Source organism: Scyliorhinus canicula, chromosome 5 (genome assembly GCF_902713615.1).
Source record: "Scyliorhinus canicula chromosome 5, sScyCan1.1, whole genome shotgun sequence".
NCBI classification, from domain to species: Eukaryota; Metazoa; Chordata; class Chondrichthyes; order Carcharhiniformes; family Scyliorhinidae; genus Scyliorhinus; species Scyliorhinus canicula.
Window position 1 is genome coordinate 121,027,574 of NC_052150.1, and position 72,089 is coordinate 121,099,662.

A 72,089-nucleotide genomic window follows, 5' to 3' on the forward strand; every position below is an offset into this window, starting at 1 on the left:
CCGAGGACCTATCAAACGTGAGTTGTTATTGCCTTATTGACTGACCGATCCCTCCGTTCTCCAGCAGGTCCTCTAGCTGACGGCGACGGCCATCCTGGGCGGCCACCTCTCCTGACTCTGAGGAGAACACCTCGGAGGAGAGCTCCGAGGATGCAACTGTTATAGTCGCAGCACAACTGTCATCCCCACCCTCCACCAGCGCAGATACACACACCTCATTGGGACATGCTAGTGGTCAGGCCTCTGGGGCACAATCTGGTGCGCACCACACTGTTGATCATGCCAGGAGGCAGGAACCCCCAGGTGAGGCAGCAGTTGGAGGTCTGCTGGATCCCAGGATCCAGCTGGGTCCCAGCTTGATGCTGAGCCTGTAGTGCAGAGTTACTCAGAGCTGATGGAGACGATAGGGAGCGGTTGGGACGTTCAGAGGGAGATGTCAGTATAGCCGGTTGGAGGAATCCCAGAGGCTATGGGCACAGGGGATGGTGCCGGCAATGAGTGGCACCAAGACCAACAGTGCGAGGGTGGCAACTACAGTGGAGAGCCTGGTACACGACGTCGGCATTATTAGTGAAGGTGTCCAAGTGATGAAGAGAGGATCTAGACAGAATGTCTGACTCACTGGGGGATGTGACCCAGTATCAGGCTAGCCTTGATGAGGTTCTGCGGGACATGTCCCACTCTCAGATGGGAATGGCCGAGACGCCGCGATCCCAGTCACAGGTGGGCATGGCTGAGGCGTTGAAGAGCATCTCCCAGTCACTGAGGATGCCGACACGATGGTGCAGATCATGGGGAACCGCCAAGGCTAGCAGAGACAGATGATGCAGGGACAGCCGAGCTCAAACCAGCTGCCCTCCTGTCCCAAGGTGAAACCAATCAGGAGGAGGGGGTGTTGAGTGCCAATCCGGACCCGGCCCATGGGGTGGTGATGGTGGCCAGAGCTCCACCCCTCTGATGAGGCTGTGTCTCGATGTCAGCACCACAGCTGTGGATGTGCCACCAACAGGTGAGCACAGAGCCACCAGAGCATGTCCGCCAGGGGCATCATAGGCCACAGGACAAGGTAGACAGCTTTATTGGTACAAATAAAGTAGAAGAATCTTCCTCATCGTTTATCTAATGGGCTCTTTTATCTTCAGGTATGCATCCTGGGGAAACACCTAGACGTAGTGGTAGAGCGAGGAGGGCCAGGCACGTTGAGGGTCACTGAGCACACTGGGGGTGGGGAGGAGGGGTTTGGGGGATGGGGGGGGGGGGTATTGTGGGGTATTGTACAACACATTAAATATCATTTTGCACAACCATTATTTTTTAAAATAAATTTGGAGTACCCAATTCATTTTTTCCAATTAAGGGGCAATTTAGTTTGCCCAATCCACCCACTCTGCACATCTTTGGGTTGTGAGGGCGAAAACCACGCGAACACGGGGAGAATGTGCAAATTCCACATGGACTGTGTCCCAGAGCCGGGATTGAATCTAGGACCTCGGCGCGTGAGGCAGCAGTGCTAACCACTGCACCACCGTGCTTCTGTCACTTTCTTCCACAATGCGGACTGACCTCCGGACCCTTTGCCCATCTCTCCAGGCATCCGCCCCCTCCTCGTGGCGCTAACCCACCGTCCAGCTATGGACATGTCCCTGGAGCTGTGTCCAATCCCCTGGGTGTTCGGATGTTGCGTGTATGGTGTTGTCCCCCACATTGTTCAAGCACAGTGTCCAGGCATCAGGGTATGATTCGGATGCTAGGCAATGACTCCCACATGCTACATGGCACACCTACCCACAAATCCACTTGGCATCTGTGAAGTACTCACTTAACCAGGATTGCCAATTCCTTATTAGACAACTGCACAGCCAGAGGCCTCAGCAGTCGGTTGGGGTTACGGGTGGCCATTGGGGCAGATGGACAGGGCCAAGGGGTGCCCCCGGAATGGGTAAATGATCCAGGGGTTGGCATGGTGGTGCTATGAGGAGTTGCCTCCCGGTTGCACCCCCAGCGCCTCCCTCCCCCACCCTCCCTACGGGGCATCCTCCACCCCTTGTCAAGGGTCCCCCAGCCGAAGGTCCCTCACCCCCCCACCGAGCACTGGGGTGGCAACCGCAGCTCCCTTGGGCTCATTGCCTGTGAGCAAAGATGGCTACTCACCTCCTCGTCACCCCACGGAAGCCCTTCTAATTTGTTTCTCGCCACGCTACGGCGAGATCCCGATTTCGCCTATGGGAGCGGGCAGGTTGCATCATAAACTGATTGGCGCCTGGCACGGTTCCCGTTTTTGGTCACTTCTGCTATTCAGCAGCCTCATTTTGCTTGAGTGGGAGCGTAACGAGACCGGAGAATTGCATCCATTAGATAAAAGATGAGGAAGATTCTTCCAGTTTAGTTGTGTCAACAAAACAGTAATTCTCGGTGTTCTGGCCAACATTAATTTCTCAACAACATTACAAAAATAAACTATTTGTTCATTATCAGATTGTGGGAGCTTGGTGGGAAGGAAAGATAATCCCTTCAGAATGAATTCCACTGATTCCCAACATCACTGGGTGTCAGTTATGTTTAGGTCAGTAGTATTCTTATCAGAAGGCTGGAGATCCAAGTTCCACTCCATGACTTAAGCTCAAAGTATCAAAGCTTAAACTCTGGTGCGACACTATGACAGTGCTGACCTTCAGATGAGATGTCAAACCGAGACACCATCTGCAAGCAGCACTACACAAATAAATTTGGCTTCCTTAATCGTAGAATCATATAATCCCTACAGTGCAGAACGAGGCCATTCAGCCCATCAAGTCTGCACCAACCCTCTGAAAGAACAACCCATCAAGGTCCACTCCCCTGCTCGATCCCAATAACCCCTTAACCTAACTGATACATCTTTGGACATTAGCAAGGCCAATCAACCTAACATGCTGTAATTGAAAATACAGAAAAATGTGTCATTTGAAACATGGAAGTCTGGCGATATCTGGTCTGAGAGGGTTAATAGCAGCTGCAAAGAGCAGGATTATAAAATGCAGATTCTTGCTCACAAGCAGGTTTAGCAAACACACAGGTTTCATGTAATAAGCTAAAACAATGGCTCACACCTTCATTGAAAGTAACTATCTCATGAAGCATCTGGAAAAGCATGGATGAGAGTTTCAATTGAATTAAGTGACGAATGTTTAAAGCAGGCAGGTCTTTCAAGTCATAACCAAGTTAAATTTTAGCATACAGCTAAAAGCAAAGTTTCACACCTTAATTGAAATAAACTCTCTTAGTAAACAGCTGGAAAGGATGGATGATGCTCAGTCGAATTTGGTGTCAATTCTAAATGTAAAATTCTACGAACATCAAGTCAATTAAAAGAAAATTGGAGACAACCTGTCTATGAGGAACATAATTTAAAGTCAAAATCAAAGGCAGAGTTATGAGCTGGGGACAATTAGAAAATTAAACGATTCGAAATCACAGAAATAAAAGTAACTACTGAAACCAAAGCATTTTTTAATCAGATCTGAGAGGAGACGTTATGCCCAAAATGAATAATTAGTTGTATTAAAATGTTTACATCAAAGATACTTTTTAACTATCAAAGTGAAACAAGCTTATTTACAATAAAGTCGTTAAAAATTAATAAATCTTCGAAAGAGAATATAAACCCGAAGAAAGGGGACAGCTAGCAGAGCCAGAGCCAGCTCTCACAGCTCGGTACATGGGAAGGATAGGACACAGCAACCGAGTTCACCAGCGAATACATCTCAAGAAGACAGATTTGAAAGAAGATTGATTGTCAAGGTGGGCCTGAAGGTCCCTTCAACCAACAGGAAGGATCCAGAAGCAAGATCTTTTTACCTTTCTGTTAAGAAAGTGTTTACAGCTTTAAAAAAAAAATTATAATAATAAAATAACTTTAAAGTTTTAACCTGAAACAGTGGTTATTAGCCTACTTTATTTACTTAATAACGCAGGACCCAGGACATCGATGCTACTAAGGGGTAAGTAGGTAAAATTCTTCGGTGAAAGTATGGGTTATACCGGGGGATAACTTGAAAATATAGTTTGACCTGAATAGCACCCACCGAAGCCTGCATCGGAGTCAGGGAGTGAGAATCCCTGTTCACCATTTAGAATATCGACCCTTTTTTGGTATAGGGGGAATTCTAAGAATAGTGGTGAGTTTTAACTTCAATGCACATCTTTGGACTGTGGGAGGAAACCAGAGGAAACCCATGCCGACATGGGGAGAAAGTGCAAACACCACACAGACAGTCAACCAAGGCCGAAATTGAACCCAAGTCCTTGCCGTTGTGAGGCAGCAGTGTTAGCCACTGTGCCACCCTTTTGTCCTTCAGTGAGCTTTCAAGTGAAAGGTAATCAAATATGCAGCAATAGATGATGGTTCAACAGTGTGCTTTCAACTACAATGATAGCATGTGTCAGAAAATTACTTGGCCAACTGTGTTGTCATGGGTTTCTCTAGCATCTTCCAATCCCTCATACTGTCCACAGTGATTTGCAGGGCCTCATTTATCAAGTAGCTCTTCCTATGCCTTGTCCTTTCGTTCAGTATCCAAATGTGCACTTTCAAAAGTGGTGGAATTATTCTGGCACAATGCAATTTTAGATAGGTTAAGGATTATTATTGCAGGGTTTTTCTCTTTTTAACCAACTGCTCAGTTGTATGTTAATTGTATTAATCCTGGCTCAATGATGGCAATATGAATAAACATTTCCATTCCTGTGAGTCTGTTAAAAAGAGAGAGAAGAAAAACTTTGTCTAATTTATTATAGTCAGAAGTCTTACAACACCAGATTAAAGTCCAACAGGTTTGTTTCAAACACTAGCTTTCGGAGCACTGCTCCTTCCTCAGGTGAATGGAGAGGTATGTTCCAGAAACATTTATATAGACAAAGTCAGAGATGCCAGACAATGCTTGGAATGCGAGCATTTGCGAGTAATCAAATCGCCCCCTATCTCTGGATCTGTAATGATTTGATTACTTGCAAATGCTCGCATTCAAAGCATTGTCTGGCATCTCTGACTTTGTCTATATAAATGTTTCTGGAACATACCTCGCCATTCACCTGAGGAAGGAGCAGTGATCCGAAAGCTTGTGTTTGAAACAAACCTGTTGGACTTTAACCTGGTGTTGTAAGACTTCTTACTGTGCTCACCCCGGTCCTACGCCGGCATTTCCACATCATAATTTATTATACATTCGGTGCACTAAGAATAAATTCAACTCCCTTGGTGGGTAAGAGGAACTGAATTTTTGGAACAGTTTATTTCCAGTTGTTCCAACAGTATTGCAAACTATGTTCCACACCTGGGGCGCAATTCAGCTGCCTCATCCTGCCACACTTGGTGTCGGGACATAGCCGTTGTATCTCACAAGAGGCCTCTCGCAAGATTTGCGATGCTCGAAACGTCTTGCGAGATTCAACGGAATCTCGTGTGACATCATGACCTGGATCTCACCCTCACTGGGCGTGATCCAGATCAACATCTTTGTAAGAGCCACATGGCTCATTTACACATGCAGTCGCCAGATTCACCAGGTGCCCGGGGCTCAACGACCGCTCCTGCGAGATCTTGCCAGGGCGCCATTTAGTATTGGCCCACACAAACGTGTGCCAGGTGTAAAGGAGGGGGGATCTCCCAGGCTATTAGAGACCCTGGGGGTGGTACCCAGCTCTCCCTCTGGCACCCGGGCACCTTGGCACTGCCATTGTGCCAGGTTGGCACTTCCAGGGTGTCAGGTTGGCACTGCCAGGGTTCCTAGATGCCCGGTTGCCAATGCCAGAATTTGGGCCCAGAGGGCCTTACCAGGAAGAGGGGGGTTGGTGTGGGTTCCCGGAGCCCTCTCCCAAGGTTGAAGTGGTGAGGAGGAGGAGGTCAAAAAAGGGGTGGGGGCCTGATAGGTGGGGGGGGGGGGGGGGGGGGGTACGATCGGGGAAGCATTCCAAAGTGGCACCCCAATCCGCGAGCAGGCTTTAAGCTCGCCAGCAGAAAATCACTCTAGGTGCAGCCTCGGTGGCCATAAAAAATAGCAAAGTGGAGTTGAATAGCGGAATGTTTCTCGAAGCTGCAGCCATCAAGAAACATCCCGATAAACACACTCAAAGCCAATGTAGAAATCTCACTGACCAGTGGCTGGACTCTCTGTTTGGGAGACTGAGGGCGTCCCATTTCAGGAGCGTTGAGCGGGGTTTGCTGTTTATTGTCCCTTGGCGAGGAACGACCCACCAAGGCCTCACTTAAATAATAATAATAATCTTTATTCGTGTCGCAAGTAGGCTTAAATTAACTCTGCAATGAAGTTGCTTAAAAAAAAACCCTAGTCGCCACATTCCGGTGCCTGTTCGGGTACACAGAGGGAGAATTCAGAATGTTTAATTCACCTAACAACCAAGCCTTTTTTGGGACTTGTGGGAGGAAACCGGAGCACCAGGAGGAAACTCACACAGACACAGGGAGAACGTGCAAACTCTGCAAGGACGGTGACTCAAGCCGGGAATCAAACCTGGGATCCTGGCGCTGTGAAGCAACAGTGCTGAACACTCTGCTACCATGGTGCCCATTTCCTGCTCGGAGAAGCTCAACTCGTCAGTGCAGGAAGGGTACTCGTGGATCGAGGCACCATTTTGCAAGGCCGCCCCAATTTTTCAACCCCTCTGAGCTACTCCAACGCAGCCTCTGCCCCCTCCCCCCACCCCACCCCACTGCACCCACCATATGTCTTATGATCCCCACTCGAGATCCCCACTCACCCTGTGGTATTATCATAAATATAAGAACTGCAAGGGTTAATGAAATGTCTAGGGTAGCCACTAGAGGGAGCTACAGTTACAGGTATATTTGAGGCAGTGAAGCAAAGCCTTGTGGGAGAGTGTGTGCAGGAATTAGCTAGAGAGAGTTTGAAGTACAAATAGTATGAGTAAGAGCAGATCATGTTTTATATCAGTATAAAGATTAGCTGTAGATTAGTGCAGTTTAAATGTTAATGATCAACTGTGTATTATTTAGGAGTGTCAAATCCAAATTAGTAATGTTAATACATTTATAGCTTTTGTTCAAGTTCAAGTTGTTTTGTGGTCTTTGTGAAGACTTCGTCAACCATCCTGAAATAAGCAACACAAAGAACACCACACATCCCCGGGCCCGACGCCTGGCACATGGAACCTGGCACCCGGGCACCTTGTGAATGCCAGCCTGGCAGTGCCACCCTGGAAGTTCCACCTGGGCCCTCTGACAGTATCAGGATGGCACTGCAAATTATGTTTCTTCGTGGACCTGCCGGCGTGAGGTTCGATATCGCCGCCAGGGGGGTCCGGAGAATCAGACACAAATCACAATTTTTCCATTGCGTGCTATTGTCCTCCTGATCACAATTCTCGCTGCCAGGGCGGGAAGAGGAGAATTCAGGCCCAGGAATTGGTCCCCATAAATAATCAAACTCAGTGACTGAACCATCAAACCTCTCGGCCTGTATGATTTCACACACGAATTTGGGGCCATTGGAAAGAAGTGGGAATTACCATTTTTTAAGACAATCCATAAAGATGATAACGTTTGAGGTAATTTATTATTTATTGCAGTAAATGCTATTATAAATTAATAAGCTGCTGTTCCAACATCAACAACTTCAGAAGAAAACTTTGTCACCGTTCCAAATACAGGACAAATTGAATAAAATGTCACGGTAATTGCTGCATTTTTCAAGGAAATTACTTTAAAGAGGCAGTAGCACAAGTAAAATCCAATTAAGCAGGCTGCCATCAAATACACAGAGGTAGAACTGCAGTAGGTCTGAACCTGAAATAATGCAAGTGTTTCAGTAAACACAAGGGTGAGGTCACAACTCAAAATCAAATTGTTGTTCTCATGATCCTATTGCAGTGGGATCTCAGTCAGCTGCACATTGCTTCCATTGAAATGTTTAAATGTGATATGATTTCAGCCATTTATAAAAGGGACGAGACTTACTTTGAATAAATTAATTATATTCAGCAATACTATGAATGCTGAATGACTTCTGTACACTTTAAAGACGAGGAGCACAATACTCCGGCCTCGTTGCACTCTCGCTCGAGCGAAATGAGGCCAGTGAATAGCGGGAGAGGCCGAAAACGAGAACCGCACCAGGCACCAGTTTGCGATGCAACCAGCCAGCTCTCCTCGGCGAAATGGGATCTCGCCGTAGTGTGGCGAGAAACCAGTTAGCACCACTTGAACCCCATTTCCATACAAAGAAGGGGAGTGACCCCATTGACATAGACATAGAACATACAGTGCAGAAGGAGGCCATTCGCCCATCGAGTCTGCCCCGACCCACTTAAGCCCTCACTTCCACCCTATCCCCGTAACCCAATAACGCCTCCTAAACATTTTGGTCATAAGGGCAATTTAGCATGGCCAATCCACCTAACCTGCACGTCTTTGGACTGTGGGAGGAAACCGGAGCACCCGGAGGAAACCCACGCAGACACGGGGAGAACGTGCAGACTCCGCACAGACAGTGACCCAAGCCGGGGATCGAACCTGCGACCCTATCACTGTGAAGCCGCAGTGCTATCCACTTGTGCTACTGTGCTGCTCTTATCTCATGGCCTCCCATGATTCATTGGCCTCCCCAGCAAGTGGTAACGCTGGTGCCAATTAGTACTACTTTTGAAAACGTGAACCTGGCAGAATGGCTTCTGCCGGGAGCCGAAAGGTATGCAGCCATCTTTGTGCAGAGGCAAAGAGCACGGGGGCGCTGGGCTTGCTGCCCCTGAGCTTGGTGGGGGGTGGGGTAATCTTGGCTGGGGGTGGGGCCCCTCTGCAGGGGTGGACCATCATGGGAGTGTGGGGGGGGGGGTGCGCTGGGGGGAGCAACCGGAGGGAAACCACACATGGCACCTGGATTGCATGTACCTATTACGGGGGCAACCATTTTCTCTGCCCATCTGTCCCACCAACCTCCCATAACCTCCACTGACTGCCAAGGTCTCTGGCCATGCGGCTGAAGGCTAATAAACAATTGGCAATCATGGTTAATTGAGCATTTCACACAACCCAAGTGGATTCCTGTGGGTGGGCGGGTCATGCAGCATGTGGGAGTCATTGCCTGGCATCCCAATCAAACCGTAATGCCTGGACTGGAGGGTGGGTGAGTGCCACGGGGAGGAGGGATGCCTGGAGAAATGGGTCAAGGGTTCGGAGGTCAGCCTGCATAGCGGAAGAAAGTGGCAGAGGCGTCATACTGGTTATGTAGAAAGTGTTTGTTGTGTTTAACAATTCCCCACTCTCCAAATGGTGCCACCTCCCTCCCCCCATCACCCCCTGCCTACTCCCCCACCCCTCCTCCCTCTCCTGGTGCCCTCTGTGATCCTCAATGTGCTTTGCCTTCCTAGCTCTACTGCTACATCTAGGTGAGTCCCAGGATGCACATAAGAGGTGGAGGCAGCCACCTCCTTACCTCATCCCTGGTGGGCATCCTCTGGAGGCTCTGAGACCAGTGGGCATTTGTTGGCAGCACATGCACAGCCATGCCGCCCTGTCCCATGTTCTGACTCTGAGACAGCTCTGTGGTCTTATCAGAGCAGTGGAATTCGGTGAAGCTGGTGGCCACCATCCCCACTCCATGGGACGGCTCCGGGTTGCCCCCCAGTGCTCCCTCCTCCTGGTTGGTTCCCATAGGACCCTGGGGTTCACCTTGGGATGGAGGGGCACATGGTTCGAGCCCTGCTGCCCCTGCCTCAGCTGGCTCTGCCAGTCCTGGCGCATCCCCATGGTCCACACCATCATGTTGGCACCCTCGGCGATGCTTCTCAGTGACTGGGACATGCTCAAAGACCCCCTCTTGCAGCATGTCATGCACCACCTCGCCAATGCCTGGCAGAAAGGGCCATGCCCTCAATTTTACAATGTAAAGGATGACCTGGTGGTGATTGATGGTATCCTCCTCAAGCTGAACCGGATTGTCATTCCACTCAGTCTAGGTGCTCTGCCAAATCCTTGAAGGACACCTGGGCGTTGAGAAGTGCAGATGCAGGCAGGCTGTCTACTGGCCGGTATTAGCCAGGACATCTCGAACATGGTCCTCAACTGTGCGACCTGTCAACGCTTCCAGCCAGCGCAGAGCAAGGAGTCGCTCAAGCAACATGAAATCGAGACCTCCCCGTGGTCCAAGGTTGGCATCTACCTCTTTCATGCAAATGGTCATGACTACGTGTTGATTATTGACTATTTCTCCAATTACCCTGAAGTCGTGAAGATCTCAGACCTCACATCTCGGGCCGTCATCAAGGCCTGTAAGGAGACGTTCTCCAGGCATGGTATACCACTCACTGTCATGAGTGACAATGGCCCGTGCTTCAACAGCCACAAGTGGTTTGCCAAGTCATACTATTTCAGACATTCACTTCCAGCCCACACTATCCACAGTCCAATGGGAAGGTTGAAAAAGGGGTGCACATTGTGAAACAGCTCATCTGCAAGGCCGCGGATTCTGCGTCTGACATCTACCTCGCGCTGCTTGCGTACAGGGCGACCCCATTGTCCACTGCCATGTCGCTGGCCCAACTCCTGATGAACAGGGACCTTCCAGCCATACACTTGCCCAACCTGGATTACCTCCCGGTGCTGCAGAAGGTGCAGCAGCTCCGAAATCAGCAAAAGCAGGGCTATGATGCTCATGCCACCGATTTGCCCATGTTATCCCTGGTGTACACTGTCAGGATCAAGATGCCGGATGGTGGCTGGTCTGCTCCAGCTTTCGCCGTTCAACAGGCTGCGCCCCGCTCGTATATTGTACGTATGGCTCATGGTTCTGTTGTGCGACGAAACAGACGGGCACTGCGCAAAGTTGCCTGCCCACAACCGCTTTCTTCTCCGTTTCTGTCCGTTCTTTTGCCACCTCCTGTTACCTTGAACTACGAGGCCACCAGTAAGGCTTCCATCCCACCTGTCAAGGCGCCATCGTGCCCACCACCACCTCTCCGGCGGTCACCAAGAATCAGACGCAAGCCCCAGAGACTGGACTTATGAACATTTGTTTTGTTTGCTATGTTCTGTTTTCTCACATTAGACAGCTGTCTTCACATGTAAATATGCTCACATAGGCCAGCCACCACTTGTAAATATGTTAATATTTGCCACTACATGTAAGTACGTTCCCATATGCCAACAAAACATAAAAAAAGGGAGATGTCATGATATGCAGACATGCAGATAATGATATGCAGACAGGCACAGACAAGTAGCTAAAGAACACAGAGAACAGGACATGACCAATGAGCAGACAGGACACTCAGGGGTGGTATCTCACTATAAAAGGCACAAGGTACTCACACTCCGCCTCTTTCCACTGATGAACATCTACAGAGTGAGTCAGGGTGTATGTACAGTATCACACCTCCAGCACATGGCTAAGAGCTAGTCTGGTTCAGTCAGACAGAGTAACCACACTTAGGTTAGCAGAGAGTCAAACTCTTAGAGAACTGTGCTAACTGATTTTGATTTGATTTATTATTGTCACATGTATTCGTATGCAGTGAAAAGTATTGTTTCTTGCATGCTGTACAAACAATGCATACCGTACATAGGGAAGGAAGGAGACTCTGCAGAATATAATGTTACAGTTATAGCAAGGAGCAGAGAAAAAAAGATCAACTTAATACGAGGTAGGTCCATTCAAAAGTCTGATGGCAGTAGGGAAGAAGCTGTTCTTGAGTCGGTTGGTACGTGACCTCAACTGGTTCAATAAATCAGATTGGACTAACTTCAAGGTCTGGAGTATCTTTTGGTTAAAGCTGCATCCATCTGCCGTGTTTTCCCAGAGTACATAACAATCAAGGCCATTCCAATCTGAGAACTGGACATGTCCCGCAGAACCTCATCAAGGTCAGCCTGGTCCTGGGTGACATCCCCCAGCAAGGTGGACATTATGCCGAGACCCTCAGCCATGGCTTCATCAACTACATGATACTTGGACACCTTCATTAATGGTGCCAACGTTGTGCATCAGGCTTTCCATCGGAATCGCCACCTTAGAATTGTTGGCCTCGTTGTCACACATTGCTGGTAACATCTCCTGCACGTGTAGCCTCTGTGACTCCTCCAGTCGGCCATGGACCTGCTGGAGTGTCACTGACATATCACTCTGAATGTCCTGTCCGCTCCCTACCATCTCCATCAGCTCTCGGAATACATCTTCCATAGGCTCAGCATCAGGCTGCGAGCCAGCCGGGTCCTGGGATCCAGCAGACCTCTGACTGCTGTCTCGCCTGTGGGTTCCTGTCTCCACCTAATGTGCATCAGCAGCAGTGTGGTGCTCACTGGATTGTGCCCCCGAAGCCTGTCCAATAACAGTGCCCACCGAGGTGCATGTCTCTGCACTGGTGGTCGGTGGGGATGACAGCTGTAACGCCTCGATCATGTCTTCCTCGGAGCTCCTCTCCGAGGTGGTCTCCTGGGGTGGCTGGACAGCGTGCCATCTGGGAATGAGCCAGCGCCATCATCTGGAGGACCTGCGGGAGAATGGACATGTGGTCAGTGGGAAGGATGGATCAGTCAGTCTATATGGCAATAACAACTCACATTTGACAGGTCGTCCGGCTGTAACCCGGTGGTACCTCACCTCTGTGGCGTCCGCCAGCCTCCGCATGGGTGACCGATCTGTTCTCGTCTACCCCAGTCACCTCCAGGGCCCACTCCTCGAAGGAGATGAGGATTCTAAAGTCCAGCACCCACAGCCAGTCTGGACCCTCTCCCGACGATTGTGGGAGAGCTTTCCCAGAGGAGACACAGAGAGGGCACTATTAGCCACACGCATGGTTTACAGTGTTGGGGGTGGGGTGCAAATGAAGGGTTGAAGGGAGAGGGGGTGTGGAGGGAGGCTCGGGGGTGTCTTGACCGGAGAGGAGGGCTGGAGGGAAGGTTGGGGGTCGCATAGAGAGTTGCGGGGGGAAGGGTGGATGCTCGTGTGGAGGAAAATAGATCTCAGGGGACGGGGGGGGGGGGGGGGGGGGGGGGGTCGGGAGGCATTGGTGTCGACTCACACATGCTGCCCGGTGTAGGTTGTTGACCTTTTTCCACCACTGGAGGTCAGTCCTCCTGGTCACACTCCCCGAGCTCACAGCCGCCACCACCTCAACCCAGGCAGCACTGGCTGCCCTGTGGCTGACCCTCCTGGACACTTGGGGGAACAGGACATCCCTCCTGGCCTCCACTGCGACTATGAGCCTCTCCAGATCTGCATCCCTGAATTTTGGGGCTGGATCCCTGGGTGCCATTGTTCCGAGCTGGCTGGGGTTGGTTGTGCAAGAGTTGTTTAAGTGCTGCTTGACCTTGTTGGCCGGGGGGCTGGTGAGCGCAGTGTTGGTGAATCAGCCGCCGAGCCTCCATTTGCGGCGAGAAGCCCGTGGGGCCTCGTTAAGTGGACTAATTAATGTTAAATAATGTTACCGGCCTTGCTGGGCCGAGCACCACAAAGCCCGCGGCACTTACTACCACACTAAAATAATTTTCTGGAGAATCACAAATAAGATTTAAGTTTCCTTTCGGAAAATAATGGGCAGGATTTCCCAGACCCCCCCCCCCCCCTCTCCTGCAGCGTGTTTTCCTGCGGTGGAGGAAGCTCCCGGTTCACCATTGAACTGATTCCTTGATGACTATTCCGTTTCGTATGGCTCTCACTCTCTTCCCCCAGGGAACCTGCCACAGGAGGTGCGCCATCAGTGGGACCAGAAAATCCCACCGGCAGGAAGGGTGGAAAATTCCACCCAGTAAGTTTGGTCAATAGTAAGAACAGTAAGCCATTTAGGCCCTGGAGCCGCTTCCATAATTCAATCGGATCTTGGCTGATCCGTATTACCATTTACTCACTTTGATTTCTTAACCCTTAACCTATCAATCTCAGTGTTGACATTTTCAATTGACTTAAGCCTCAACAGCTTTCTGGGGAGAGTGTTCCAGCTTTCTACTATCCAACCGTGTGAAGAAATTCTTTCTGACACAAATCCTGAATGGCTCAACTCTCCTTAAAGATTATTCCCCACCACAGGAAATCATCTCTCTCCATTACCTTGTCAACTCATTTGATCATCTTAAACATCTTCATGGGATCAGGTTTCAGCATAGGGTTTATTCATTAGTTTAGCTACACTGGCTTCTGCAGTCGACAAGATGGTTCAAACAATCTGATTTTATACAGAATGATTTGAATGCCATTTCCAGGTGCAAGAAGTGATTTTTGTGTGTCTGAGCTGACAGGTACAGAACATTTAAATAATGTAATCTGCGGCTTGGGATTTCATTACTATGAGATTGAATAGAGCTAAAATTGTGCAGTGAGATTTTCAGTTATCCATTGGTCAATTGTTTGCGTAAATTGAAAGCATTGTTTGTGAAATATAATATGGAAGGATCTTCAGAAATAATCTTTTATACGTACCACAAAAATATGGCCAACGTAAGTTATCAGCTGAGGTGAGTGTCGAACATGAAGGCCCTGAATGGCTGTGGGGATTTCCTGAACCTCTGCCCTTAGTGAGAGACCAGCAGAACCCCTTGAGAAAAGGGCCAACCGTTTGGAACAATTTACACTGCTCCTCTGGGAGTTCTACCAGTCTCCCACTGGATAACCCGTATGGAGGTTCCAGGCAAAGAATTTTCATGAATAAGAGGCAATAAGCCACTAAACACCAAGCCATCTTCTCCAAGGCTAATACTGACTTCATTTCCTCTGGGAATCTTCCCTCCACGACCTCCAATCTCATAGGCCTTCAATATCAAACAGCATGTTTCTGCCTCCTTTCAAAGATCCACGCAGGGCTGCTCTGATAGAGTTCCCATCTGTCCACAACAACAAACCCACCTGCTTCAAAATTCAACAGATAGTTCTCCGCTGTCTCCAGTGTAATTTCGCCACCAAACACTCTCCCTAGTACAACACTTTTCAGCCGTTTCCTGGCCCAGTGAACTGATTTATTTCTATGTCTACTCGATTTTCTCCCCCCCCCATATCCTGTCTCTTCCAACTTACAATGAGATTCTTCTGACACCCTTTGCTACTTTAACAATTTCCAGCTTCCTGATTTTTACTGTTTTCTCTTCAGTATGGGCACCCAATTTTTTACATGTCCAACCCCCCACCAGGACAGCCTGCAAACTCTACATTTCTTCCTAAAAGAGTAGTTCAACTAGTATCCATCGAACACCACCCTCCTCTTACAGGTTGAACTTATTCTCACATTGAACAATTTCTCCTCCAAATAAAAAATATTCCTATGGGTACCCACATGGATCCGAGTTGTTGCTTGCTTTGTTGTGGCATTTGTGGAGCATTCCTTGTCCCAATCCTACTCAGATTTCCTCCCTTGCATCATTTTGGCCAGTACATTTATGACTGCATCAGTGACAATTTCCACTCTCACCCTGAACTGGAAAATGTAATCAGCTTTGATTCTAACTTCTGCCCTTCTCTCACCATCACATGGTCCTCCTCTGACCCTTCCACGCCTTCTTTCATTCCACTTCTGGAGATGTGTTATTGGCTTATTGACTTCATGCCATGCTCCTGTTCTAGTTTATCCATCTTCATTGTACTTGTTCTTCCATATCAACATTTATACTATGTCTTCCTTATTCCTCAATCAAAGACTTCCCTCTCACTGAGATTGACAAGGTCCTTGACCATGTCCATTCAATTTCCTGTATTCCTGCTCTCACCCTCTTGCCCTGCCTTCAAACCCCCTACCCCACCCCGAACCATGATTGAATTCCTCTTGCCCTCATCTTCCACCCCACCATCCGCAATATGCAGCAGATCATCCTCCACCTTTTCTTCCATCTCCAGTGTGACAGCATCACCAAACACATTTTCCCTTTCAGCATTCCTAAGGAATTCTCTATTTTTTTGAATTTGTCAACTCAGGTGAGAAAAGCGGTGTTTAGCCTGCCGGCTCCATTGTCAGCTTTTGCCGCTGTACTTTTTGACACTCGGTCAAACAAAATCCTGGAGGCAACTCCCATGATGTCACACTGGTGAAGTGGTCTCAATGAGCCCACCGCACCAGCAATGTCAGCCTTCAACAGATCGAGGCACCCTATTTAAATGGCATCCCGATCTAAACACAATGAAAATAAGAGAGAATCACCCCACGGACACAGCCCCTTCTAGCAAATCTCCCTCCCCCAACTCCCAACGCACACTTTCTATGGGAATCCTCCCGAGGGACATGGGGAACCCCCCTATGCATATGCCATTCTCCTTTCCCCCGGGATCTCCCATCGGAAGTTCACCCCGCTTTCTTAGCACTATCCTTTGGCACTGCCCCCTGGCAGGGAGCAGTGCAGGGACAGTGCCAGGGCAGCGCCAAATGTGGGAGGATATTTGAGCGGGGGAGGCTGCCAGTGATATTTAAATGACTGGTAATGGAGATCCCGATGTATCATGGGTAGGTAGTGAGGATATTGCACCGGGTAATTTACAGATCACAAGGAACTTGGATGGGTGGGAGGTGAATGAGAATGTGCTACCTGGCTGAGGAGAAGGCTGCTTATGAATTTGAAGGGAAAACAATACCTGATAAAAAGTATGTTTGATCAACTTTGAGCTGAATTTTCACCATGGAGGTGGGAGACAAGAGCTGGGTTTAATTATTGGTCAGGAAATTGATTGGAGTTGCTATTGTCATGGAGATGAGTTCCTAACCGACATGGAGACAGCTTTCCTGCTCACATGGAGCCAGGAACAGAGTTGGTCAGATCAAGTTAGGGACTCATTGAGATACAACATTTGGATAAAATGGGATTGGAATACTTAGTTGGTTGTTTTTGACTGGAGCAGGCTGTTCTAATCTGCTCTGAGCAAGCGGGACCTCGACGTTGAAGGGTCGGGTGGTGGCCTGTGTGTGGGGGTGGGGTGGGGGGGGGCTGGAGAGGGGTCCAACCCCCGGGGTGGCCTCCGATGTGGCCTGGCCCGCGATCGGGGCCCACCCATTGGCAGGCTGGCCTCTCTGGCTGGGGGCCTCCTTTCCTACATGCCGGCCCCTGTCGTCCTGCGCCATGTTCTATCAGGGCCGGCGCGTTGAAGGAGGCCACTGCGCATGCGCGCATTGGCGAGGGTGCTACTGTGCATGCGCAGATCCCCATGGTGCACAGTTCGCCATGGAGGGGCTAGAATTAGTCCTGGCAGCGGCCCGTTCACGCCGTCGTAAAACGCGACGCCGTTTACGATGGCGTGGATACTCTACCATGGGATTGGCGAATCCCACCTTAGGTCTCCAGTTGTCAGGACTTCCACCAATTCATGCCAGCATGACTGATGACTGGAGTAGCTGGACCTTGGCAGGAGGCTGGTGAATTGGGCATCCCACCTGATAATTATATTGAAATAAAGTTAAATTAGGATCTCTGGGCGAGAACCTTGTTGGCTCTGGTTGGACAAACCAGGAGACTTGCAACGGGTTTGATACCCAGCAGGAATCCCGTTTTTATCCTCGCGTCCAATTCAGCGGGCCATCATGATTCCTTGGGCAAGTGGCCCCGGAGAATCTCACATTCCAGAGTTCCCATTGTTGCTGCTGTGACAGGAAAAGTAGTATGAGGTGAAAGAGTTACTGGGATCCTTCATGGTGAACTGAAAGTCTCTGGGCAGATGTTGTTCTATTATTGGCAGTAAGTGATTAGATATTCTAAGCTGTGTCTCCACGCATGTCTTCCATATCCACAAAGAGAAACCACAGGGAGAAAGTGCAAACTTCACACAGACAGACACCCAAGGTCGGAATTGAACCTGCGTCCCTGGTGCTGTACAGCAGCAGTGCTAACCACTGTGCCACCATGTCTCCTCTCCCACTTCCTGCTCTTGCTCCTCCCCCATGTGCTGTCCCCTTCCAGGATCTTCAGCGATTCAGCCAGCACTGGAGTCCTGCCAAGCGAGGAGGGAACCCTCAGTCCATGGTCCTTCTAGAATTTTATAAAAATTGATTTCTGGGTTGTGGGCGTTGCTGGTTCAGCCAGCATTTATTGCCCATCCCTAGTTGTCCTTCAAAAGGTGGGAGTGAGTTGCCTTCTTGAACCGCTGCAGTCCTTGTGGAACAGGCCATCAGACTGCAACCAGGAGAAGCACTAGAAAAGAACTCTGTCACTAACTGGCGAAGAATAGTGTTGCAAAAGTGTGACGGGCTCCAGATCATTTTGGACTTTATGATATGAAAATAAAAGGTGCACTGACTTTGACATTTTTGGATGTAATAGTCGTATGGGAAAAGGCGCACATAATTCCTGCTGATTTATTAACTCAGGTTGCCAATATTCGGATGGTCATTTAGATGTGTTTTCATATGGTTGGATGAGTACTAGGCTGAAAGATGTTTTCCTTTCTTTGAGAGTTGGGAAGAGCAAGGGAGTGCTGTGGTGTCAAAGGAAAATTCATCCATGGCAAAATTGTGAAGAGAACAACAGGCTATAATTATTTGTGACACACGATCTGTAACACACTGCAGAACTGCTCCAGATCTGTACAAGCAGTGAATGTGCCTTAACTCATTCAATTGCCAATCTAACTGAGGCATGTGCCTCATTGTCATGCCACTTCACAGTTGTTCAGACCACTCTTACTGTGATCATTACCCTTGTCATCCAGTAGCCATCGATTGAATTGGTTTTTTTTTCTCCCTATTACAGCCCGGTTCATATTACAGAGCTTACGTGTGGTTGCCTGAAGTGCGTTTATGCCATAAATATTGAGAGTGGTCACAGAAAGAGCAGGGCAGATGAACATGATTGCAAGTTGTCACACAGTAAGGGACACAGCTGCACACTAAAGCAGAGCTTTTTTCTCCATGCCACCTCAGGAAGGTCTTTAAGACTCAGTACTCAGTCCATATATTTGACCTATTTGATCCATGGGAGGTAATATCTGCATCCTTCATAAATGCTATTTGGCGGAAATGAATTAATAGCGTGAATTAAGTGAAAACACTTTTACATAATTTTCCTGAAGGAGAAACAAGGGGCGGGGGGGGGGGGGGGGGGGGGGGGTTGGGAGGGCATGAATCATGCAACGCCGATCCGACGCCGGGTCTGCCGATTCTCTGGCAATCGGAGAATTGGCAGAAATGGCGCCGACGCAGTCACGTGGCGGCGGTTGGGAGCCACTCAACAATGCCCCCCACCGGCGATTCTCAACGAGCCAAATGCCCGCCAAGTTCGGCCGAGTTCCCCCGGTGTCATTCCCGTCTGGTCCTACCCGGCGGGACTTTGGCGTTCATGCTGTGGGGGCCGTCCTGGTGTGGGGGAGGGGGGATCCGACTCCGGGGGGTGGGGGCCTCCACTGTGGCCAGGTGATCGGGGCCCACCGATCGGCGGGCGGGGTAGCCTACGCTCCTCTGCACCGGGCCCCTGTAGGGCTCCGCCATGGTGCCCGCGAACCGGCGCGGAGTAGGCAACCCAGGCGCATGTGTGAAATTGCGCCGGCTAGCTGGTGCCCGTATCAGCAGCTGGAGCTGCGTGAAGCGCTCCAGTGCTGTTCTGGCCCCCTCTGCGGCGCAGGATCACTGCTCCTCGGGGTCAGATGATGCCGTCGTAAAATGCTCCGGCATTTACGACGGCGTCAACACTTAGCCCCAGGATAGGAGAATTCCGCCCCAGGTGGGTGCAATTTTCCGGTCCGGTTGATGTGGGAATCATGGTGAGGGGAGGCACAAAATTTGGCAAGATGGGAAATGTCAGATTTCCATAAGTGGGAAATGATGTTGGAGTTGTGTGCTTCCCAACCTCCATGGCAGGTTTATGGTGGGCCAACCTTTACACTGATCCATATCATGGACACTTATTAAAAATACAATGCTCTGGAATCACATTCCCCAATCAAATGACGTGCCCCACAAGCGGATAATTAGAATGGTCTGATTCATGATCGTTTATCAGTGGACCTGGCGACTTTCACTTCGAGGTTTGTAGACGTAGCTTTTGTCCACCTTTAACAGCAGTGCTGCCATATCTCACTGTTTCTCAGATTCAGCACCAAGGATGCTGGCCATCGGGCCAGACCAGAGGGAAAGGGAGAAGGCAGAGGCATGGCTGGAGCAGGGTGACTGGAGCACGAGAGGAAATGGGGAAGACAGAGAGGAACGGCTCAGGTGAATAGGTCTGAATGAAACAGAATGTAGTATTGTGAGACTGCCCCGGGACAGAGGCCACACCGTCGGGGTCAGAATAAAAAGGCTGTTCAGGGGCTGTGTGGTGGGACATGCTAGAGGGCTGTGCTTGACATACATGCCTTGTTCACTTGAAAGGAGGAAGGTCTGTCTACAGTATTGGTCGTTCAAACTATTGTGGTCAGCCGCTTAAAGATGTTGGACCTGGGGTTTAATGGCTTGATGCTGGGCAGTCAGGGAAGGCACCTGCAGCCTGCAAATTGGGAGCTGGTAAGTCATGGAGGTGGCATTGGTGTGGGGTGGTGAGTGTTGCAGTTCCTGTTATTCATGGTGCAAGTGCCTTTGAGGAGATTTACTCAAGTGTCTCTGGGATGGTGGAGGGTGTTGGAGACAACTGTGATGGGAAATCACTGTCATCCTTCAACTCATGCTCTGGGGTCTCCTGAGTTTTGGGCAGAGGTCTGGTGTCCAAGCTTCTTTCCTCACTACTTGGTCATGAGGGGGCCCTGGCTGTGGCACTGACTGGGGGCGGGGATGCCAGATGGACCCACCCCCATCTCCAGGAGGTCCTGCACGGCACAAGATAAGACGCATGACTGGACTGCGGGCCGGGGCAGAGTAGGGAGTTGGAAGTGAGGACGGTGTGGTGATATGCATCACTGTAAATACACAAGAGGTTAATGTAAATACAAGTAGACTAGATAGACAGTAGAGGGAGCACTAGAGACATGACACACAGACATTCAACCAATAGGTCAGTAAGATCGGACACGACCAATGGGCATTCACGACACACATAGAGGTGACACTACCACAGGAGGGCATTACACCAACCCATATGAAAGGACACAGCACACATGATCTTCCTCTTTCCAGTGGAGACTCTCAGTGAGTACACAGGGTTGATTTGAAACACATCACACCCACCACATGGATTGTAGCCGACTGGTTCGCCAGTCTGAGTAGCTATAGCAGGATTAACAGAAGAGTCGAATCCAAGTAGGAAAATCGTGAACAGTTTAATAAATGTGTTAAAGCTATCTCCAAGTCTGAACCTTCCTTTGTCAGAGTGTACCTCAAGGAAGCAGCTTATGCTACGTCAAGAGCATAACAAAACAGACGGTGTGGGGGTGAGGATGGTGCTGAGGGTGAGGGTGGTTTGGGGGCGAAGGTGGTGTGAGAGTGAGGGTGAGGATGAGGATGGTGTGAGGTGAGGGCGAGGCTGATGTGAGGGCGGTGTGGGGTTAAGGGTGAGGGTGAAGGTGGTGTGGGGGTAGTGTTGTGGGGGGGGGGGGCGTTGACATACATGTCACGGGGAACCGCAACTAAGCGGAGTCTAATTTCCTTGCCCACAGCCGACCTCAGGCCCAGCGACCTCCCTTTCCTCCAGACCACCGACCACATTGAGGGCCATCTGCTCTGCCATGGTGAGGGGCCGCAAGTCCGGCAGTCTCCCTCCAGTTTCCCCCCGGTCCCGGCTTTGCAAAATATCCATCCTGAGAAGAGAAATCTCCTGCAAACCAAGATCATTTGGGGATAAAATGTGGAAATCTGCAGCATAGAATACACCCAGAAGGCAACAGAACAAAAATGGAATCACTGCATCGAGACTAGCCAAAGGACAGCTGCTGTATATTTCTTTGGTCGTTTATTTTCTTTTCAAACTGAAAAACATTGTTAACATCTATACTAGTGTCTGTAGGACCCAGGGAATGTGTATGGCATAAGAATGTGACATGTCAGTAAGATTTAAACAAACTTTATTCTTTTTGCTTCAACAACAAAAACATAAAATGCTGGAAAAATTCAGCAGGTCTGGCAGCATCTGTGGAGAGAGAAATAGAGTTAACATTTCTAGTCTGTACTATTAAAGGGAGGCAGAAATGTGATGGATTATATACTATATAAGAGGGGGTGCGGCAGCTGGAGCAGAGTAGAAGGTCAGTGATTGGTGGGAGCTAGGAGAGATTGCAATAAAGATGTGCAGGTCACGAGTTGAGGAAACACTAATGGTCAGAGAAGATGCTAACAGTTGCATAGAAGTAAGATATCAGAATATGTTAATGAAGAGAATAAAGGTCAGTACTCCGTGAATGCAACACTCCCGCCAATCACTGGCCTTCTCCTTTGGTCCTCCCACCAAAAACACACCCAGTGAGAGGGTGTAAATCTAGCCCACAGTCACAACACAGCTTTTCCTTTCTTCTGTCTTTTCATTATTTCATCAACATTTGTAAACTCTCGATCTCATGGGCCACTTTTTATGAATTACGTCAGCGCAAATTCTACACACCCACGGTCAATTGCAAAATGTACTCTCATTGTCAACATTTTTATCAATTTATGTTGCAGAAGTCATGCAAAATAAGCAAATGCTAAAAATGCTACATACCTCAGCAGCCCCCCTCAATTGATATGCCTAAATCCAGATAGCATTAAATTGTGATCACTGGAGAGAGTTTTAGAATGGTTAAAATCTTAAAATGTGACCCCAACAGGTGGTGTATATGTCGACTTTAGTTCAATGGGTGAACGAACATGTGTGCCCCACCCTCTCTCACAGAAAAAGGCTTTTGTGCCCCATCCAGGGTGCCAAATTGTTGACTTTAATGGTTGGAGTGTTATGGTTACATACACCAGCCATTTTTGTCCACAATAACAAATTGTCTTTGATGATTTCACATGCAATATACAGAAAGGCTAAATTGTCAAAATCCAGAAAATACACAGGCTTCAGAGTTTGCTACTTCCTGGGTCTGTTGCTAGAGCTGTGATTATCCAATTTATATTTATGAAAACTGCTCACTAAATTTGCAACCGGAATGTTACATCACGTGCCCATCCATACACATGACTTCAGAACATTAGAAGATGGACACCCAGACATTATTCATTTCAAAAATACTGATGCTCACTGGTCCCAATATAATTCTCATTATAATTCAAGCACATCAGTATCAGCGTACTGTTAATTTAACAGAATTTCATCCATCCAGAGTAAATCCAGATGCATAGAAATCATTAATTAAATATTATTATGCATTAACTTTATGCATTTATATGAATTGCGTCTTGGCTGTATGTCACTGTAGGCATTAACTTATTTCCAGTAAATAGGAAACAAAATAGGTCATATAAATATGGTAATAAATAATAGTACAGAACTTGTGTATTGCTGAAAAAAGGAGATAGTTTTGTCAAAGCTTTTCATCTTGCACTCATCAGGACATTTGCAAGAATACAATGTCAGGGAAATCAACAAATTTATCCTGCATGAGATGAGAGTGTTGGCAGGTGGACCCTGATTGGTAGAGGGGTTGCCCTGGAGAATGCACCAGTTGATGGTGTTTGACAGTTAACTGCCAAGCATTGTTTGAAATTTAAACCAAGCAGCTTAACTCTGATTGGTCAAAGCATTACCCTCAGCAATAAGCCATTGAATTTGTTGATTTCTCTTACATTGCATTCTTGTGAATGTTCTCGTGAGTGTAAGATGAAAAACTTCAACAAAGAATGTCCCCTTTATTTCCGTTGCTTCCGCTAGGAAGGTAATGTTTTTCTAAAAACTGATAAATGTTGTTTCATTGCAATATAATTTATTAATATAAATAAATAAATTATAAATACTACTCCAGCCACTCAGAATAGGACAGATACACTTCGAATGCTGCATTTACATTTTAGGTTCCTTTAGGTGATTAATCCAGGTTGCTTCTAAATGTTAGAATACAAAGATTAGACTGCATTCAAAGAAAATAATTTGAGTGCAATTTACAGTGAGAAGATAGGGTAAGAATATTTGGTAATGAATCCAGGGTAATTCATAAACTAAAACAAGACAGGTCTACTAATAATTAAATCGCACTCAGTCAGTATATTTTTGTTACAGTCCAACAATGTCACTGTCCAATATTTGTCCATCCATCTTTTCAGTCACAAGAATATTGCTAGTAGGACATTACTGGAGGTCTAATGGACATGTGATGAGGGCTGGAATTGAGCAGGACAAGGTCTGCATGTGATCTACTGATTGGAAATTAGTGGTCTATATAGCACTGGAATGTAACAACCTACATTTAAAGTAAATAAACCTGTAATAATTTAGCAAAGTTCAACATGCTGAATTAGCCAAGACCGAGTAATCAGTGTACTGTGAGTGAAATTCTGCAGCACAATATAAGTAGTCTTAAATGGGTTTCTAATACATGCTACAAGACATACATTTCTCTCTTTCTTGTTTCAAAAATCTGCTTTGCCTATTGACTTATCGTGGCTTGCTGTCCTAGCTTTTCAGTCCTGTCTCATGTAAACTGGAGGATATTTTACCCTTTCCATTTGTGAAGAGAGAGGGGAAGTAACAACATTATGGGGAAATTTTATACCTTTTCTCGTGGCATGTTTGGAGGTGGGCATTTCATTTAATAAGGCAGGGTGGGGGGCACTGCCGCTTATATCAACCCAGCTGCGACCAGGCCTATCACAATGCAGCGTGCATGACAAGCAAACCTATGTGAGCTGCTTGTGACCTCTCCAAGGTGGTCCCTCAATCAAAGGCATTCAGAGCCTGATCGAAGGACTCAGCGTCGGGAAGTTGGGACCCTTTGAGAACCACCCCAACAACCAGCCCTTGTTGCTGACCTGTTATGCCCCTCTGCCATGCAACGCCCATCCCACAAAACCCCTCCCACCACTCTGGCCTGCGTCACTTCTCGATACTGGTCCTCTGGTGATTGTCATTTTCATGGCAGCCACGACCTCCCTGGTGACTCTGGTGAGGCAAAATGCTGACAGCCAATCAGAGGCCAGCAGCCCTCACTAGGTAGGATTTTGGTTCTCTCTCAGAGAAGGCCCACTGGTGGCAGTTCAAGTGCCTGAGAGGCAGGGAAAGCCTTCATGAGGAAAGTAATGCAAGTCTCTCACCATATCTCCAGGCAACAGGTGAGAGAGACTTCCAGAAAACCCTACCCAATTTCATAGTTCACCATATTTGTGCCCTCTCCCCTCCCCCTTTAGCTTCTGCTTGAATGGGTGAAGTCCATTGAATTGATAATTGACTTCAGGGGGCGCCACCATTGTTTTCATGTGGACCTAGGAGGATTCCCTGTGTTTCCTGTGTTAACCCTGGCCTGACACAACGGACTGCTTTTAATTAGCTTTGTTTTGGTCTTCCAGCCAACTATTTCAATCTGTTTCCTGATAATCCAGTGCCCAGCTTTTGTGCTGAGTATTTTGCGAACAGTTAATCTACAGGATACATCTTTTGTTTTGCGAAAGAAATCTTAGCACTAGGTTATTGACCTTCCTTCCAAGGCAAATTGAGTAATGTAGAGTTCATTTATTGAGCAATAATTGTTTTCTTTTAGCCTTTAGATTGCTGTCCGCTCCAGCCTATTTCCCCAGGACAGTTAGTTCTACATCATCCAACATTACATTGAGAAAAAGAAATGAAGTTAAGTAAAAATAAAATGCACTGCTTGCCATGCTATAAAACTAACATTTGGCAACTGAAGTGAACATAAAAAGCACAAGGTTAAAAAATTGTAATTTCAGCCGTTTACTGTGCTCTGGGCTTGTTTGATTGCCAAGCAAGGCCCTTAAAATTCAGTCCCTGTGTCCTATTTTATTCTTTAAATTTAATGCTCCTATTTCATCCATTCAAACATTTGTTTTCTATTTTTAATGTTTGAAAAAAGTTTCTTATGAATTCCATCGTCTTATATCAAAACAAATTAGTAATTATAACATAACTTTCAAGGCTATGGATCAATGCTGGCAAGTGGGATTAGGTGGGCAGGTCAGGGCCTTTCATGCTTTAGTGCAGACTCGATGGGCCAAACAACCTCTTCAGCACTGTATCTCAGTGATTCTGTGATGAGATTTCTGATTAACAATAACATAAAGATGATGGGGATAGTGGGTGTAAAAGGCATTGAAGTGTCCAATCAGGCATGATTGTATTGAGTGGTAGAGCAGGATCGACGAGCTGAATTGCCGGCTCCTAATCCTATGTTTCTATATTCACAAAGGGGTAGACATTTCCTTTTCAATGTTAGATTTTCCATTAAACATTTATTTTCTAGATGACAAGACATTATGTGATAAATTAATCTGGTTAGTTGAAAGATACATGTAAATGATACTGATTTACGCCTTGCAAAGATATATGGATGATGAGCAGCAGACACACGACACAGCGAATATAAAGAATTAAAGGGCAGATGTCCTGGAGACATCCATTGGCAATAAATTGTGTTCTTTCACTAAGTATCACAGACTACAAAAACCTCCGAGAGCATGTAAGAGTAATCATCACACCCACACTTACCATTAAATGTTCACTATTCATTGATCCTTTAAAAAGAACAGCATATTTGTCCTGAATTATGCAGCCGCTTGAAGGTTGAGAAGTATCCATTACTGAATTTCCTGTGTCCTTGTCAGAAACGTTTAATCAGCAGAGTGAGTCAGAGAGAATAATTTCATCTGGTGGGTTTGAAATGATCTCTTAAAAGAAAGCAAAAAGATGGGTTTGCTGTGGCCAAGAATAATTTTTTGTCAAAAAACATTTTTGAAAAGTTACTTTCTCTTCAATATTTTAGCCTCCTCTACTGAAATTGCTGACTCATATCTTGTCTTGTCCCACTTTGTGTCCCACTTCCAATTTGTCAAAAGTGAGTTCAGTGCCGTATTTTGCCTTATATGCCCACTCGCAGTGGCGGAGCTGACAGCAGCTAGGGAACTTGATTTCTTTGGGAAACAGGTTTTGTGGTTGTTTAAATCAGTTACACCATCAAATGAAATGAAATGAAAATCGCTTATTGTCACAAGGAGGCATCAAATGAAGTTACTGTGAAAAGCCCCTAGTCGCCACATTCCGGTGTCTGTTCGGGGAGGCTGGTATGGGAATTGAACCGTGCTGCTGGCCTGCCTTGGTTTGCTTTCAAAGCCAGCTCTTTAGCCCTGTGCTAAAAGCAGCCCACTTCCAGGTCTCTCGACATGTCTCAGGGTGCAGTCACGATGATGACTCAACAATGGAAAGATTTCTAATAATAATAATAGTAATCTTTATTATTGTCACACGTAGGTTTACAGTAACACTGCGATGAAGATCCTGTGAAAAGCCCCTAGTCGCAACATTCTGGTGCCTGTTCGGGTACATTGAGGAAGAATTCGGAATGTCCAATTCACTGAACAGGCTCGTCTTTCGGGACTAATGGGAGGAAACAGGAGCACCCTTAAGAAACCCATGCAGAAACAGGGAGAACATGCAGACTCTGCACAGGCAGTGACCCAAGCCGGGAATCGAACCTGGGTCCCTGCCACTGTGAAGCAACAGTGCTAACCACTGTAGGTAAAGGGGTCTTGGTAGAGGGTCAGAACTGTTGCATTCTCGATTGATCCTTGCGGATTCAGCAACCACAGCAATGGAAGCAATATTTCCGCTGGTCTCTGACTCTTCCCTGGATGTTATGATAAGGGATGTGAGGGACAACAGTGAAATGCTGTTTCCTGAGATCAGGAGGTAACGCCAGTCTCTTAGACCAAGCAGGTGTGGTGGAAGTGGCTGCGGAATGAGTAGCGCACTTTGCAGCTCTACCCATTCCTGTCTCTCCAGGCACCACACATCTCCATCTGAACAGCCAACACTCACCCTTATCTAATTGGCATCTCACAACCATCCCTCCACAAATGTTGTCCTTCCATTCTTGTCACACAATCTCTCACACAATTATAACTCTGTTTTTTCACCTTGCACATGAGAAGAAAAGAACTAGGGCGGACCAGCACTCAGAGGTATTTTATGTTAATTAGTCTAACTGGGGAATAATTGCTGAGATGTTGGTATGTTCAAACAATAATGGGTTGATTATATGTAACTAAACTATGTACAGTTACTCACAACTAGGTGTTACACTGCTGAAGCCATGAACCTTGTCCCCCTTTGACTCCTGATCAAGTGTTCCCACACATCATCATTATGGTACAGTCCCACACATTAACACTTACACACCCTAACACTGTAATAGGCAGCCCGACTGCTACAGGGAGGAGATCTTACAGATCAGCAGGGTGACCGAGTCCATGGACATTGGTGAAGGAGAGATGGGAGATGCCCCAGATACTCAGTGACAGAATTAGATATCACACTGCCAATTGGCAAGAGCAGCCCCAATGTGGCTTTGTTATCACCACTAACTGAAATGTGAACATCTATACAATGGTGACCTTTTATCCTTTCTCCATGTCACTTCTAATTCATATCTTTTGTTTTCCCACAGCTCCATTAAGCGTTTCACAGGAGCAGAAGCAGAAGGAGGTCAAGGAGTTCAAGAGAAGGTTACAGCAGCTCAGATTAATGAACCTCAGGAGCAGACCAAGAAAGGTAACTAGGGGTGGAATTCTCCCAACTGGGTCTAAGTCCCGTGGCAGGGTCAGGGGCGCAGACGGGGAGTGTTTCTGCTGTGGAGGCCAATAGGAAACCATGCCACATCTTCCATCCCCGCCTTATTAATTATATATCCAGAGATTTACTGCTGTATTCCATAGCGAAGAGGGCTTGATGGCATGTGCCCTGCCGTCATATCCAGACATCTTTAAAAAGCACCCAGAATCCTTACTGTCAGCATCTACCAATGAGAGGAGATATCACAAAGGGGAGGTGACGGTGCGGTGCCCAAATGTATTGATGCCCCTGTCCATGTCTTCTCCACTACATCAAGATCAACAGGCATGTAGTCTACCCAGCTGATGACAGGAAGAGGCCCAGCAGAGACCTCGTGTAGGCACAGAAGGAACGAGTAGCCTCCACATCATATGCATGATTCTGGAAGGAGCTGGACCACAACCTCTGCCCCATTATCACCAGTGATGGCCTCCCACATAGAAGTGAGCTCTCTTACAAGGGGAGGAATTACCCAAAATGCAATGCCCCAATTGGCATAACCTTCAACCCCTCTCTAGTCATTCTCTTCTTTGAGCAGGAGAAACGTTGACACAACTGAGTGGAACAGGAGAAGACCAGAGAGGGGTGACCACACCTGAGGGCTCTAACCGAGTTTGAGGGGAGGGTGTTAGAGCTCATGAGAGTTGAGCAGGAAAGAACTATTGGTAATGGGGAACTTGGCCTTGGCCATCCACCTAGTAAAGATTAATCCATTCGATGCAAACCTGAGGATCGAATGTGTCTCCATCTTGGGGGCAACTGATGTCAATTGAATTCTCCTTTATCATTTCCAGGTGCTTCCAGAAAGAGACCAAGGCCCAAGGGTAGAGGAGGGGGACTCATTTTAAAGCCCCATCCCCAGCCCCAGCCCAGACAGGAGACTGGAAGAGGAAAGCTCCACAGCATTTGAGGCACTCTCCACCAGCTCAGGTACACACACCTCAGTGGTTTTTGGTGCTATTTAAGGGCTCGCACAATCTGGTGATCACAACATGGGCACGTGCCTGCAGCAGGAGGGGACAGGCTCAGCTGAACTCCCTGGCTTTTGGATGACTGCTGGGGAAGGAGCATTATGAGGTCCAAGAGACAAAATCACAGAATTGTTACAAAGCAGGAGGCCATTTAGCCCATTGTGTCTGCACCGGCTCACCAAATGAACATCATGGCTTAGTGTCATTCCCGTCTTTTCCCCATACCCCTGAACATCGTTTCTATTTAAGTAATCATTTAATTCTCTCTTGAATGACTCGATTGTATCTGCCTTCACCGCATCTCCAGGCAGTGAATTCGAGACATGAGTCACTTGTGTGAAAATGTTTTTTCTCACATCACATTTACTTCTTTGGCAAATCACTTTATATCTGTGCCCTCTTGTTCTTGATCCTTTCAAGTTTCTCCCCATGTACTCTGACCAACCCCCTCATGATTTTGAATATCTCTATGAAATCTCCTCTCAACTTTTTTCTCTCCCAGGAGCACAGTGCCAACCTCTCCAAACTATTCTCATAACTGAAGTTTCCCATTCCTGGAACCATTCTTGTAAACCTCATCTGCACTCTCTCCAATGCATTCAGACCCTTCCTCTAATGTGGTGCCCAGAACTATAACCCATATGTAGCTCTTGCTGTTCCGATACCCCAAAGACTGCCACTCTCGGGCACGGCTCCACCCTCACCCCCACAACCTTGGACATCGCCTCAAAGAAGGCTGTTCAGAACCCTACAAGTCTGGGGCAAGCCCAGAATATGTGGGCATGGTTGGCCGGGCCTCCCTGGCACCATTCACATTTATCCTCCACCTCCGGGAAGAACTTGTTCATTCGGGTTCTGGTTAGGTGTGCTATGTGCACCTCTTTAAACTGCATGAGGTTGAGCCTTGTGCAGGAGGACGTGGAGTTGGTCCTGCTCAGTTCATTGCTCCAGAAGCCCCAACCCATTTTTATCCCCAGTTTGTCCTCCCATTTTCATCTGGCTTTATCCAGTAGTCATCATGCCCTGCCCAGTAACTGTCCATAGATGTTGCCACAGTTCCCCCCTCCTTACATAGAACATAGAACAGTACAGCACAGAACAGGCCCTTCGGCCCTCAATGTTGTGCCGAGCCATGATCACCCTACTCAAACCCACGTATCCACCCTATACCCATAACCCAACAACCCCCCCCCATAACCTTACTTTTATTAGGACACTACGGGCAATTTAGCATGGCGAATCCACCTAACCCGCACATCTTTGGACTGTGGGAGGAAACCGGAGCACCCGGAGGAAACCGGAGCACACAGGGGGAGGACGTGCAGACTCCACACAGTGACCCAGCCGGGAATCGAACCTGGGACCCTGGAGCTGTGAAGCATTTATGCTAACCACCATGCTACCCTGCTGCCCCTAACTGTCCATGTTTATCAGTTCCTCTAACAGTGTGTCTCTTGGGGCCCTGTGGTATCTTGCCATCTCCTTGAGGAGAAAGTGTTTAATTTGGAGGTGTCTGAGTTCCTGTCCTGTCAGTAATTCCAGGTCTTCTGTCAGTTCACCCAAGGTTGCTAGTTTGTCCCTTATGTAGAAGTCTCTGCTTGTTAGTGTCCCCCCGTCCTGTCTCCATTTTTTAAAGGTGGTGTCGGGCATGGCTGGCGGGAATTTGTGGTTTCCGCAGATGATAGCGATGGGGGACATCTCGGTTTGAGCAAAATGTTGCCTCATCTGGTTTCATGTCTTTAGTGTGTCTACCACCACTTGGCAGGATGTGTATTTCGTCCGGGGGCGGGGGGGTGGGGGGGGGGGGGGAGCACTGCCGTGGCGAGGGCTCGGAGGGTTGTTCCCTTGCAGGAGGACTCCTCCAACATTACCCAATCCATGGTAGGTTCTCGTATCCATCCCCTCACTCTCTCCGCCGTAGCTGCCCAGTGGTAGTATTGTAGATTCAGCAGGGCCAGACCGCCCATATTTATCCTCCTGTGCAGTGTCAATTTTGGGATTCTTGGGTTCTTACTCCCCCTCCCCCCCCCACACACACACACACACAAATACCAGGACGTTCATTTTGATCATCTGCACCCACCCCGCCAGGGAGAGCGGGAGCGAGTACCATCTCTGTAGGTCCTTTTTAACTTCCTCCGCCAGACTGGTCAGATTCCACTTGTAGATCCGTGACCAATCATGATTCTCATGACAGCAGGGAATGACAGAACAAGGTGAGTAAAGACTAAGATATGTGAAATTACTTTCCAATCAGTTTCAGATCTCCTCTAAAGCAGTGGAAGGACACTCTTTGATCATGCCCTGTGAGCAGAAGCTTTTCACATAGCCAGAGGGACAGCTGCGCAGTTTCTTCAAAACCTTCCAGCCTGGTAAGTATACTGAACAATGATTTCCCACTGTGTGTTTCGCTTGGTTGACCCTGGTGTGTTTCACACACAGCATGAAATGTATGTGCTGGCAGATAAAGCGTAAATGCTGTGTTACAGTCAGAATCATTTGGCTTTTAATCCAATTAAATTACAGACCTGACAGATGCACAGGGATTGCCCCCACGCCTCAGAGTGAGCAGTACCAAGTTGGGTTTCAAATATGTCTGCATTTTAGGGAGATTTAATTCCCTCTCTGCAACTAAATCTACCTCCAGAGCTGCCCCCCCCCCCCCCCCTCCCCCAACCACCATCACCTTCCCAGTTAAAATTCTGCCCCAAATGATGAAAACTATTTTCAGATAACATTGAATTACTTTCTTCTTGATCTGGTTATTTGAAGAAACTTTTATAATTCAAAATGTCATTGTCAGAATAATTAAGCAGTTAAAGACAGATTGAACGCCCCTTCAGAGCTGAATTTATTAGCTCCATAGTTGCTACTAATGAATGCCTACGCTATTGATTTGTATCTTGCCAACAGCAACAAAGTATTGATACTGCCACTGACATCAAAGAAAACTGTCTTTAAAAGTCTCATGATCTGCAGATTTCCCCGTCCAACATTAGTCTGAATATGGGACCATATCAAGAGGATTGCCAAACCAGAAACAGTGGTGACATCAAGCAGGATACATAGTCAATCACATTAAACTATCTCACAGATAGCAAAGCAAGAATTTAAATGCATTGAATATCATTCACCTTTTAATGTAATTTTACAGAGTGAAATAAATTATTTGGTCATACACATGGGATGAAGTTGAAATAGCATAGATATTTAAAATATGTCAATTTATTTATCATAATAGAGAAGTTTGATAACCCACAAATAATATTAGGCCAGAGAGGTTTCTCTACAGTAATTATGAACTTTGCATACTGTTAAAACCCAGTTGCACTTCATTTAACAAGGTATAACACTTTCAAGGATTTTTACAGTGAGAATATCAGGGTAAAAGGGCAAGTTTTCATCAGTTGGATCATTTCTAATTAATTTCAACAATGCACTATGTGAAGAAGCCTAGAAATCACTGACAACTACTGCTGGATTTCTGCATTTAAATGTACATTTGTGAACTCCAGTAGATTCTGTCAGTTTCAGTTGTCTAATGGTGGCAAATGATAACAGTTTTATCATCATTGCTACCACAAAATTCAGACCATGAAGTAATTTTATATGTATCTAATTTGGGGGAAATGGTTCAGCTGGCACTGAATAGACAAACAGGGGGCGAGATTCTCCCAAAACGGGAGAAATCGTAAAGCTGCCGTAAAACCCGGGCGGGTTTTACGGCAGCGCGCCCCTTCCCGACTGGGGACCGATTCTGGTCCCCGGTCGGGGCTAACAGCCCGACGCCGTAGGCTCCGGCAAGACGGGCTTAACGAAAATCGTTAAGCCCGCTTGCCGGAGTTAGCGCCGGCTGACGCGTCATATGACGTCAGCTGCGCATGCGCAGTTTGGAAGACTCAAACCCGCGCATGCGCGGGTGACGTCATCGCGTTTTTGCGCGAAACCCGCACATGCGCGGGCCGGGTTGCCCTTAGCCGCCCCGCGAATGGATACTGCGGGGCGGCGGAAGGACAAGTAGTGCGCGGGCATCGAGCCCGCTGCCCGCGATCGGTGCCCACCGATCGCGGGCCCATGGCACCCTTGGCGGCCGTGCTAATCGGTGCCATGGTTATTAATAGCGAGTTTGTGACGCCGGTTTTACGAACGGCAAGACCAGGTGTGTTTGCCGTTCGTAAAAACGGCGGAAAGGGCTGGGACTTCGGCCCATCTAACAGCTGAGAATCGCTGCCGGCCGTAAAAAAACGGCGGCAGCGATTCGGGTCGGGACTTCGGCGGGGGGGGGGGGGTGGAGAATAGCGGGAGGGCGGCAAAAATGTCGGGAAGGCCCTCCCGCTATTCTCCCACCCGTCGTGGGGGGCGGAGAATTTCGCCCAGGATGTGGGAAAGCAGGGGCAGGATTCTCGGGAAGCTATGTTCTCTTGCCAGAAATGAATCACTTCTCATTCATGTCAGTGCTGGGAGTGGCACCCAGGAGCAATTCAGTGTCCCTTGCCATGCAAATGTATGTATAGTGGGGAACGTAAGGGCTTCCATTAATAATTCTGCTATTGGTTTGCCATTTTGAGTGGATGGTCCAATAACAAGATCTGGCATCTGCCCCCCTGCCCCCACAACACAAATCCTGGCTCCCCAACACGTCGGGTCATTCCCCCCCAACATGGGAATCGATGAGTCACCACCCTCCACAGAAAGCATGCATGAGGATGACCCAAGCCTCTCCACCAACACCACCACGAGAGACCCCAATCAGAGACCCATACCAGAGATACCCATCAGAGATCCCATCAGAGATTCCCACCCAGATCACCAACCTCCCCCCCCCCCACCAGAGGCCCCCAAAGCAGAGAATCCCCCATATCAGAGAACCCCCATATCAGAGAAACTTCCCCCATAGCAAAAAATTCCCCACATAGCAGAAAATCCCCCCCCCCCCCATCAGTCACCACCGCCTAGAAGCTAAAGAGCAGTCCAGGTAGAAACAATGAAAAAAATCACTACTTTGTCACTCACCTATACCTTACACTTGATGGCTCTAACAGATGTCTAGAAAGCAGCAGTTGTAAATTATTGGAACACGAAACCCGCACCACAGGGCTTTAAACTCCCTCAGATACATTCCCATGTTGCGAGAGGTCGGGGGGAGGGGGACAGTAAGGCTTCTATTAGCTCCAAAGACAAATAACATTTAGTAGCCTGTGACTGACAACTTCTAGACAGCTAGATGTCTGTATTGATTATTCTCATTTCTCTTCCTGCTTGAATGGATCTCAAGTACTGTGCTGGGAAACTAACCACAATGTTTATAAACATCTAACTATGATTGACCACTCAAAAGCAGATAAGTGCTTTCTGCTGGGAAAAGAGGAAGTGAGACCACTTAACTGACTTTGATGTGGTCCATCAGTTGTCCATCATAGATATTTATAAATATTGCAGTTGGTTTAACAGCTGACTACTTGCAAACCATTCAAGTGTGAAGGGAGATGAATTAACCAATGCAGAAAGCTGGATGTGTGTGGCTAGTGTCAATCACAACATAGTTAAAGAAATTACACATAAATATGAATGAAAGGCTTGCAGATTAAATCAGAGGGGGTTTAAACCCAGCTGACTGATTTTTATCTTTCCAGGAATTTACAGGTACTGCTTCCTCTGCATGAACCAGCAGGTGTATTCACAGGTGAGTTTTAAAGCAGTAATTATTTTACTGCTTCTGTCTGGACTGTTCTCTAGCTTCCAGGCCAGGGTCTACCTTATGGGGGAAGGGGGTCTCTGGTGCAGTCTCTGTAATTGGGGGGTCTCTGTAATTGGGGGGCCTCTGGTTTGTGTCTCTGTAATTGGAGGGTCTCTGTAATGGGAGGCATCTCTGGGGTGGGCCACTGTAATTGAGTGGTCTCTGGTATATATCTCACATATGGGGGATGTCTGTAATTCAGGGGGTCTCTGGTGGGGGTCTCTGTAATTGTGGGGCAATGGTCTGTGAAAATGAATGTACAAAATGCAGTTCAAAGCTTTTAGGCTCCTTGGCATACAAAAAACAACTTCAAAGGTTTCTGCCACATTACCTTAATCTCACAGACCTTTGAATCTAGCATACTGACAGACTGTTTAAAGGATTTAGGGGTACACATGGTAATACCTTCACTTTGTTACGATGGAACTTTAATTTTTATATACTGACTGATTGTTAAAAGGTTCCAGATGGGAAGAGCAGCCAAATGACCCCCATCCTAGAAAAGACTCCCAACCTGAGCTTCTCCAGCCCAACACAAGCCCCCCCTGACCCTCACCTCCCATGAAGGACCCTCCTTGGCACCCTGGAGGCAATTGTATGGAGGGTATCCAGCCTTTGCCAGCCTTTGGACAACAGCTCTAATGAACTATTTGCATGTTCCCACCAGGTCTAGGTGGAAACTTGTCAGGGGCATCAAGGCTGGCAAGGAGGGCTGGGAGACTCACAATATGTTTCACGACCAACATGAAACCCATTTTTGGACCAATGCCTGATTCAGCAGGTCATTGAGATTCCCTCCACTGGCGGCTGGCCCAAAGAATCCAGGCCTCAGCCATTTTTTGGGAAGAATTCCGACCATGGTCACCAATGGCCATGATATCAAAATCATATATGCCTCAGAACCTAAAATTAGTGATGAGCAGAGATCTCAGAGAATTGCATGGCTGGAGTGGAGTACACAGATAGGGGAACACGACCATGGAGGGATTCCCACATTTCAACCAGATGGCTGACCTCAGAATTTACTCCTGTGTACCTGATGTAACAGAGATGCTCTTTTACATTCATCAGAGTGACACATTGCTGGAGGAACCTAACATGAGCTGTTCTATTCTTGAGAGGCAGGAGCTGTAAGTGAAGCAATGGACAATGTTCCAGTTCTTGGCCTTTCGTGATGTGCTGGGCCATTGTTTGAATGTGGGCATATTCTTAATATGTATAACTCGCTGTGAAAGGGCAATAAACACCTAACCATTGCATGCTGTTTTAGAGCAAAATTACATTTGCTGTCTTAATGCAGAGAAACACTGGTGTGCTTTGCTTTTCAAAAACAAAATGTCCACAGTGTGATCAGCACAGAGTGTTAGTTAATACGCTTAAGCATGCCCTGTCGGTACCATTTAAGAATGCTTAGTGTTCCACTTAATTTAATTTTGGTGGTGAGGAATTTAGTTTCCTTAATTGTTACTGGGAAGGCTGCTTGCACTTCCTGCCGCCAGATCCTGTAAAAATCAATGGATTCTTTAAAGTTCAGCTAGAGGACACTTAATAAGATTTGACTGCCCAAAGGAATATTCAGCAGCGCCCACTGTGCATTGTGAAATCATTGAACCATCCACAGAAAAGTACAATATAACATATAAATTTACTGTGACAAGTGAATCTAGTTCAAGCAAATGGGATGGAAGGTATCAGTGAGAGTTCAGACATTTGTTGCTATTCACATCAGGACCCAGAGGACGTCGCAGTGCAAGAAACCTGTGGTACTTGAACGCAAACTTGAAACTTTCATTGGGTAGATATATGGTGGCCCAACTTCTGCATGAATGCCTCCAGCACTCACCCCACTGTTGTGGAGTTGGGCCAGATGCCTTGAAGGTGCCCAGATATTTACACCTTACAGCCAAGAACATATAATCACAAGAGTAGGACCGGGGGGAGATGTACTTTACAGTGAAAGTTGTGTCAAGAAGGCCTTTTTCTTATGCCAATTGTTTTCAAATGCAAACTTGCTGAACACCCTCCCTTTTGCCACACCCCACCATCAGCCCTATCCCCCTCTCCACCTCACTACAACCCCCCATAACCACATTTCCTCCTCGTTAAAGCTAACTAGGACAATCCCAAAGTCAAAAATCATGAACAATAGTATGAATGTTCATAGAGGACACATACAATTCAGAAATTTACCATCTTCAAGAAACTAGAACAATCACAACATCTGTATGCGAGGATCTTTCTTCCAGTTAACTGTTTTTTAGTTCATTCATTTCAACTATAAAATTATAACTGGGCTGGGATTCTCCCCTACCCGGCGGAGTGGGGGGTCCGGGCGTGTCGGAGTGGCGTGAACCACTCCGGCATTGGGCCGCCCCCAAAGGTGCGGAATTCTCCGCATCTTTAGGAGCCAAGCCCTCACATTGATGGGCGAGGCCCGTGCCTGATTGGTTCCCACTCCGTCGGCTGGCGCGAACGGCCTTTGGCGCCGCGCCAGCTGGGGCAAAAGGACTTCGTCAGCCGGCGTAAGTCCTCGCATGCGCCGGAGCGTCAGCGGCTGGTGACATCATACCGCTGCATCCGCAGGGGAGGGGGTCTCTTCCACCTCCACCATGGTGAAGGCCATGGCGGGGGCGGGAGAAAAAGAGTGCTCGCACGGCACAGGCCCGCCCACCGATCGGTGGGCCCCGATCGCGGGCCAGGCCACCGTGGGGGCACCCCCCGGGGTTAGATCGCCCAGCGCCCCCTCCCTAGGACCCCGGAGCCCGCCCGGGGCCGCCAACCCCGCTGGTCAGGTAGGTGGTTTAAACCACGCTGGCGGGAGAGGCCTGTCAGCGGCGAGACTTCGGCCCATCGCTGGCCGGAGAATCGCCGCGGGGGGCGGAGAATTCGGGACATGGCAGGGGTGGGATTGACGTCGTCCCCGGGCGATTCTCCGACCCCCGGATAATTAAGACAGTTATTTTTAAATTCAAGGAAAACAATTTGATTGTTACCATATTGAAACAGAAAACAGAATAACTTCCTGCTGGTGGCAGTATGGTCATGAACAGATAGGATTTGCACTCAAACCAATATTATTAGGGAATTATTAGGGACTGCTACCTGAGCTGTTTCATTATTAAACTGCAGTGAAAACCATTTGCATATCATAAGTGGGCTTACCTAGTATTCTCCGGGGCCTCCGCGATGTCCTGTCTCCGATGGCACGAGTTCCTGATGGCGCGGTTCACGTGTGTTTTTAAAAATCGTGAAACTAGCATTGTGGCTGCTGAGGGAGGGAGGGGGGATACGGAATGTGTCCAACATCGTCGTAGTTTGCTGACTGTTGTGCCGCTGGCTGGGGGACATCTGCCAAGGCCAGGGGGAGTAGCGGGGGATGGCCAGGAGGTGGTCTGTGGCGTTGGAACACTACTGCCACAGCCGGAAAGGCAGCCATGCAGCTACACACGGCACTGACAGCCCACTGTGAACTCAAGGCCACATGTCATATGGGTGTACCTCCAGGCCAGCCTTCCAGATGCCCTCTGGCCCCAGCTGACCCATACACTGTATGGGTGTGCTCCAGCACAACCAGTGCCATCTTGTTGTCTGGGATGAGTGTGTGTTGGGATTGTAATGTATATGTGCGGCTTCAGCTCGTCAGCCTCCCGAGTGTCAATCACGGATCCAGCGAATCCTGCACTGTTTTCATTGGACTCGATTGAGTTCCATGTGCCACTGGTGCTAGTTCCTCCATAGTTGCTGAACCAATCCAGGGTCGGTGCCAGTTTTTCCATCGCGAAAGTCCACAAATTCTGCGTTGGTGTCAACACTTACTCAGAAACGGAGAATTCTGCCCTAGGTGTTGACCCCGACACAGGGGCCGGGATTCTCCGAAATTCCGGCCAAGTATTGACGCCGGCGTCAAAACTGGTGCATGTGACGCCGGTGTCAACGGGCCTCCAGGCCCAGACACTCACCCATTCCTAGGGGGCTAGAATGGTGCCGAAGTACTGTGCGTTGCTCCGGTGCCGAAAGCTAGCCCGCCATGTCCAGCGCGGGTCCACGCATGCGCGCCACGGCTGTCTCCGCGCTGACCCACGGGCAACATGGGCCCTGTGCGGAGGAACATAGGGTACCCCCAGAATGAGCACGCCCGCTGATTGGTTGCCCCCGATCGTGGGCCTGGCCACCGTGGAGGCCACCTCTGGAGTCGACTCCCCCGCCCCCCCCACCAGGACTGCTGCCAGGTCCCGCTGGGTAGGACCATTCATAAACGTAAACGACGCCAGCGGATCTCGGCGGGCACTTGGCCCGTTGAGCACGGAGTATCACCGTGGCAACCGCGCTGGCGCAATTGGCGCCGATTCTCCGGTTGCCGGAGAATTGACAGCCGGGCGGCGGAGCGGCATGCTGGGATTCACGCGCCCCTCTTGCCGATTCTCCGACCCGGCGCCGGATCGGGGAATCCCAGCCAGTATTCCTGGAGTTCCACGACATCAAAACTAGCGCTGCACCAAGACCGGTTTAGCTAGGGGCTAGCACCGGTGCCGAGTGGAGCACAATCGAATCCAATGAGAAAAGGTGCCGAATTTGCCGGGTCCGAGATTGACACTCATGAGGCTGACAGGCTGCAGCTGTATATACACACTTCGCTACCCACACACACCATCACAGCCAACAAGATGGCAGTGAGGAGTGCGGCCCCAAGAATCACTGACACCGAGCTGGACACCCTCCTGGGTGGGGTGGCGGAGAGACGGTTGGTTGATCCTATACCCCAGCCGAGGAATGAGCTGGCGCCAGACGCCGCCGTTCGCCATGCCTGGCTGGCAGGTGACAGGGATGATTTGTGCTGGTACCAATATCGCCTGACCGGCCAAGATGCCCTAAAAAACTGCACAACCTCCTCAGGGCAGCCAGAGTGAGTAGGCAACACTGTGCCCCAATCCCCCACCGACCGGACGGCTGAACACCCACCCACCACCACATGCCGGCACTCATATCAGCTGCATGGCCTGCTACCCTGGCCACTGAGGTCACCAGCTACACACCCCCTGGGCTGCATGCATTGGACTGTCTAACACTGTCGTTTTCTGTTTAACCCCACCCCCCCAGGAGAAGGCTGCCCACAATCGCAGACCGTGAGTTACTGCCAACCCAGAGCCCGCAGCCTGTAGCGTCGCAGGTATGTATCATGGAGGGCATTGCAGGCAATGGAGGTGTCCGGGAAGGATGGGGGTGGGAGTGGAGGTGGGATTTAATGTCCATGCTCCTGGCCAGTTTCTCCATGCCTCCAAGTCAGTGAACCTGGAGGGGCGATCAGAGCGTCCCGTGCGCGTTGACCCTGGTGCACACATCATGCGGCCTCCCATGCCTGCCTGGGCCCCACGTCCTGCCCATCCCCGCCCTCTCCCGCATCCTTTTTGTTGGATGAGTATTGGTGTTCAACCTCCTCCTCCAGCACCTTGCCCCTTTGCTGCGCAATGTCCTGGAGGATGCCAGATTGTCACAATGCAAATTATTCTCTCAGCATCATACTGGAGGGCCCCTGCAGAGCGGTCCAGGCACCTGAACCACAAATTCAGGAGGCCGAAGCACCATTCGATCATGCTCCTGGGCGTTGTAGTAGCAGGTCTCCGCAAGTGTCTGTGGCCTCAGGGTGGACGTCATCATCCACGACCACAGTGGCTAACTCCTGTCAGCCAAGAGACAATGCCCCAGCTGGCGGGGGTGGGGGGGGTTTATCTCAAACAAGTTTAGAAGAGGTATTAAAGCAATTCAGAGATGCGAGAGTCTGCTTTAAATGTGAGAAATGTACTTTCCAGGCCACAGAAGTCACATTTTGTGGTTCTGAGTGGATGCCACAGATCTACACCCACTCAAAGAAAAAGTGAAACCCATACCAGATGTCCCAGCATCCAGGAATGTGACTGAGGTGGCATCCTCCCTGGGAATAGTGAACTATTATTCCAAACATGACATTGGCGCCATTTCACCAGTTGCTGAGGAAAAACCAACATTGGCAATGAAAGGAGCAGCAAGAGGAAGCTTTCCATTTAGTAAAACAAATTGTGTAATCTTTTAGTTCATTTCGACCCAGGGAAGCTAATCCCCATATGGGATAGGGGCAGTTGTTATGGAGGGTGGCTCATAACGACCAATTGCCTTTGCCCCAAGAACTCTCTCAGAAGCTGAGCGAAATTACGTCCAAATTGAAAAGACGGGACTAACCATCATCTATGTTGTTATAAGGTTCCACCAATACATTAATGGTTGATGATTCATAATAATAACTGACCAAAAGCTGCTATAGGGTCTTTTGAGAGAGGACAAGTCAATACCCCCAATTTCCTCCACCCGGTGCAAAGTTGGGCCTTGCTGCTGGCGGCCTACAAATTAACTTTGCAACACAGGCCTGGCAACCGAATCTCCAATGCAGATGCCACTGGCACCACTCCCAGTACCCCAACAAATCATCTTGGCACTGAATTTCTTGCACATCTTGCCGGTGTCATCCGGATATATTGGACCCGGCAAGATCTGGTATTATCCAAGGTGAAATGTATGATACAAACAGGATGGCACCACGAGACGTTTGAACAGTTGAGGCCCTATTTAACCTGTAGGGATGAACTTACCTGCGAGGATGGAGTTAATCTTTGGGGCTCTCAAGTCATCATTCCATCCTCAATGAGGGAACCCCTCTTACACGAATTACACAATGCCCATCCAGCCCAAATGAAGATGCTGGCTCACAGTTATATCTAGTAGCTGGGAATCGATAAATTATTGAGGAAGTGGTATGGCAGAGCATCCCCTGCCTGACTCAACAATTGTTACCTTCTTTGGCCAATCTCTGCCCCTGGGAGTGCCCGGGCCACCCATGGACCAGGGTACACATCGACTATGCAGGCTCTTTCATGGGCAGGATGTTCCTTGTGTTGGTAGATGCTCATTCCAGGAGGGTGACCTGGTTCTAGTTCGGAATTGTGCCTCTGGCCCACTCTGGTTAGCGGGTCGAATCATGTCCCAATCGGACACATGTATCGCATGTTGTAAATGTCAATGGCAGGACTCTGCGGAAGCACGTTGACCATATGAGGGGGTTAGGGGGCATTACTCACATGAATAGATGTAAATGAGTATGATTGTTGTGGGCCGGAAAACCCCAAAGTATTTTGTGCAGTTCACCTGACCTACAACTGTTTATTGATTTTGGTTACGATGAGCACAAGGGCCTGCCTTTCAGGTGTTATTCAACAGAAACTTTAAGCACTTTTAATCAAAAATAATGTTTATTCTACAAATTTACTTAACATTTTTATAAACACACAGGAAGCATTTTTATCAACCACCAATATAAATACCCCACACAGCTACAGTACTCTATGTATAACCCTTAATAAATGCCCTCTTTAGCTGTTCCAATTTAATAACAAGATCCCATAAACCAGAAAACCCTTTTCAAAGGGGTGGTCCAGCACATAGCACTGAAGATCTGGTATGGATGCTCCTGTTTCCTTTCCAACACAACAGCTTTGAATTTCTTCCAGAAAACAGTTATTTATTTTCAAGTTATCAAGCAGTCTGTAAACAGCTTTTAAAATGCAGATAGTGAGAAACCTTCTTTCAACCTGTGCAGAACAAAACCAGTTCAAACTCAAAGTGAAAGTAAAACTCAGAGATGGCTCTTTCATGGGCAGGATGTTCCTTGTGTTGGAACCTCATTCCAGGAGGGTGACCTGGTTCCAGGTTGGAATTGTGCCTTTGGCCCACTCTGATTAGCTGGTCGAATCACACAATGACATCACTGAAGCCATGTGATAAGACAAAAACATTTCTTAAAGGGACTCTCCCATGACAATTATATAATTGAGATTACAGAGACATGGCTTCAGGGTGACTGTGGATGGGAGCTGAACATCAAGGGGTATTCAGTATTTAGGAAGGACAGACAAAAAGGTAAAGGCAGTGGAGTTGTATTGCTGGTTAAAGAGGAAATTAATGCAATAGTGAAGAAGGATATTTGCTCTGACCATGTGGAATCTGTATGGGTCGAGCTGAGAAACACCAAAGGGCAAAAAACATTAGTGGGCGTTGTATATAGATCGCCAAACTGTAATAGTGATGTTGGGGGCGGCATTAAACAGGAAATTAAACACATGGTTTAGTGAGAGGGAGGAAGCAAAGGGGCTCAATACCAATAAAGAGATGGTGTTGGGGAAATTGATGGAATTGAAGGCTGATAAATGCAATAAAGGAACATCTGTAATTATGAGTGATTTTAATTTGCATATAGATTGGGCAAATCACATCAGTCACATTACCACAGAAGAGGAATTTCTGGAGTGTACACTGATGTTTTTTTCTAGACCAATAGGTTTAGGCACCAACTCAAGACCAGGCCACCCTACACTGGGTACTGTGTAATGAGAAAGGAATCATTGACAATCTAGTTGTGTGAAGCCCCTTGTGGATGAGCGACCATAATATTTGTTTTCAATAAATATAGTGTACCCAATTCATTTTATCCAATTAAGGGGCAATTTAGCATGGCTAATCCACCTACTCTGCACACCTTTGGGTTGTGGGGGCAAAACCCATGCAAACAATGGGAGAATGTGCAAACTCCACACGGACAGTGACCCAGAGCCGAGATCGAACCTGGAACCTTGGCACCATGAGGCAACAATGCTAACCATTGCACCACCGTGCTGCCCGAGCGACATAATATGATACAATTTTTCATCAGGATGGAGAGTCACGTAGTTGATTCTGAGACTAGGATCCTGAACCTCAATAAAGGAAACTGCGATGATATGAGGTGTAAATTGGCTTTGATCAATTTGGGAAACGTTACTTAAAGGGATTACTGTAGATAGGCAATGGCAAACATCAAAGGATGCATGGGGGAACTGCAGCAACTGTTTATTCCTGTCTGGTACAAAAATGGAAAAGATGGTCAATGCATGACTTACAAGGGAAATTAGAGATAGTATTGAATGCAAGGAAGAAGCATACAAATAACCAATAAAAACACCAGATCAAAGATTGGGAGCACTTTAGAATTCAGCAAAGGAGGACCAGGTGACTGATTAAAAAAGGCAAAACAGAGTACAAGAGTAAACTTGTGGGGAACATAAATACTGACGGTTTCTATCAGTACATGAAGAGAAACAGATAGATGAGGGGCAGCCAGTGTGTGTGGTTTATTTGAACTTTCAAAGGCTTTGGACAAAGCCCCGCATAAGAGATGAGTGTGTAAAATTAAAGCGGATGTGATTAGGGGTAGTGTATAGAGATGGATAGAAAACTAGCTGGCAAACACAAAACAAAAGGTAAGAATGAACGGGTCTTTTTCTAAATGGCAGGCAGTGACTAGTGGGGCACTGCTGCGCTTAGTGCTGGGACCCCAGCTTTCACAATGTATATCAATGATTTAGACGAGGGAACAAAATGTAATATCTCCAAATTTGCAAATGACACAAAGTTGGGTACGAGGGTGAGCTGTGAGGAGGATGCCGAGATCCTTCAGTGTGATTTGGACAAGTTGAGTGAGTGGGCAAATGAATGGCAGATGCTGTATAATTTGGATAAATGCGTGGTTATCGAGTTTGATAGCAAAAACGGGAAGGCAGATTATGATCTAAATGGCGATAAATTAAAAGTGGGGAATGTGCAATGAGACCTGGGTGGCTTTGTACACCAGTCACTGAAGGTACGCATGCAGGTGCAACAGGCAGTAACAAAAGCAAATCATAGAATCATAGAACTTACAGTGCAGAAGGAAGCCATTCAGCCCATCGAGTCTGCACCAGCCTTGAAAAGAGCACCCTACTTAAGCCCCACACCTCCACCCTATCCCCCTTTATCCCTGTAACCCTTTGGTCACTAAGGGAAACTTAGAATAGCCAATCCACCAAACCTGCACATCTTTCGACTGTAGGAGGAAACCGGAGCACCCGGAGGAAACCTGTGCAGACTCCCCCCAGACAGTGACCCAAGCCGGGAATCGAACTTGGGACCCTGGCTCTGTGAAGTAACTATGCTAACCGCTGTGCTGCCGTGCTGCCCCAAATGGCAAGCTGGTCTTCATAGCGAGGGCATTCGAGTACAGGAACAGGGATGCCTTGCTACAATTATACAGGGCCTTGGTGAGGCCACAGCTGGAATATTCTGTGCAGTTTTGATCTCCTTATCTGAAGAGGGATGTTCTTGCTCCAGAGTCAGAGTCAAACCAGTGAAGGTTTACCAGACTGATTCTTGGGATGGCAGGATGGACATTTGAGGAGAGATTTAGTCTGTTAGGATTGCATTCGCTGCAGTTCAGGAGAACGAGGGAGGAATCTCCTAAAAACCTATAAAATTTCAACAGGATTGGACAGGGTAGATGCAATAAGGATGTTCCTGATGGTGGGTTGCCCAGAACGATTAATAATAATAATCTTTATTATTGCCACAAGAAGGCTTACATTAACACTGCAATGAAGTTACTGTGAAAAGCCCCTAGTAGCCACTTTGCGGCGCCTGTTCGGGTACACTGAGGGAGAATTCAGAATGTTGAAATAACCCAACAGCATGTCTTTCGGGACTTGTGTGAGGAAACCGGAGCAACTGGAAGAAACCCATGCAGACACAGGGAGAACGCGCAGACTCCGCACAGACAGTGACCTAAGCCGGGAATCGAACCTGGGACCCTGGCGCTGCGAAGCAACAGTGCTAACCACTGTGCTACCGTGCTGCCCACAGGGGTCACAATCTGAGGATACATGGTAGACCAAATAGGACAGAGGTGAAGCAAAATTTATTTACCCACAGAGAGTGATGAGCTTGTGGAATTCGTTATCACAGGAAATAGTTGAAGCCAAGACATTTGTTTTCAAGAAGCAATTAGACAGGACACTTGGGGTGAAGGGGATCAAAAGATATGAGGAGGAAAAGCAGGGCTGGGCTACTGAGTTGGATAATCAGCCACGATCAGAATGAATGCCAGAGGAGGCTCCAAGGGCTATATGGCCCCCTCCTGTTCCTATTTTCTACGTTTTTATGTTTAACAGAACAAATGGGTCCAACTAGTGCTACTGGGCTCCTGTGGCTGATCCAGAGTGGAGAGATTTGGGAATTTTAGAGTCAGCCCCGCCTGCAGTCCAGGTGGGAGCTGATAAGGCAAGCAGCCCTACAGATGAGGCAGAGTCTCCTGAACCGTCGCCTCCTACAGACAACAAGAGTACCCTGGAAATGATGGAGCCAGCTGGGGGACTTAAGAGGGTCCGTGAGGACGCAAAGTAACTCAGGCAGACTGACTCTGTGATGAACTCTTTTCCCTATTGACCTTGTATATAGCTGACCTTGTAAAACGTAATGAGTGATTAAGGGGATGGGATGTGGTAGTAAGGCCCATTTATCGGGCGGGCTTTGCAGTCTACATCACTGGCTCGGACTAATCGCATGGGAGCGCACAAACACCGGCCTATAGAGAGAAAGCGTGGGGTCCAAGAATCAGAGGTGTGGGCAGTGTGGACTCCGAAGCTGAAGAGTCAAGACCTAACCACCATGTCTCTGTACCTGTCCATAATTGCCTTTGCCTAGTTAATAAACCCCCTTTATTGTTACTGGAGGTGCCCAGGGTATTGTCTCGAACTGCCACACTACTGCTTGACCTCTTTGTCACCAACTGTGTGGTCGTGCACCCTCCACCAAATGCATCCTCTCATTTTGCTACACACAATCATCAAAGGGATAAGAGGAATGGAATACTCACCTTGTCAGCTATAATAAAATCACTGACACACTTGTGGCCCTGGATCAAGATCCTGGTGGGACCTCTCGGCTGGTGACCTCCTCTGTGATCTGCGTCTCATTTGGTCAGGGGAACCAGAATCCTTTTTGAGGAAGAGGGCGTCCTGACTTGCCCTTGCTGCCTGGAGGATGGAGACATCACTGAAACATGGTGCCACCCTGGTTCTATATGGCTGTAAATTTCCGTTCACCTCCTTTTCAGCAGTAATGCAGGTAGGCAGAGAAACTCTGAAGACTTTCGGACAGGCAGGCTGAGTACAGTCAGGTCCACCAGACAGAGGCTTCCTTCAGTCAATCAGAAAGCCTGGCAGGCAGATGGGCCCTTAGGATAGTAAGACCGGCTGTGGACTATCAGTCAGGCAGGCATCGCTCCCTGAGGACTATCTCGGAAAGCAGTCAGTGATTCCTAGTGTGCAATCTAGACAGGCAGGCAGTGCTCCCTGAGGACCATCTAGGTGGACAGGCAGTGGCTCCCTGACGGCTGTCTAGACAGGCAGGCAGTGGCTCCCAGAGGGCTGTCTCGGCAGACAGGCAGTGGCTCCCTGACAGCTGTCTCGGCAGACAGGCAGTGGCTCACTGACGGCTGTCTCGGCAAACAGGCAGTGGCTCCCTGACGGCTGTCTCGACAGACAGGCAGTGGCTCCCTGACAGCTGTCTCGGCAGACAGGCAGTGGCTCACTGACGGCTGTCAAGGCAGACAGGCAGAGGCTCCCTGACGGCTGTCTCGGCAAACAGGCAGTGGCTCCCTGACGGCTGTCTCGGCAGACAGGCAGTGGCTCACTGACGGCTGTCTAGGCAGACAGGCAGTGGCTCCCTGACGGCTGTCTCGACAGACAGGCAGTGGCTCCCTGACGGCTGTCTCGGCAGACAGACAGTGGCTCCCTGACGGCTGTCTCGGCAGACAGACAGTGGCTCCCAGAGGGCTGTCTCGGCAGACAGGCAGTGGCTCCCTGACGGCTGTCTCGGCAGACAGGCAGTGGCTCACTGACGGCAGTCTCGGCAGACAGACAGTGGCTCCCTGACGGCTGTCTCGACAGACAGGCAGTGGCTCCTTGACGGCTGTCTCGGCAGACAGGCAGTGGCTCCCTGACAGCTGTCTCGGCAGACAGGCAGTGGCTCCCTGACGGCTGTCTCGGCAGACAGGCAGTGGCTCCCTGACGGCTGTCTCGGCAGACAGGCAGTGGCTCACTGACGGCTGTCTAGGCAGACAGGCAGTGGCTCCCTGACGGCTGTCTCGACAGACAGGCAGTGGCTCCCTGACGGCTGTCTCGGCAGACAGACAGTGGCTCCCTGACGGCTGTCTCGGCAGACAGACAGTGGCTCCCAGAGGGCTGTCTCGGCAGACAGGCAGTGGCTCCCTGACGGCTGTCTCGGCAGACAGGCAGTGGCTCACTGACGGCAGTCTCGGCAGACAGACAGTGGCTCCCTGACGGCTGTCTCGACAGACAGGCAGTGGCTCCTTGACGGCTGTCTCGGCAGACAGGCAGTGGCTCCCTGACGGCTGTCTCGGCAAACAGGCAGTGGCTCCCTGACAGCTGTCTCGGCAGACAGGCAGTGGCTCCCAGAGGGCTGTCTCGGCAGACAGGCAGTGGCTCCCAGAGGGCTGTCTCGGCAGACAGGCAGTGGCTCACTGACGGCAGTCTCGGCAGACAGGCAGTGGCTCCCTGACGGCTGTCTAGGTAGACAGACAGTGGCTCACTGACGGCAGTCTCGGCAGACAGACAGTGGCTCCCAGAGGGCTGTCTAGGCAGACAGGCAGTGGCTCCCTGACAGCTGTCTCGGCAGACAGGCAGTGGCTCCCTGATGGCTGTCTAGGCAGACAGGCAGTGGCTCCCTGACGGCTGTCTCGACAGACAGGCAGTGGCTCCCTGACGGCTGTCTCGACAGACAGGCAGTGGCTCCCTGACGGCTGTCTCGACAGACAGGCAGTGGCTCCCTGACGGCTGTCTCGACAGACAGGCAGTGGCTCACTGACGGCTGTCTCGACAGGCAGGCAGTGGCTCCCAGAGGGCTGTCTCGGCAAACAGGCAGTGGCTCCCTGACAGCTGTCTCGGCAGACAGACAGTGGTTCCCTGACGGCTGTCTCGGCAGACAGACAGTGGTTCCCTGACGGCTGTCTCGGCAGACAGGCAGTGGCTCCCAGAGGGCTGTCTCGGCAGACAGGCAGTGGCTCCCAGAGGGCTGTCTCGGCAAACAGGCAGTGGCTCCCTGACGGCTGTCTCGGCAGACAGACAGAGGCTCCCTGACGGCTGTCTCGGCAGACAGACAGTGGCTCCCTGACAGCTGTCTCGGCAGACAGGCAGTGGCTCCCAGAGGGCTGTCTCGACAGACAGGCAGTGGCTCACTGACAGCTGTCTCGGCAGACAGGCAGTGGCTCACTGACGGCTGTCTCGGCAAACAGGCAGTGGCTCCCTGACGGCTGTCTCGGCAGACAGGCAGAGGCTCCCTGACGGCTGTCTAGGTAGACAGGCAGTGGCTCACTGACGGCTGTCTCGGCAAACAGGCAGTGGCTCCCTGACGGCTGTCTCGGCAGACAGGCAGTGGCTCCCTGACGGCTGTCTCGGCAGACAGGCAGTGGCTCCCTGACGGCTGTCTCGGCAAACAGGCAGTGGCTCCCTGACGGCTGTCTCGGCAGACAGGCAGTGGCTCCCAGAGGGCTGTCTCGGCAGACAGGCAGTGGCTCCCTGATGGCTGTCTCGGCAGACAGGCAGTGGCTCCCTGACAGCTGTCTCGGCAGACAGGTAGTGGCTCACTGACGGCTGTCTCGACAGACAGGCAGTGGCTCCCTGACGGCTGTCTCGACAGACAGGCAGTGGCTCCCTGACGGCTGTCTCGGCATACAGACAGTGGCTCCCTGACGGCTGTCTCGACAGACAGGCAGTGGCTCCCTGACGGCTGTCTCGGCAGACAGGCAGTGGCTCCCTGACGGCTGTCTCGACAGACAGGCAGTGGCTCCCTGACGGCTGTCTAGGTAGACAGGCAGTGGCTCCCTGATGGCTGTCTCGGCAGACAGACAGTGGCTCCCTGACGGCTGTCTCGACAGACAGGCAGTGGCTCCCTGACGGCTGTCTCGACAGACAGGCAGTGGCTCCCTGACGGCTGTCTCGGCAAACAGGCAGAGGCTCCCTGACGGCTGTCTCGACAGACAGGCAGTGGCTCCCTGACGGCTGTCTCGACAGACAGGCAGTGGCTCCCTGACGGCTGTCTCGGCAAACAGGCAGTGGCTCCCTGACAGCTGTCTCGGCAGACAGGCAGTGGCTCACTGACGGCTGTCTCGACAGACAGGCAGTGGCTCCCTGACGGCTGTCTAGGTAGACAGGCAGTGGCTCCCTGATGGCTGTCTCGGCAGACAGACAGTGGCTCCCTGACGGCTGTCTCGACAGACAGGCAGTGGCTCCCTGACGGCTGTCTCGACAGACAGACAGTGGCTCCCTGACGGCTGTCTCGACAGACAGGCAGTGGCTCCCTGACGGCTGTCTAGGTAGACAGGCAGAGGCTCCCTGACGGCTGTCTCGGCAGACAGACAGTGGCTCCCTGACGGCTGTCTCAGCAGATAGGCAGAGGCGCTTTATAAAGTATTCAGGACTGCAAGCCTTTAAAATGGTGCCAGTGCCTTGCCGCAGTGACAGCTGGCATCATCACAGCTGCTTCAGCTCTACTGCTGGAACCTGTGGCCTTGCCACAAAATTCAGACAACGTGTCACAGAGCTCCTTTAAATGTGAATAAATGGACCATATGGTGATATATTGAGCTATAAGGCAGGTGGTTCCTTTCTTTTGCTCATGTAAAGAGTTTTCTTTCACACATCTGTGTTTTCTTTCAAACATCCAGCTCTTTTCCCCATTGCTAAAATCAATCTTCTTGTAAAGTGCTGTGCAATAAATCACTGAACTGCTTGTAGCAGTCAAGCACTTCCACTATTTTGGAAAGTTTATTGATTTTTTGGCAAGCACATCAATAATTTTCAGTAGTGGCCAGGCAGTTTAGTATTTAGAAAATTCTATGATTCAATTCACAAGTATATGAAAAGTCACTGTTGAGAATTTATGTGGAGCACTTAAACTTCTGTTGAATTGAAACACTTCAGTCTGTTTACCATCTATACTGGGTAAATCAGTTTCCGAGAGCAGATAGTTCATTTCCTGGATTTAAAGCAGGAATTCTTAATTGCTGGATAACTTACTTTCACAATTGGAAATGCCCTTGTCATTATTGTGAATAATTCAGAGACATTTCATTGTTCCTCAAAGTTCAAAGAAAATATTATAAACATGTTCAGGCTTACTCCAAACTGATGATGGCGCCTATTTGGGCAGCACAAGTTGTTAGCACTGTGGCTTCACTGCACCAGGGTCCCAGGTTCGATTCCCTGCTGGGTTACTGTCTGTGCGGAGTTTACACGTTCTCCTCGTGTCTGCGTGGGTTTCCTCCGGGTCCTCCGGTTTCCTCCCACAGTCCAAAGATGTGCAGGTTAGATGGACTGGCTATGATAGATTGCCCTTTGTGACAAAAAAGGTTAGGAGGGATTATTGGGTTATGGGGATAGGGTGGAAATGGGGGCTTAAGTGGTCGGTGCAGACTCGATGGGCCAAATGGCCTCCTTCTGCACTGTATGTTCTATGTTGTATGTTCTATAATGCTTGGTTAAATTGAAAAAACAAATGTTAAGCAAGCATTTAACCTGAAAAATATTAAACTCATGGCATTGGAAATAAGTTACAACATTTAATTTTTGAACTGTAATTCAGAAAGTCCTCTCAGTGATTGATTAACAGGACTCAAAACCTCGACGCCATTTAGGGCATTTGGCACCCAATTCACAAATGCAGACGCAGAGTTGCTGCAGTGTGAGTCTGCGTACACCACATGGACTGAAACAGTTCAAGAAAGCAGCTCACCACCACCTTCTCAAGGGCAACTAGGGATGGAGAACAGAAGCTGGTCTAGCCTGTAACAGCCACATTCCACAAATGAATAAAAAATAATAATAGTTACAAACAACGTTAGTACAAATCCTCCTGAAGGACACACTCTATAAGGACCTTCAGATGAATGATTAATCACACCACAAATAGAAGCTGTTCAAAGATATGTGGCACCTAAAATTATTATTTTCCAGTGTTCTTTCAAAACTGTTTGAAAGTATAATGCAGCTTGTCCCAAATGCGCGTGGGGTCTAAAACGTAAGGATAAACTTCTCGAGAGCAGAAAACAGGTTGTTGCTGTTGGGGCTTGTGAATATCAAAACCTGAAAATAAATTTGCAGATTGTCAAGATTTTAATGCTGGATTGATATTCCTAAATGTTGTTGGGACACCCACAGGGCTGTGCCGAATTCTACAGAGACATGCAGATTGAAATTATCTTTGCACTTGGGAGAAATTCTCCGCCTCGCGATAGCGCAAACGCAAACCGCGATTGGGCGGAGAATCAGACATCCGGTCAAAATAGAGGTTCACACCTGGAAACGATTGGGGTGCCATGCTCCGGCCCTCGCGAGTGATGATAATGAGATTTGCATGCCGCACTGGCTGGGGCATGCAAATTCAGTATTTGCATGCATTTAAAAGTGATTAGCAGGTTGGACACAGTATGCTCCGCCCTTCCGTGATGCTCCACTCCTCTAAAGCGAAAGTCTTGCAGGCATGAATTACTACAAATAATTTCAAAGAGGGACTGGTTGCCATGGCGGCGGAGGAGGAGTGAGAAGCTAAAAAAAACCCTAAAAATCGATTGTAAATTGTTGGGCTTGCTAAGGGGGTAGCTGCCTGTGCCGGGGGCAGTAGCGGCTAGTGACTTGGTGCCAGGTCCATGGACTTGAGGTATCCCCCTAAGTATCAGCCTGGCTCAGACTGTCATTTCTACAGTCTGTCCTTTAAACACACCACTTTGGTGCCACTTACAGGTTCCTGGCAGCTCACACTACTGACTGCTGCCTGTGTCCTACCCCCAGTATGGGGGTGACCTCCCCCCGACCACCATCCACACAGTCCCGTAAATGAGAGACCTCCCAGAGATCCCCTAAGTAAAGAGACCCACCAGAGACTGTCTAAATAAAGAATCCCCAGAGGACCCCCTAAATAAAGAGACCTCCCACTGAGACCCCCTAAATAAAGAGAACCCCCACAGACTCCCCCAGAAAAGTGACACCTGTCAGGAAGCCCCCAGAAAAGACTCCTGTCAGGAAGCCCCCCCAGAAGAGGGACCGCTGTCTAGAAGCTGGTGATCAGGCCAGACAGAGGCAGTGAAAATAAATATTGCTTTAACATTCACCTGGGCAATACGCCTGCTGGCTCAAACACAGGAAGCAGCACCTGAAAGATTCCTGGAAAGAGAAAACCAGTCAGCTGGATTTAAACGCCCTTAGAACTTTGATCTGCAAGTCATTTATTCATTTCTCTTTGATACTGATTTTACCAGGCTGTAATTGACAGCTTCCACACAAAGCCCAGCTGTCAGCGTTGTTCCATTCATCTCCCTTCACGGTTGAGTAACTCTGAAGTGGTCAGCTAGAAGTTGACAGCACTGAATTCTACTTGATGTGGTCCAGTCTCATTTGGTCAGGACCAGAATCCTATTTGAGGAAGAGGTCCTCCTGTCTTGCCCTGGCCCATTGTTGAACTTTGCTACCGGCTGCTCGAGCGGAGAATCTCGCCGAGCAGAGAGGAAGGGAGTGAATGTACTGTAGCCAAATTTGCAGCCCACACAAGAATGGGTGGAGAGGCAAGTTGTGAAAGGATACAAAGAGATATTGATAGGTTAAGTGGGCAAAAAGTTGCCAAATGGAGTTTAATGTGGGAAAATGTGAAGTTCTTTATTTTGGAAGGGAGAACAAAAGAACTGAGCATTATTTAAATGGAGAAAAACTGCCGAGAGCTGCAGCTCAAAGGAATTTGGATGTACTTGTGCATGAAAAACAGAAAGCTCACGGACAGGTGCAGCAGGTAATCAGGAAGACTAATGGAACACTGGCCCTTATTTCAAGGGATTGGAGAATAAGAGTAGGGAAGTCTTGCTGCAACTCTACAAGGTACTGGTGAGACCACATCTGGAGTATTGTGAGCAGTTTTTGTCCCCTTGTTAAAGAAAGATATTATTTCATTGGATGCGGTTCAGAGAAAGTTCACTAGGGTGATTCCCGGAATGGAGGGATTGACTTATGAGCAAAGGTTAAAAAGTTGGGGCCCGACTCATTGGAATTTAGAAGAATGAGAGGTGATTCCATTGAAACATACAGGATTCTTAAGAGACTTGAAGGGTAAATGCTGAGAGGATGTTTCCCCTCGTGGGAGAGTCTAGGACCAGAGGGCAAAGTCTCAGAATAAAAGGGATGCCGGGTTAAGACTAAGATGAGTAAATTCTTTTCTCTGAGGGTTGTGAGTCTTTGGAACTCATTGCTACAGAGACCTAGTGGGGCAAAATCCTATTTAAGGCTGATATAGATAGATTTTTGATCAGTAAGTAAATCAAGGGATACGGGGAAAGGGCAGGAAAGTGGACGTGCGGAATGTCGGGTCAACTATGTCCTATTGAATGGCAGAGCAGGCTGGAGGGGCCAAATGGCCTACTTCTGTTCCTGTTTCTTCTGGTCTTATGTAGTGTGTTTGCTTTAATATTGGTCGCTTCTCACTGACTGTAGGACGTAAGGAACAGGTGCAGCAGCAACATTGAGAAGTTGAGAAACCCCAAGGTGCAGGATTTGCCATGCACAGCATGCAGGAAGGGAGAGAGCTGGTTTTAGGCTGCTTTATCTTGCTCAAAGTATTTATACACCCAGAGTAAATTATTTGAACTTCAGTAAGGAGCAGTATAGGAGGAGACTCTGCTTCTCAAAGAGCTTCGGAATTCTGAAATGAGAGGGTTAACCCATTAGTGATGCAGGCAGTGCAGTGAAGATGACTACAGGCCTGAATGTCAATACGTCAAAGTCATTCCAGGTGGAATCTGAAATAGATGTAATCTGAGTCAGGCCCCCTGCATACAATACGTCTTACATGTGTTTTGCCAAGGCTATTTAGTGCGTTTATCTTTGTTCCTAATGGTCCCAGGATCTAGCCAGAAAAGGTTGTGAACTTTACAGCTTCTTACATCCCTGTAAGTGCAGTGTGCCATCCACTGCATAATGCTAGACTCATGGGCGGGATTCACCGTTACCCGACGCCTGTTTGACACATGTTTTGTATGCTCTGCCCCCTCCAAAATGGCGTCATCGCATTGCACGCTGCATACAGTTGGGACAGCCTTAATGCGACACCTGAAGACCCTCCCCTGATGCTCCACCTCTGATGGACCGAGTTCACAACCGTACGGTTGATGTGTGGTCTCAACAGTCGGTAACCCGGTATGGCAGCTGTGGACTGTGTCCAGAGCCACCACAGTCGGGCGGGAGCTGTGTTGCTGGCCGAGGGGGCTTCCGCGAGAGCTGGGGGAACTGGTGAGGAGTGGCCAAGGACATACTCTGGCAGGTCCAGTCCGCGCACGGCCGGCGCCATGTTTTACGGTGCAACCGCCGCAGGTCATCACCATGTGCATGTGCGGCCAGGGACCCAGCCATTCTCCAGCTTTTTTTATTGTGCGAGCTGGGAGTTTTACGCAGCGCGGCTGCTGGCCCCTCACCAGTCACAGGATCGGTGGCTGGGCGGCACTGATTGTATTGATGTTAAACGCCACAGATCCTCCACAAAACAATGCTTTTCACTGTACCTTTGTACACGTGACAATAAATCTAATCTATTATATAATTTAAAGAGGCTTAGATGGATTGTCCACAAGGCGATTGAGCTGAAAATGATTGCAGTCACATCTTTTGCATTCACATAGTAGGCTCCACCATCATACAGGATGAGGGTATTGATGGACCCTCCTCCTTCCATTAGTTCTTCATTGTCCGCCCCATTCATGACTGGCTGTGACAAGTCTGCAAAGCTCAGATTTGATGCATTGGTTGTGGGATTGCTTAGCTCTGCCTTTACCTTGCTGCTCCCATTGTTTAACGTGCTGCCGCACTCTGTGCTCTGCTCCACTCCTCACAAAAACAGGGTTGTTCTCCAGGCTTGATGGTAATGATAGTGTGATGGTCTATGAGGTTACAGATGCAGCTGAATACCATTCTAATGCTGCTGATCATCTACAGCGTCTCAGTTTCACTTTGACCTATGAACAGAGCACACGGCACATGTTCATGTTCTTCTGTGCCTAGCCTAAATAAATGAAACCCCAATATGCTTGCATAACCCCTTGTGAGTGATTGGTGCCAATATATCATTATAAAAATACAGTGTTCATGTTCGCACTAAAATACCTCCAAGAAACTTCAGAAATTTTTCTGACACTTTGAAATCAAACCCGTCAAATAAATTACCTTACCTGAAACCAAGGTGCCCAGCCTTTTCTACAAGACAACTACAGGGCTCATCTCCCTGCTTCACATCTATTCTTTCCTGACTAAGTAATGCAGATGCTGCCTGTACATTTGGTGCCAAATTTGTGATTCCGGCGTCACATCAGCCAGTCTAAATTGATTGGTCTAGGGATATTGTTGCATATTGCTCGAGATCATCTGCTCAACAAAATAACAATGAAAGCCACTGTATGCAGTAAGCTTTCAATGGTTATTTGATCAGCTTTGATAGCAAGAAAGAGGCAAGTTCAGAAAGAAAATTATGGAAAAGCTCCAGTTGGAAACCACCGAGTAATTTCATTAGCACTAGTTCTCAGGGAGGTTCTGAACACAAAACGAGCATGAGCCAAAGGTACCAATGCGGTCATCTTGCTCTTTGCTGGGAGGAGGGGATAGGTTGATATATCTTCATATCTCTATGACTCAAGCCTGTTAGCCAGGATTTTAGTGAGCTCCCACATAGCAGATTGGGCAGAAAATAAAAGCTTGTGTTCCAGGGCAAAGAAGCAAGTTGCCTCAAACACAGAAAACAAGATGTCATGGTGGATGACCATTTTTGTAACTGGAAAGCTGTTTCTGGTGGGTTTCTGCAAAGCTCAGTCCCAGTTCCTTGCTTTTTGTGGCATATATTAATGATATGGACTTGAATGTAGGGGCAGCAGTCAAGATTGTGGTGCAGTGATAATGTCACTGCATTAATAATCCAGAGGCCTGGGCTACTGTTCTGGAGACATTCCTCAGAGTAATGTCCGAGGCTCAACCATCTTCAGCTGTTTCATCAATCACCTTCCTTTCATCATAAGGTTAGTGGTGGATATATTAGCTGACCATTGCACAACGATCAGCATCATTCGTGACTCCTCAGACAGTGAAGCAGTCCAATTCGAAATGCAGCAAGATCTGGACAATATCCAGGCTTGGCTGACAAGTGGCAAGTAACATTTGTGCCACACAAGTGTCAGGCAATGACCATCAAGAGTGAATCTAGCCATCGCTGAATCCCCCACTATCAACATCCTTGGGGTTACCATTGATCTGAAATTGAACTGGACCAGCCAGTTCAGCTTCAGGAGCAGGTCAGAGGCTAGGTACCCTGTGACTCCCCAAAGCCTGACAACCATCTACAAGGTACAAGTCAGGAGTGTGTTGGAATATTCTTCACTTGCCAGGATGAGTGCCATTTCAACAACATTCAAACAACGTGAACCATCCAGCACAAAGCAGCCCATTGACACCTTATCCACAAACATTCACTCTTTAGATATACTTAAAAATGTCCTTGGATGTGCACATGAAGCGACATAAGCTACAAGACTACAGCGCTCACCCACCAGGGGAATGTTCTTATCCCGCTGAAGTCAATGGGCCTTTGAATGTTTTGCTGTATTTTATGGCCCTGCTCCCACCACAACCGATTCTGCCCCATAAATTCTGGAAATTGGGATTAAGCTGAATGGCTACTTGCCAGCTCACCTAGACACAGTGGGCCGAATAATCTCCTTCTGTGCTGTAAATTCCTATGATTCTCCGACATCATCAAGCTTCATACACAGCGTAATTTGTTTGTTCTCAACAAGCAACAGCAAATAGTCATCCAATGTCTGAAGGCATTTTCAAGAAATGTCAAAAGTCAGATAATGGCTAATATTAAAATAGAGAAGCATGAGGAAGGCCACGAGCAAAGTACCTAAACTACACTTGTAGCACAACATGTCTGAATGACTCATCCATCATCAGCTATGCCTGCTGCATCAGAGAGGATGTTAAAAACTACTCCCCACCTCCTGCTGGACCAGAAAACCTTCACGTCTCAACTGATCTATGAATATATATTACTGTGTTACAGATCTTTGCTGGGAGGAGGGGATTGGTGAATATATCTTCATATCTCTGACTCAAGCCTTTTAGCCAGGATTTTGGTGAGCTTCCTCACAGCAGATTGGGCAGAAAATAAAAGCTTGTGTTCCAGGGCAAAGGAGCAAGTTGGCTCAACCGCAGAAAGTAGAACCCAGAAAATAGTAGACCATTTGTTAAGATAAAAGCAAAATACTGCGGATGCTGGAAATCGGAAATAAAAGCAGAAAATGCTGGAAATAATCAACAGGTCTGGCAGCGTCTTTGGGAGAGGTAACGTTTTGAGTCTGAAAAGTGTTCCAAAGAAGTATCATATTGGAGACGACATGTTAATTCCGGATGGGATTTCCCGACCCTCTATGCAACTTATTTTCCGGCGGCGGAGATGGCCAGCCATTGGTCGGTGGTGGGATCCTCAGGTCCCACTGATATCCATGTTTTTTTTGTGTGCCCTGTGCCCCACGCTTTCTGCTGTCAGGGAATATGCAGCGTGGGGGGGGGGGGGGGGGGGGGGGGGGGGTCACCATCTCCAGGACCTAAACATCTTGCTGGCGAGAAGGGCTGGCACATTTTGGCCTCTGTTTCTCTCTCTGTTGAGATTCCCCAACACTTCCTGTTTTTATTATAATTGATTCAGCATTGACATTCTTCATGAATGTTCTGATGGGACATGTAAATGTGACTATTTAATTTTGAATTGCTTGTGAATTAGCTTGATATGCTATTTAAGAATTGAGATTGCTTCAACATCGCGGGCACAAATTTCACCTCCATGGTTCCAGAGTGGCCTGTGTGACCTCGTGAAACCCCATTGTGCCATGAGGTAGTGGAACAACGTTATCATCATGCCACTTTGCCCAACCAGCCAATGCAACACCGTGATACCTAGTTTGGACCACGCAGGTGCAGGCAACAAACTCACACGACACCCTGCCAACAAGCACTGAGCTGCAAGGTGGATCCTGGAATAACTGATTTTTCTTTGGCGATCATTCCAGTATAACACCTCCACCCTATCCTCATAACCCAGTAACCCCACCCAACACTAAGGGCAATTTTGGACACTAAGGGCAATTTATCATGGCCAATCCACCTAACTTGCACATCTTTGGACTGTGGGAGGAAACCTGAGCACCCGGAGGAAACCCACGCACACACGGGGAGGATGTGCAGACTCCGCACAGAAGTGACCCAAGCCGGAATCGAACCTGGGACTCTGGAGCTGTTAAGCGATTGTGCTAGCCACAATGCTACCGTGCTGCCCTTCATGAAGGACGGATAGCACTTAAACTGGAGGGGCACCAATATCCTAGGTGGCAGGTTTGCTAGAGCTCTTCGGGAGGTTTCAAACTAGTTTGGCAGGGGGGTGGGAACCGGAGCTATGGATCAGAGAATAGGGTAGCTGTTGAACAGGCAGAAATAGTAAGCAGCAAGTCTGTGAGGAAAGATAGACAGTTGATAGAGCAAAATTGCACTCAGTGGAATGGGTTAAAGTCTGTCTGTTTCAATGTAAGGAGTGTCAGGAATAAGGGAGATGAACTTAGAGCATGGATCAGAACTTGGAACTATGATGTGTGGCCATTACGGAGACATGGATTTCACAGGGGCAGGAATGGTTGTTGGGTGTTCCCGGGTTTAGATGTTTTCAGAAGAATAGGGAGGGAAGTAAAAGAGGAGGGGAAGTGGCACTGTTAATTAGGGAGTGCACCACAACTGCAGAAAGGAGGTAGTTGAGGGTGGTTTGTCTACTGAGTCAGTATGGGTGGAAGTCAGAAACAAGAAAGGAGCAGTCACTTCATTGGGAGTTTTCTATTGACCCCCCACTAGCAGCAGAGAGATAGAGGAACAGACTTGGAAAAGTGCAGAAGTAAGTGAGTTGTTGTCATGGGTGACTTCAACTTCCCTAATATTGACCGGAACCTCCTTAGTGCAAATGGTTTGGATGGAGCAGATTTTGTCAGGTGTGTGCAGGAAGGACTCAATATGTGGATAGGCTGACCAGGGGAGAGGCTCCCCTTGACTTGGACTTGGTACTCGGCAACAAACCAGGCCAGATGTCAGCTATCTCGGTGGGGGAGCATTTTGGTGACAGTGACCACAATGTAGTGAGCTGTATATATATCTGCACATACACCAGGGACCTCAGCACAGATGTAACAGCCACACCATCACTAGAGGGCAGCATCAGAGATGGGTATAAAGGGTCCACCTCTTTTAGAAGCACAGGGCTAGTGAGCAGCAACACACAGAGACAGCTCAGCATAGGCAGTTTACCTTAGTTTCACTGGCAATACCTCTTGACTGTTTTACACCTAGTTGAGCTCTGGAAGCAGAACAAACACTTTGAATAACGTATTTGTGTTAACTGGAAGTCTACAATCTTGATTCAGACTTAGAGATTTACATACACAACTCCTTGACCTTTACTATAGTCATGGAGAGGGATAGGAACAGACAGTATTGGAAGGTATGTAATTGGGGGAGGGGAAATTATACTGATATTAGACAGGAGCTGAGGAGCATAAAGTGGGAACAATTGTTCTTGGGGAAATGCTTAACAGTAATGTGGGGATTGTTTAAGGAGCACTTGCTGCGAGTGCTGAATTGTTTTGTCCCACTGAGACGAGGAAGGAATGGTAAGGTAAAGGAGCCTTGGATGACAAGAGAAGTGGAGCTTCTAGTCAAGAGGAAGAAGAAAGCTTACGTAAGGGTGAGGAAGCGAGGATCTAACTCGGCTCTCGAGGGCTATAAGGTAGCCAGGAAGGAACTCAAAAATGGACTGAGGAGAGCTAGAAGGGGGCATGAAAAAGCCATGGTAGGGAGGATTAGGGCAAACCCCAAGGCGTTCTACACTTATGTGAGAAATAAGAGGATGATCAGAGTGAGAGTATGGCCGATCAGGGATAGTGGACGGAACTTGTGCCTAGATCTTAAGAGATGGGGGAGGCCCTAAATGAATACTTTGCTTCAGTATTCATTTGAGAGAGGGACCTTGTTGCCCATGAGAACAGTGTAAATCAGGTTAATAGACTCGAACGGGTTGATATTAAGAAGGAGGATGTGCTGGAAATTTTGAAAAGCATCAGGATAGATAGGTCCTCTGGTCATGGTGGGATATACCCAAGGTTACTACGGGAAGCGAGGGAGGAGATTACTGCGCCGTTGGCGATGATCTTTGTGTCCTCACTCTCCACTGGAGTAGTACCGGATGACTGGTGGGAGGCGAATGTTGTTCCCCTATTCAAGAAAGGGAATAGGGAAATCCCTGGGAATTACAAACCCATCAGCCTTACGTCTGTGGTGAGCAAAATAATGGAAAGGATTCTGAGAGATAGGACAGATGATTATTTAGAAAAAATAGTTTGATTAAAGATAGTCAGCTTGGCTTTGTGAGGGGCAGGTTATGCCTCGCAAGCCTCATTGAATTATTTGAGGATGTGACAAGACATATTGATGAAGGTCAGGCAGTGGATGTGGTGTATATGGATTTCAGTAAGACATTTGATAAGGTTCCCCATGGTAGGCACATTCAGAAAGTTAGGGGATATGGGATACAGGGAAATTTGGCTGTCTGGATACAGAATTGGCTGGCCGAAAGAAGACAGCGAGTGGTAGTGGATGGAAAGTATTCCGCCTGGAGGTCAGTGACCAGTGGTGTCCCACAGGGATCTGTTCTGGGACCTCTACTCTTTGTGATTTTTATAAATGACTTGGATGAGGAAGTGGAAGGGTGGGTTAATAAGTTTGCTGATGACACTAAGGTTGATGGAGTTGTAGATAGTGTTGAGGGTTGTTGCAGGTTACAACAGGACACTGACAGAATGCAGAGCTGGGCTGAGAAGTGACAGATGGAGTTCAAACTTGATAAATGTGAGAGTGATTCATTTTGGAAGGTCGAATTTGAATGCTGAATACAGGGTTAAAGGCAGGATTCTTGGAAGGGTGGAGGAACAGAGGGATCTTGGGGTCCATGTACATAGATCCCTCAAAGTTGCCACCCAGATTGATAGGGTTGTTAAGAAGACGTATGGTGTGTTGGCTTTCATTAACAGGGGGATTGAGTTTAAGAGCCACGAGGTTTTGCTGCAGCTTTATAAAACTCTAGTAAGACCACACTTGGAATATTGTGTCCATTTCTGGTTGCCTCATTATCGGAAGGATATGGATGCTTTGGAGAGGTTAAAGAGGAGATTTACCAGGATGCTGCCTGGAATGGAGGGCATGTCTTATGAAGAAAGGTTGAGGGACCTAGGGCTTTTCTCATTGAGCGAAGAAGGCAAAAAAGTTACTTGATAGAGGTGTACAAGGTGATGAGAGGCATGGATAGAGTGGATAGCCAGAGACTTTTCCCCAGGGTGGAAATGGCTGTCACGAGCGGACATAATTTAAAGGTGATTGGAGGAAGGTATAGGGGAGATGTCAGAGGTAGGTTCTTTACACACAGAGTGGTGGTGTGTGGAATGCACTGCCAGCAGAGGTGGTGGAGTTAGAGTCATTAGGGACATTTAAGTGACTCTTGGACAGGCACATGGACAGCAGTAAATTGAAGGGGTGTAGGTTAGGTGGGCTGAAGGGCCTGAAGTGCTGTACTGTTCTATGTGGTATGTTCTATGTTCTAAATGTTAGGATGATTGGGATGATTTATGTGCTTATTATTAATCAGTTTGGTTTGGGATATTGCTGCATGTTGCCAGAGATCTCCTGCTCAAAAGAATAACAATGAAAGGCACAGTATGTAGCAATCCTTCAATAGTTATTAACAGATCAGTTTTGAGAGCAAGATAGAGGTTACTTCCAGAAAGGAAACTATTGAAAAAGCTCCAGTATGAAATCACAGAGTAACTTGACTAGTATTGGTTCCGAGTGAGGTTCTGAGCTCAAAGAGAGAAAGGGCCAAAGATAGGACTGTAACTGACCCAGTCCTCTTGCCTGACTCCTTGCTTGGAGGGGAAGATTGGTGAATGTATCTTCATATCTCCACGACTTGAGCCATAACAACAAGCTCCAGAAGTATAGTGCAATTTATTAATTTCCAGAAAGTAGTAGCGATAGTTATGCAGCCCCTAAAGACATGTATAAGCTGCTGTCAAAAGTTGACATTGGCTATTATTAAAACATAGCAGCATGGGAAAGACCATGTTGAAAGTTCCAATAAATTGAAAAATTGGGCATCGAGACTCATTTGCACCCATTTACATTCTCACGTTGGCGTGCAGGTTCGAAACCCGATCCTAACGACGGCAGCCGGCAGAGAATCCAGCCCACTGTTTTAAAGTGTATTCGATGTTCTACATTGCCCTGGCCACTAGAGGGCACTATTTCACCAGAGACCAATATCTGATTTCATCGGCTTCTGTAATTATTCCAAACTGACTTTCAAAAACAATAAAACCCCATCCTCAAGGTAATTTGCTTTATATTTCAGCTCTTTAACTATTCAAAGCTACTTTAATTATTCAGAAACCCAAAACCTCCGAACATGACCAACTCTTTGAACTGAGCTGCTATTCGAATCAATTAATAAAAGCAAATTGCTGCGGATGCTGGAATCTGAAACGAAAGAGAAAATGCTGGAAAATTTCAGCAAGTCTGGCAGCATCTGTAGGGAGAAAAAAGAGCTAACGTTTCGAGTCCGATGACTCTTTGTCAAAGCTCTTTTCTTTCAAAGCTGAGTCCTTTGCTGAGAACAGCGCTCTCAGCCTCAGGGAGGGAAGGTCAGAGGGTATGGTGAACACGTGGCAAGGGCTGGGGTTGGGAGAAATGGGGTTTGAGGGATTGGGACTGGTGGAGATTCTGGGATGGGCAGCGGTGTTGATACTGGGAGAAATGGAGTACGAGGGACTGGCACAGCTTTGACAAAGAGTCTTTGGACTCGAAACGTTAGCTGGTTTCTCTCCCTCCAGATGCTGCCAGACTTGCTGAGATTTTCAAGCATTTCCTCTTTCAATTCAAATCAATTGTTTTGTTTATTTTAGAATGATAGGCCAGTCTGGTGCTGAGCCTGACAACTTCCCAATTTTAAATCGGCATAAGGAAGCAGCTTTCCGAATCCTGGGAGTATTTTTGTATTCTTTCATGCAATGTGGGTGTTACTGACAAGGCCGCATTTGTTCCCCATCCATCATTTATTTCCCCTGAACTGAGTGACTTGTTCGGCCATTTCAGAGGGCAGTTAGGTATTATCCACATTGCTGTGGGTCTGGAGTCAGAACCTGGCTGGTAGATTTCCTTCCCTGAAGGACAGGAGTGAAGTCAATGTGCTTTTCCGTCAGTTTCATGATTGCCGTTATTGAGACGAGCTTCCAATTGCAGATTTTTAAATGGAGTTTAAGTTTCACGGCTGTCATAGTGGGACATGAAACCACCTCCCCAGAGCATTAGTCCAGGTTTCTGAATTACTGGTCCAATGCCATATCCACCATTTCCCCTAAAATTGAGACAATAATGATTTGAAACAGACAATAAAATTGGTGCCTGATTAACAAGTCCTTTCGAATTTCTTCTTTGTCCTACTTTGAACTCAGCTGCGATCATGCAGACACACGCTTGGGCCTCATGGCATTCAAATCTACTTGCATTGGCACTGAGTGTCACCAGGGTGACATATATTCCTTTTTTCATGCATATCTAGAGCCTCTGAAATTATATCCTGACCATCAGACAATTGGTTTATGTTACCATGGACACTAAAAGTTCAATGTCAGAAGACAGTATATAACCTAATTATTTTCCGGTCTGGAACCAGCGTGGATGCTAATTCAAGTTCAAATTTCATAACCCCAGTTTCGAACATGAAAGAAACTCTGGTAGATGGAAGGAACTTACAGGGATAGGAATTCAGCTTGCACTGACCAGCAGGAAAGGAGCCAGGTGGGCCAGTTTGATTTCTATTCCATCTCTCACCAATTCCCCATTTTAACGCTGCTGTTTTTGGACAGCGAATGACTCGCCCACCAGACTCCAGTGAGAACCCCGTTGCTAAATGTGAATCAGAGTCCACAATGGTGGACAGGGCCCCCTGTGTTTTTTATCATTCGATTACAATAGGCACCATCAGGCAAAGATGTCAGGCAGCCAGTGAAGTCCTCTAAGGAGCAGGGGTTTGGCTCCACGACCCCAACAGGTGGTTGAGGCCCTGGGCTCTCACCATCAGCCCAAAGCACCCAGAGCTATCCTAATTATTGTCAGCTCCCTTTTTGTATCAGCAGGCAGTCTCCACTGCTCGGCTGGCATTTTCTGCCACAAATTGTCGAGCAGCTGGCCAGCAACATTCAACTGAGTCCCAACAGTTAAAATGTGCAGGGCCTTTGAAATCAATTCCAGCATGGAATTTCCACTTGCTTCCTGTCAATCATTTATACTGTAGTAAAAACAGGAAGTGCTGGAACTCAGCAGGTCTGGCAGCTTACATGAAGAGAGAAAGGGATTTCATGTTTCATGTCCAATATGAGTCTTCAAAATTGAGGAGAGGTAGGAATGTGATGGGTTTTATGCTGTTGAAGAAGGGAAAGGGCTCAGATGGAATAAAAGGGAAGCGTGGGGGATTAAATGAAACAGTGTCATGGAACAAAAGGTGTAGAGATGATGGCAGTAGTAGAGAAAAAAGGCATTGGTGAAGGGTAGGTGTTAATAGCAGAATAAAGATCAGCGTTGTCTGAAAAGAAAAACAGGAACACAAGATACAAACTGGCACTTAGAGAAAAATACAACCTCGAGGAGGGTAGTAAAGTTGTTGGAACTCAATTTTGTGTCTGTACAGTGCCTAATTGGGAGTTGAGGTCCTGTTCCTCGAGCTTGCGTTGGGCTTCACTGGAACATTGCAGCAAGCTGAGGGCAGAAATGTGAGCTTGATGGTGAAATGGTAAGTGACTGGGAAGCCAGGGTCATGTTTGCCCACTGAATGCGCGTGTTCTGTAAAGTGGTCACCCAGTCTGCATTTGGTCTGCCCAGTGGAGAGGAGGCGGCCTTGTGAGCAGCAAATACAGTTGAATCAATGAAAGAAGTAGAAGTAAATCAGTGCTTCACCTGGAAGGAGTGTTTGGGGCCTTGGACAGTGATGAGGAGGTCAAGAGGCAGGTATTACACATCCTGTGATCAAATGGGAAGGTGTCCTGGGAAGGGGATGAGGTGTTGGGAATGACAAAGGTGTGGACCAGGCTGTTATGGAGGGAACAGACCCTTTGGAATACTGATAGGAGAAGGGAGGGGAAGATGTGCTCGTGGTGGCATCATGCTGCAGTTGGCAGAAATTGTCAAGGATGATCCTTTGAATACAAGGGCTGGTGACGGGAAAAGTGATGACCCTAACATGGTTCTGGGAAGGGTGAGAAGGGGTGCAGGAAATGGGTTGGACACAGAAATGGGCCCCTGTCAACCACAGTCATAGGGGAGGGGAATACTTGTTTCAGGACAATGGGAGATATGTTGGAAGCGCTGTTGTGGAAGGCACGATCATCAGAACAGATGTGACGGAGATGGAGCAAGTGGGAGAATTGAATGGAATCCTTACAAGAAGCAGGGTGTGTTGAGATGTAGTTACGGTTGCTGTGGGCTTGTAATGAATATTAGTAGGCAGCCTATTCCCAGACTTGGAGACAGAGAAGGCAAGGAAGGGAATAGGAGTGTCCGAGATGGACCATGTGAAGCTGAGAGAAGGGTGGAACCAAGTTCTCCTCGCCTCCTGTAATCACCAGCTGCCAAAAAACACCTCCACCAATATACCATAGTACCTCCACCACCTCTGCCTGAGGGCAAGTAAGTGAAAACCGGCAACTTGTTGAGTACCCCCTATAGTTGAGTCCCCCCTATGAAGTCCTTGTTCAAGGGCCATCTTTCCTTTCTGCATCTGCTTTCTTTCTTTAGTGATTAAAACATACATGGAGAGGACCTGCATGAGCCATGTTTGCAACCCTGGCATCGCGCCAGCCGGTTAAGGTAGCACCATCTATTTTGCAACTATTTTCAAAAGCATTTTTTAATTCTTTCGCCGCACTTCTTGTGATCATGCAAGATTTTCTTTGCTTTATCCTAACACTTCTCTATTTCACCTGAGGGCCTGGATTCTGAGATGTTAGTCGATGCTGCAAAATGTTACCATCCTGTTGAGGTGAAATGATGGCTATGAGACAGGCTGACTGGCAAGGGCTCCTTGTAAACATAGTTCTGCAAAGATGAAGAGCACAAGTTTGAGTTGTGTAGTGCCGAGGTCTTGTGCTGCTTACTGGACCACACCAGGGATTCATTTCTGTACTTTTGCCAAATGAGCCATGCAGGAAGTGGCCGGTGGCAAAGCCCATATCCAGTAAGCAGCACAAGTTGATGCCATGGACTATGGTATCAACAGTGTTATCATCAGCCTCTCTGACCTCCTATGCAAGATTGGTTCTTCCCTGATTATCCTGGGAGAGGAGGAGTGTTGTGTTTAGTCTTCTATACCTTACATGGGAATCCACCAAACACCTCAACTTGTCTAAACCGGAAACTTTATTGAGTCTCATGTGGTAAGATAATAATCTGTAATAGAGCATGTTCATCATGGAGTCTTTTTATTATTACTCTGGAAACTACACCTAGCACTGACATTTCTTGTGGTCTTACTACCACCTGCCACCAACTGCTGAAGGCCGAATGGGTGTTCACTTATAAGAGAGTCCCTGGTCAGATGACCCTGGTCTTGAGACCGCATGGTGTGTCTGTACCTCCACCTGGTTGGAGGTCGCACACCATCCATCTATGATATTGCCCATAGGCATATCACCACAAGGAGGAGTTGTACAACATGCAAATTGCTACCAGAATTCACAAGAAATTAGTGGGTACATATCATAATGTGGCCTTCCATTTCTTTAGAGCATCCCAATGGTTTTCTTACTTCTTACTCTTATCTTCATGTCATGAACCATGGGCATAGTAGGTATGTAGCAACCATCTATGCAGTCACGTCTGATAAGGAGATTGTGGTGTAGTGGCACTGACACTGGATTAATAATCCAGAGGCCCAGGCTAGTGCTCTGGTGACATGGGTTCATACCATGGCAGTTGGTGAAATTTCAATTCCATTATTAAATTCTGAAGTAAAGCTAGTCTTCGTCATAGTGACCATGAGAGCTATCACCATTTGTTGGCAAAAGCCCATTTAATTCACTAATGTTTTTAGGGAAGGAAATCTGTTGTTCTTACCTTCGGGCCTGCATGTTACTCCAGACCCAGTTGCCACTCAATTTGAGGGCAATTAAGGGATGGGCGACAAATGCTGCGCCTTGCCAGTGACTCCCCATCCCTAGTGAACAAGGTAATTGAAGTCATTCAGATTGAAATTGATATCATGGCGAATATTAATAGCTTTTAGCAGACAAATATAGTTATGAGCATTAAACAGATTAAAAGTAGACAAGAGTAGTTATTCAGGCTCTTTCTCAGCATTATGGGGAAAATTAGCAAACACATAGGCAGATGGAAAGCTAGCAATCACAAACTTAATGACCTTCACAGCATGGGTAAGCAAAAAAGTGTGATAAGAATCATAGGCTGGGAAGATTGGATCACAGACGGAGTCATCCTCTCAGTGGGAGCAACAGAGCATCTGCAACCAGTTTAATTCTGCTAATTTAGTAAAGTATGATATCAACATATATAGATATGTTACAACCAACCTTGATATCAAGAAGACACCCTGAAGAACCAGGCTAGTGTCTCCCTAGCATGCTTGGAATAAAAACACCTGGTCCGATGCCGTTGTAGAATCGCCGTGAGATGCCCGTTTTGGCAGCTTGTAGGGGGCCTGTGGGGAATGAGCACCACGACTGTGCTCGGGAGGGGACAGGCCCGCGATCAGTGCCCCCCGAGTCGTCGGGCCGGCGTCTCAATCGGACGCAGCTATTTCCTCCTCCGCCGCCCGCAGTATGAAGCCGCCACTTCTTGCGGGGCGGTTGAGGGAAAAGACGGCCACCAGCGCATGCGTGGGTTCGAGCTGTCAGCGTCGTGACGTCAGCCGCGCATGTGCGGGTTGGAGCCGGCCAACTTGCGCATGCACAGCTGACGTCACATAGGCGCCGCCGTTACATCACTCTGGGCGTGCCGCCCGGCGGCCGAGGAGTTACGGAGTGCCGCTCCTAGCCCCGCCGGAGGGAGAATAGGGGGCGAGGAGCGGCCTCCGGACTGTCGTGAAACTCAGCCGAGTTCACGACGGCCCTCCTGATTTTCCCAGGAGCGGAGAATTCCGCCATCTCTGGAGAATCCCTTATTCTGGAAAACTGCCAGGTTTCTGTTATCTGCCTGGATGCATGGCCGAATTGTAAAAAATCGATCTGCCATTGAGAAGAATGAGAGGTTATCAATTGAAACATAGGGGGCGATTCTGAGCCAGCGCTCGCTGTCCGTGGGATTGGCGTATGGGCGGGAATCTCGTGAAAATCGAGGATTCTCTGTGGAGAGATCACGTTTCCCAATTTTCCCCACCCTCAATGGCAATGTACAATATTCACGCCCGCAAAGGGCATGAACCACATTTTAATATCTCTGAATGGTTTTAAATGATATTAGCGGACATCCGCCACACGATTCCCCCCTCATTAAATATTCATACCTCACTAACGCCACATCGGCGAGATTTACAGCAAGTTCGACCAGACGTGAGGCAATCAAGGGTATCACTTTGAGGGGCAACAGATGTAAATATAGCCCCCCAGAGGGTAGAAGGACATACCCCCTGGCAGAGCCAACCTGGCAGTGTCACCTGTGCTGGGGCAAGCCCTCGTGGGAGCTCCATGGGAGGGGGCATTGACATGTGGCGTGGGTGCAGTGCCGGCTATACTTCTGCAGTGTTGGTGGGGGATGCTCAAGGGTCCGATACCTCCATAATGGGGGCTGGGGCATCAGGCTGTGCCTTGATCAGGGTGCCCTTAAAGATACTGTCCCAATCTTTTAGAGCCATTTCCAGCTCAATGAGACCTCATCCAAGTGACGACGTAAACCACGCCCACTCTATTTTAAGTCCAATAGGCTCGAGATTTGGCGAGAAAACTGCTCCATGCAAATGGAGAGTTATACGTCAGTTTTCAGTGTGAGCCAGGCACTTTGCCCAATTTTAGTAAGATTCCACCCACAACATGGCCGGGATTCTCCCCTACCCGGCGGGGCGGGGAGTCCCGGCGTAGCCCCAATGCCGGGCGGCGGGCGCCAAAGGCCGTTGGTGCCGGTTTATGCCGCCAGTCAGAGTGGCGCCAACCACTCTGGCGTCGGGCCTCCCCAGAGGTGCGGAATTCTCCAGCATCGGGGCTGGCTGAAAGACCTTCGCCGGTTCGCGCATGCGCCGGTGCGTCAGCGGCCGCTGACGTCACCACCGGCGTATGTATATAGAACATAGAACAGTACAGCACAGAACAGGCCCTTGCGCCCTCAAGTGTTGTGCCGAGCCATGATCACCCTACTCAAACCCACGTATCCACCCTATACCCGTAACCCAACAACCCCCCCCTTAACTTTACTTTATTAGGACACTACGGGCAATTAGCATGACCAATCCACCTAACCCGCACATCTTTGAACTGTGGGAGGAAACCGGAGCAGCCGGAGGAAACCTACGCACACAGGGGAGGACGTGCAGACTCCACACAGACAGTGACCCAGCCGGTAATCGAACCTGGAACCTGGAGCTGTGAAGCATTTATGCTAACCCACCATGCTACCCTGCTGCCCCTAACGTAATGTACGTTAGTGGGGGTCTCTTCCGCCTCCACTATGGTTGAGGCCGTGGCGGCGGCAGAAGAAAAAAGATGCCCCCACGGCACTGGCCCGCCCGCCGATCGGTGGGCCCCCGATCGCGGGCCGGGGCAACCCCCGTGGTCCGATCGCCTCCCCCGCCCCCCCCCCCCCCCAGGACCCCGGGGGCACGTTTCTGCAGACCGCCAATCCCGCCGGCACCAGAGGTGCTCCAATTCCCGCCGCGGGAGAGGCCCGTCAGCGGCGGACTTCGATCCATCACGGGCCAGAGGATCACCGCGGGAGGGGCACGCCAATCGCGGGGCGTGATTCCCTGCTCCCGCCAATTCCTGGGTGGCGGAGAATTCCCGGCCACGGCGGGGGCGGGATTTACACCGCCCCGGGCGATTCCCGACCCTGTCGGGGGTCGGAGAATTCTGCCCCATTTTGCAAGCCTTTTTAAAAAATATATAATTATTAAGAAATTTTCTTACAATAATCAATTCAACCTGAAACAATCAAACAGAAAAAAAAGGCAAACTTCACAATCAAAAAGTGACAAAAATACCCAACCCCTAATTAACTTAAATATAAAAACTAACCTAAACCCCTTAACAACTGACAGCAGCAACTAACTCCTCAATAATGGAAATAAATGGTTGCCATCTTAGATAGAACTGCTCCACTGACCCCCCTGACGGTAAACTTGACCTTCTCCAATTGCTGAAATTACATTAACTCACCCAGCCAAGCAGAGATACTGGGTGGAGTGGGGGATCTCCAATCCAGCAATATTCGACTCCCTGGCATCTGGGTCCCACTCCGTGGCGATCCGGGGGTACTGCATAGCCACCCTCACGGTCCGGGCGTGGAGATCAGCGGCTTCCGCTTCTACGTCCTCCCCCAACCTCTGCGCTACCCTGCTACTCGGCCTGGGCTTCCAGTGCAACCTGCAAAGCCTGACACTGAAATTCGGCAGGCCCCTACCACCCTTACTATGTGCGGCTCGCGACCCTAAGGTCGACCCACCTTTCCTATTTGCAAACTTAACTCCGTAACCTCATCAG

At 48.3% G+C, this 72,089-nt stretch overlaps 1 long non-coding RNA gene across 1 annotated transcript; it reads right to left on the reverse strand.

Moving 5' to 3' along the window:
• Nucleotides 1–21,931: 21,931 nt before the first annotated feature.
• Nucleotides 21,932–47,202, reverse strand: LOC119966223. Its single transcript, XR_005460701.1, has 3 exons — nucleotides 47,031–47,202; nucleotides 26,462–26,640; nucleotides 21,932–21,961 (listed from the first exon to the last, which is right to left on the reverse strand). It is a non-coding gene; the product is annotated as an uncharacterized LOC119966223 (long non-coding RNA).
• Nucleotides 47,203–72,089: the final 24,887 nt, after the last annotated feature.